General features: G+C 37.6%; 1 protein-coding gene across 1 annotated transcript; it reads right to left on the reverse strand.

Moving 5' to 3' along the window:
- Positions 1-1,955: 1,955 nt before the first annotated feature.
- Positions 1,956-56,214, reverse strand: LOC106091141 (monocarboxylate transporter 12). The gene is made up of 9 exons (XM_013257568.2): positions 55,510-56,214; positions 16,395-16,905; positions 8,658-8,777; positions 8,429-8,532; positions 4,849-5,298; positions 4,591-4,785; positions 4,405-4,521; positions 3,116-3,644; positions 1,956-2,828 (listed from the first exon to the last, which is right to left on the reverse strand). Exons 2-9 carry the CDS (start codon positions 16,558-16,560, stop codon positions 2,668-2,670), a joined length of 1,842 nt encoding a protein of 613 aa, XP_013113022.2. The 5' UTR covers positions 16,561-16,905; positions 55,510-56,214; the 3' UTR covers positions 1,956-2,667.
- Between the last annotated feature and the right edge of the window lie 15,875 nt (positions 56,215-72,089).

Genomic DNA, 72,089 nt, shown 5'->3' on the forward strand with positions numbered 1-72,089 from the left:
TTTGCGAATAAACAGGCTCTCGTCTCTCATTCCCCATACCCTTGAGTAGTTTAAATCCCGGAATTCTTAGTCCACGAACACAACACACCCATGGCTCCAAGATAAGAACCACGTCAAATCCCCCTGCCATAAGGAGGACCTTTAGTGTGGTGAAGATTTATCTGTAGAAACAGGATCATAGTCGGGATTCAGAACTTCCACCACTGCTGTTTTAGCTTTGTCTTCTGATTCCGCCAGGAGTTCATCCTCACAAGATTCGTTAGATCTTGTCATGATGTGCTTCCGTACGCATCCAGGGGCAGGTGAGAAAACTGTGAAACCACTCTACCTCCGGACACTGGACACTTGCGACGTTGACTATTCGACCATTGATGCTTCACTAGCTGCTGCTGTCGAAGTACTTTTTAAGTTCCGTGCTTCCACGCTGGCGCACACCTTGAGCCAAGTCCAACCGGATGACCCACCCACACAGGGCTTATCGGGTCCCGTTTCAATGCCATCCCCTCCTGTCTGCAAGTAAAATATTACCATTCTGGACCCATTCTGTACGATTTTTATACCCACCGTCGTAGGATAGGGGGTATATTTATTTAGTCATTCCGTTTGCAACACATCGAAATCGTCGTAAAATTCGGATCGTCGTAAAATTCTATGACGATTTAACGATGTCCGTGTCTGTCCGATTATCTGTTGTAATCACTTTAGAGCCTCCAAATACGTCTTTTTGATACACGCTGGTTAAGTTTTTGAACGGGCCAAATCGGACCATATTTGGATATAATTGCTATATAGACCGATTTTCCTATAAAGGGTCTAATGCCCATAAAAACTTTATTTTTCATTCGATTTTGCTGAAATTTGAAACAGTAAGTAGTTTCAGGCTTCCGACTGAACAACAACTAGATATAGCTGCCATATAGACCGATCTCCCGATAAAAGGTCTGAAGACCATAAAAGCTTTATTTATTACCCGATTTCGCTGATATTTAAAACAGTGGGTTATTTGAAACCTCCCGACATCTGACCTAAATATGGATTAGATCGGTCCATATTTAGATATAGCTGCCATAGAGACCGATCTCCCGACAAAGGGTCTGAAGGCTATAAAAGCTTTATTTATTACCCGATTTTGCTGAAATTTAAAATAGTGGGTTATTTTAAGTCTCTCGACATATTACCTAAATATAGTTCAGATCGAACTATGTTTAGACACAGCTGTCATATAGACCGATCTGTCGATAAAGGGTGACACCCATAAAAGCTTTATTTTTTACCGATTTCGCTAAAATACAGAAACAGTGAGTTATTTTTAGCCTCCTGATTCAGATCGGATTATATTTAGATATAGCTGGCATATAGACCGATTTGCCGATAAGGGAACTGAAGCCCATAAAAGCTTTATTTATTGCCAGATTTCGATGTAATTTGAAAAAGTGTGTTTTTCTGAGCCACACGATATCCGACCTAAAAGCTTTATTTATTGCCAGATTTCGCTGTAATTTAAAACAGTGAGTTTTCCTGAGCCTCACGATATCCGACCTTAATATGATTCAAATCGGTTTATAATTGGATATATCTGCGAAAGAGACCAATATTTTGTTCTATAAAATTGAATAGTATTATATGGTATTAGACAACTCATTGTCCGTGCCGAATTTGGGTGCTTAAGTTATCCAATTTTCACCGGATTGTGACGAAATGGGATTTACATATATACCCGAGGTGGTGGGTTTCCAAAGTTCGGCCCGGCCGAACTCAATGCCTTTTTACTTGTTAATCTTGTCAATATATTCACAGTTCTTTACCTTTCTCCTAAAAATCAATAAAACTTCACAAAATATTTCATTAATATACATTTTCTTTTAATTAAAAAAATATCTCATCTCTTAATATCTTTAACAAAAAGTTGGTAATAAATCAAAGAAATTTGTATATCAAATTAAATAAAAACGTACTTAAATCGAAATATTTTTTATTTTACGAAGTAATTGTATGCAATCATCACTGACTTAAGTTAACTAGAAATGAATTTTGCTTTTTACAGAAAGATGTATAAGAACAAAAACAAAATTGCATTTCTTAGCTTAACTTGACCTTCAATGTATTCAATAAGACTGATCAAATGGGAATTTTGGTTTAGTGTTTCTTGGCTTTCAAGCTAGGAATTTGGTACAACTAAATTTAATTACATATATTAAAAGAAAAATTTGCTAAATATTTACAATGATAAAGGTAATAATAGTTATAATAATAATTGATCAAATTCTATAAAATTATAACCTAAAATCAATGAAAAAAAAAATAATTCAAATTTTCTTCTTACATTGCAAAATCTTCTTATTGTATTTTTTATAGAAAATTCTCATTTTTAATGACTTATGTAATAATTTTTTTTATTATATATCCCTAATTAATGCCTGTAGCTGTAGAATAGTTTGTGATATATTCTTGGTTTTGTTGATTTTTTGTCAATCTTAAAAATTTTAAGGAAGTTCAATTCGTATTTCCAAGTCTTTACAAAAAAAAATCAAAATATTTCATATACAATATATATTTAGCTATCTAGTTGTAAGACTAACTTGTTTAAGTTATTATTGTTATAAAGAGTACAAAAAACTCAGCACATACATAACTATGTTAATATTTATGTTATTATATCATTTGCGTCTAACTTAAAGCAATATCGTGAGCATTTAATTCCATTTCCTTTCGCGCTATTCTACGCTGCAGGGGAGGCACCACAAACATTATCAAACCACTGATGGCAATCATGACACCGGCTAGAATGAAAGCTGGACTATAGGATAGGGTGATGTCGTACATCCAACCTGGAAGCAGAGATACAGATTACAGATGTTACAAACAAATACGATATTCATTACAATAAGTTTTAAATAACCTGACAGCACCTTAAACTTGGAGGCGATTATGAAAACAGAATATGACATATTGAATATTTTTTTAAGATAACATAATTTCAAATAATATATATAAAAACTCTTCCATCAATACTGATATATACTTTATAACACTTCTTATACATTTCTCATTATTTTAGTTTTATGGGTTTTTTTTCTTCTTAACAATAAAATTTTTAATTTCTATTTTATCTTACCTCCTATTGGTGGACCAATAAGTGAAGCCACACCCTGGAACAACAGCAATATACCAAAGGCATTCGTCAACTTCTCCAAACCCAAAAGATCTACTAAAATCACTGAAGTCAAACCCACATAGGCACCAATGGTGAAACCAAACACCGAACAATAAAAGGCCAACGAATTGAAACCAGTACAGAGGGGGCACATCGCTGTGGCAATGCCGCAAATGGTCAAACACACATTGTAGACCCACAAACGATTGACCCATGGTTTATCGGAGATATAACCCAATATAATTCTGCCTATCGTATTAGCCACACCAATTGTTGAAATTAAATAGGAGGACTGTTCACCGGTCAATTGTAAAGCCTTGGCCTGGGACACAATGTACACATAGGGCATATTGAAACCGATACTGGTGCAAAAATTCGATATGGCAAAAATTACAAAGATTACATCGCTAAGTAAACCGAAATTCATCATTTCACGCATGGTGTCACGAGTTTCGCGGGAACAGGTAATGCCACAGCATCTGACTATTTCCTGAAAATGAAGATAAAAAAGTGTAATCAGAAAAGTTGAAGAAGCATTTTTTATTACATTTAATTTTATTTCATTCTACTTCATTTCACTTCATTTCATTTCATATCATTTCATTCCATTTCATTCATTTCATTCATTTCATTCATTTCATTCACTTCATTTATTTCATTCATTTCATTCATTTCATTTCATTTCATTTCATTCATTTCATTCATTTCATTCATTTCATTCATTTCATTCATTTCATTCATTTCATTCATTTCATTCATTTCATTAATTTCATTAATTTCATTCATTTCATTCATTTCATTCATTTCATTCATTTCATTCATTTCATTCATTTCATTCATTTCATTCATTTCATTCATTTCATTCATTTCATTCATTTCATTCATTTCATTCATTTCATTCATTTCATTCATTTCATTCATTTCATTCATTTCATTCATTTCATTCATTTCATTCATTTCATTCATTTCATTCATTTCATTCATTTCATTCATTTCATTCATTTCATTCATTTCATTCATTTCATTCATTTCATTCATTTCATTCATTTCATTCATTTCATTCATTTCATTCATTTCATTCATTTCATTCATTTCATTCATTTCATTCATTTCATTCATTTCATTAATTTCATTAATTTCATTAATTTCATTCATTTCATTCATTTCATTCATTTCATTCATTTCAATCATTTCATTCACTTCATTAATTTCATCCATAGTTTAAATTATTTCTATAATCTCCCACTTACCTCTTCCTGGCTCAAATGCAACTGTGAATGTCTCACAGATCCATAACGTTGTATAGCTCCCGAACCCGTAAGATCTTGGCGAGAACGCACATATTCGGGAATGTTGTGCAAGGAACCCTATAGAAAATCAAACCCAAAAGACAAACATTTTAAGACAAATCCTCCCCATAGATAGTCCGCTCTTACTTGATATAAAATATCTGGCCTGTACATTGTTCCACTGCCCGACTTCTCACGATGCAGCTCCCTCTGCAGCTCTCTTTGCATTTGACCCAAATGTGGTTGACTTAGTGAGGGGCGTATCATATCATCATGGCTGTTGCTTTTGGAGACCACGGAAATATCAAGTTTGCCATTGGAAGAACCATTTGAATTATTGACCTGCAAAGAAAAAGTAGTGTAATAAATAAAATCCTAGACAAGGCAACAAATCATCCCACTTACCTTATTTTTGAATGTATGACCCACACTATTGGATCTACTTAAACCGTTGGTTTCACTTTTTGGCAGTTGTAGGTATTGATCAGCTTGTTTGATATTTGGCTTGAGTGGTTCCAATTCAGCTGATGTTGTATGATTGTCTATAATGGCTTTTTTTGTACTTGCTGGCTTGGGGGGTTCCAGGGGCCGGAACATGGCACCGAATATAATACAATTCAGCACAATACCTCCCACAATGAGTAGAGCTCCTCGCCAACCATATGAGCCCATGAGTTGTTCCATTAAAGGGGCAAAAACAAAGGTGCCGAAACCAGAACCACATACTGCAATACCGGTGGCCAATGATCTCTTGGCTTCAAAATAAGTACTGACACTGACTATGGCTGGCAGATAGATTAGACCCAGGCCCAAACCGGTACCTAAGCCTATGGTTATGATGAGTGTAAGGACATTCTGTTAAAACGATAAGATATAGAAAACATAATTAAGTTAAAGGAGTAAGAACAAGTAGAAGCGTGCTAAGTTCGGCAGGGCCGAATCTTGAGAACCCTCCACCATGGATTCTGCAAAAAATGTATACAAAATAAATTTTGTTGAAGGGTATACAAAACTTCTGTCAAACCAGCAAACATTACAGCTTCTAGGAACCGAACAAGAATGGTCGAGAGATCTTCTTATATGGGAGCTATATAAGATTTTAGACCGATTCGGACCGTACTTAGCACAATTGTCGTAAGATTAAACTACATGCAAAATTTCAGCCAAATCGGACAAAAATTGCGGCTTGTAAGGGCTCAAGAAGACAAATCGGGAGATCGGTTTATATGAGAGCAATATCAGGTTGTAAACTGATTTGGACCGTACTTGGCACAGTTGTTTATATGGGAGCTATATCTAAATAGGAAATTCCGAGACACCATTAACGCAGCAGCCGATCGCTTTATACCAGCTGGTCTAATACCCCACGTGCGGCCCAATTTCTCGGCGCAGGCAGTGGTACTCGCAGACGAGCGTGATGGGATTCGTTGTATGAACTCCACTAACCCCAGAATCAGTGAACTGAGTCTGGAAATAAACAGGGTAGTCAACGAACATAAGTGGAATTTGTGGCTGGAACACTTGGAGCAATGTAACTTAGGCAAGCCGTGGTCTACTGTTAAGTCACTCTCGAACCCCGGTAGACGGGATGACAGGACCTCAGTCACTTGTAGCGAAGTAACAGTGACTGATCCGAAGAGATGTGCCAGGTTGTTCAACCGTCAATTTGTAGTGCATCCCGAGAGTGACAGGGTAATGAGGAGAGCCATTCGCCGTATTCGTGGTCTCCGAGCCGATGGACAGCCGTCACAATTTACCGTGGGCGAAGTTACGAATGTCATACCTGGCGCCAAATCATCCAAGGCGTTGGGCCCTCAAGGGAAACTCTACATTGATATTGAAGAATTTGGAATTACCCGGAGTTGAGTACCTTACTTCTCTTCTCAACCTGTCTTTGAACACACAGAGTGATCCCGCTACTGAAGCCTGGAAAGGACCCGAGTTTGGGCGAGTCTCTACCGATCTCCCTTCTCTCTCCAGTAGCAAAGATGCTTGACTCCTCCCGAGCCTCGTAGGAGGATTTCCATTCGCCGAGCATCAACATGGATTTTGAAAACCGAATTTAGGGATAAGAAGTCGAAGCTTCGTAGAGTGAAACAGGGAGTTCCCTTAGGTGGGGTGATATCTGCGGCACTGTTTAACCTTTACCTATCTCGCAATCCACCCCCTTCAGACGGCATAGAGATCGTATCATATGCGGACGATTGTACGATCATGGCATCAGGCCCCCCACCCATTGATGACATCTGCGATAGGTTGAACGTCTACCTCAACGAACTTGCCTCATATTTCGCTGCAAGAAATCTGAAGATATCCGCCACCAAATCTTCAGCCACACTGTTCACTACAAATACGCGCGAGGTGAATACTGAGCTGACTGTGATGGTCGATGGAGAAATGATTCCGACCATCAAGTGTCCCAAAATACTTGGCGTCACATTTGACAGCTCTTACACTTTCTCCCCACATGCCACAGCAATCTGCAATAAAGTCAAAAGTAGAAACAAGGTCCTCAAGTCACTCGCTGGCAGCACTTGGGGTGCAGACAAACAAACCTTGATGACCACGTACAAAGCAATTGGCCGGTCTGTGGTATGTTATGCAGCGCCAGTATGGTCTCGTCAGCTCGGTGACTCGCAGTGGAATAATATTCAGATCTGTCAGAATGCCGCCCTCCGATTTGCGACGGGCTGTCTCCTCAGTTCTCACCTCCATCAAGAGACAAAGATCCTATCAGTGCGAAGTCATAAATATACGCTCTCTAAGCTAAACCTTTTGGGCTGTTATCGCAGAGACCATCCAATTCATCATCTTGTGGATAGATATCCACCGCCCAGAAGCCATAAGGTAGATCTACATGACATGAAGGCGCACATCAAGAAGGTCTAGACAACGTTCATGCAGACACGGTAGCAGATGCGGTAACTGGCTACCGGGTGAATGTATTCCTTGGAGAACGATCACCTCCCATTGCACCTGAAGAAATTGTTCTCCCTCGGCAAATCAGAGTAGTTCTGGCTCAATTAGGTCCCGGGAGATGCAGCCGCCTCAACTCCTACAGAGCCAGGATTGATGCCGACGTGAAAGATGTATGTCCCGACTCTAACCAGGAACCGCACTGCCCAGCTAGACTCACTCGACTCAGACCCAGATTGAACGGGCCAAATCGGAGCATATTTGGATATAGCTGCTATATAGACCGATTTTCCAAAAAAAAAAGGGTTTAATGCCCATAAAACCTTTTTTTTTCATCCTATTTTGTTGAAATTTGATACAGTGAATATTTTTAGGCCTCCCGACAACTGACCCAAATATGGTTCAGATCGGACTATATTTAGATATAGCTGCCATATAGACCGATCTCCCGATAAAAGGTCTGAAGCCAATTAAATCTCTATTCATTACACGATTTCGGTGAAATTTAAAACAGTGAGTAGGTTAAAACCTCCAAACATCCGACCTAAATATGGTTCTTATCGGACTATATTTAGATATAGCTGCCATATAGACCGATCTGCCGATAAGGGGACTGAAGCCCATAAAGGCTTTAGTTATTACCCGATTTCGCCGATTTCGAAATTTGAAACAGTAAGTAGGTTAAGACCTCCCAAAATCCGACCTTAATATGGTTCAGATCGGTTTACAATTGGATATATCTGCCAAAAAGACCAATATTTTGTTCTACAAAATTGAATAGCGGCATATATATTAGACCACTCAATGTCCGTGCCGGATTTGGGTGCATAAGTTATCCAATTTTCACCGAATTGTGACGAAATGGGTTTTACATATATTCCAGAGTTCGTGGGTATCCAAAGTTCGGCCCAGCCGAACTTAATGCCATTTTACTTTTTTCTTTTAATCTATCTGTGGTATGTTTATTTTGAAAATTTTCTACCAAAAGATGAAGGATACAAATTTTACCAAGATTTTTTAGTTCGTAGTGGATTTTCTTTTAAGTGTAAGTTTATGTCTCATCTCTTACCTGTGCTAAAGTACTAATGACAATGCAAACGGCAGTTAGAATAGAACCCGCTATTGTTACAGCTCGACAACCATAACGATTAACAAATGCCGATGAAATTGGACCTGAAATTGAAGAAATTTTGATTATATTACTACCATATGCCTAAAAGTATGCTTTAGTATTTAAATAAAAAGCTATGAAACATTTTGGTAAATATTAAAGCACAGTTTACACAAATAACACTTACCCGAGGCAAATGTCACACCCACCATAATGGAGACAATCCAGGCTGTATACCCCTTGCCTTCATTAAAATATACCAGAAATTCGTCGTAGAACAGGCCAAAGGAATATGTCATGCCATCGGCTGGAAAAATCAAAACAAAAAATTTTTTATATAAAATTAAAAAAAAACCAAAAATTTAACTAATTAAAAAATAAAATATACATAATAAAAAGTAAATTAAAAAATAAATCTAAAGGCTTAGAACTTAATTGGTTCTCTAATTACTTTTTATAATTTTTTTTTACATTTTTCGCTTATTAAAAATGATATAAAAATATTTTATGAACGTCAAAGTTTACAAATGATAATTAATTGACTTTGTATTTATTATTAATATTTTTTTTTTTTATATTTCTCAATTATTTTGAGAAGCTTTTTTTGTGCAGTATATTTGATAGTCATTATGGTCCCATTTATTTCTTTGTTCGAAATTATTAAGCTTTACACTTTTTTTTTAATTTCGTTTATGTGAGTAAGCGTTAAAGTTGACAAATAATGATAAGATTTTATAGATTTGTTATTGTCAGATTTGTTGCACATATTCAAGGTGTTAAAAAAAGAGAAACAAAACACCAAAGCAACGGCTAATACGAGTACATTTATTTTTAAGGGTTTGTCAGTAGATTTACGACTTGCATACTTATGTGAACAAATTTAAGGGATAGACCGACTGTCTATTACATAGCATACAATTGTTAAGTAATAAACGAAAATTGGTAACTTCAATGCATTTGCTAGTTAAGGATTACGATAATCCTAAATTTATTTTTATGTTATCACTCCCTCAAATTATGTGATCCCATTTTAATGCTATTTTAAACTTTTTTTTTATCTTAAACTCATCGACATAGAATGAAATCATAAATATTTGATTGATGTCATATGTGTCCATAGCGCGAGATCTTTTTTATTGCAAGCAATAATCGGCTAGACTCAAAAGGTCTGGCCGTTGTCTTGACATCAGCATATTTGGAAAATTATGCTCCCAACGTCAAGTTCAACGGCAATCAATGACAATACAAGTTCTGTCACACACATTAGAATTAAATTAAATGTCAACATGCTTAGTGCCGTGGAAAAGCACGTGAATCGAGACATGTCGGATACGATTATAAATATGCAGGGAGATATATTGCACTGTAGTTTAAACAATTAAAAAGTCACTTTGCATAATTTCAATGAAATCGGATTATAAATGCGCATTTTACGGGGCCAAGACTTTAAATCGAGATATCGCTCTATATGGCTGATATATCCAAATCTGGACCTATTAGGGCCAAGTTGCAGAAAGTTGTCATATAGCATAATACAACTCACTGCCCTAAATTTCAGAGAAATTGAACAATAAATGCGACCTTCATGGCCCCAAAACCCTAAATCAAGAGATCGGTCTATATGACAGCTATATTCAAATCTGAACCGATCTGGGACAAATTGGAGAAGGGCATCAAAGAGCCTAACACAACTCACTGTCTCAAATTTCAGCGGCATCGGACTATAAATGCGCCTTTTATGGGCCCAAAACCTTAAACCGAGAGATCGGTCTATATGACAGCTATATCCAAATCTTGACTAAACTGTCCCATATTACAGAACTATGTCAAAGGGTTTAACTTAACTCACTGTCCCAAATTTCGGCGATATTCGGCAATAAATGCGCCTTTTATGGGCCCAAAACTTTAAATGGAAAAATCGGTCTATACGGCTCCTATATCGAAATCTGAACCGATCAGGGCCAAATTGAAGAAAGATATCGAAAGGCCTAAGGCAACTCACTGTCCCGAATTTCAGCAAAATCGGATAATAAATGCGGCTTTTATGGGCCTAAGACCCTAAATCGGAAGATCGGTCCATATGGCAGCTATATCCAAATCTGAACCGATTTTGGCCAAATTGACAAAGAATGTCGAAGGGCCCAAGATAACTCACTGTCATAAATTTCAGCAAAATCAGAAAATATATGTGGCTTTTATGGGCCTAAGACCCTAATTCGGAGGATCGGCCTATATGGCAGCTATATCCAAATCTAAACCGATCTGGGCAAAATTGACAAAGAATGTCCAAGGGTCTAACACAACTCACTGTCCCAATTTTCATCAAAATCGGATAATAAAAGTGGATCGGGGTCCCTAAATCGGAGTATCGGTTTATATGGCAGCTATATCCAAATCTGTACCGATCTGGGCCAAATTAACGAAGGATGTCGAAGGGCCTAACACAACTCACTGTTTTAAAATTTCAGCAAAATCGGATTATAAATGTGGTTTTTATGGGCCTAAGACCCTAAATCGGCCTATAGGTCTATATGGGGGCTATAACAAGATATAGACAAAAAACAGAATTTGTGCAAAGTTTCAGCTCAATATCTCTATTTATAAAGACTGTAGCGTGATTTCAGACAAACAGACGGGCGGACATGTCTAGATTGTGTTAGATTTTTACGCTGATCAAGAATATATATACTTTATAGAGTTGGAAATGGATATTTCGATGTGTTGCAAACAGAATTAGTATACCCCCATCCTATGGTGGAGGGTATTAAAAGACTAAAAATAAATTAAATTAAGATATTACATGTCAGTTTTGATGGCCGAATCTTGTATACCCTACACAAGAGCTGTGGATTCAAACGGAATTGAGGTTTTGCAGCCGGAGTGGGCGTATTTAGTTGGAGTCTTATTCCAGCTCGGAGCTGAGTTGGCTCCAACTCCAAACCGGACTCCAACTCTGCCTTAGTAACTCGACTACGATGTTGTTATAATACCTCTAAGGGGATAGTAGCTAAAATCGGACGATTTAACGATGTTCGTGTGTCTGTCCATCCGTCTTTTGTTACCACTCTAAAGGCTTCAAAAATTTAGATATTGAGCTGAAATTTGGCACAGATACGTCTTTTTAATGCACGCTGGTTAAGTTTTTGAACGGGCCAAATCGGACCATATTTGGACATAACTGCTATATAGACCGATTTTCCGTTAAAGGGTCTAATGCCCATAAAAACTTCATTTTTCATCAGATTTTGCGGAAATTTTAAATTTTAAACAACAATTTAGATATAGCTGCCATATAGACCGATCTGCCGATGAAGGGTCTGAAGCCCATAAAAGCTTTATTTTTTATCCGATTTCGCTGAAATTTTAAGCAGTGAGTAGTTTTAGGCCTACCAATATCTGACCTAAATATGTTTCAGATCGGACTATATTAAGATATAGCTGGCATATACACCGATCTCCCGACAAAAGGGTCTGAAGCCCATAAAACCCCTATTTATTACCCGATTTCGCTGAAGTTATAAACAGTGGGTAGTTGTAGGTCTCCCAACATCCGTCCCAAATATGGTTTGGATCGGACTATATTTAGATATAGCTGCTATATAGACCGATCTGCCGATAAAGGGTCTGAAGCCCATAAAAGCTTAATTTATTAACCGACTTAATGAAATTTTAAGCAGTGAGTAGTTTTAGGCCTGCCAACATCTGACCTAAATATGGTACAGATCGGACTGTATTAAGATATAGCTGCAGTATTGACCGATCTCCCGATTAAGGGTTTGAAGCCCATAAAACCCCTATTTATTACCCGATTTCGCTGAAATTATAAACAGTGGGTAGTTCTAGGTCTCCAGACATCCGCCCAAATATGGTTTGGATCGGACTATATTTAGATATAGCTACCATGTGGACCGATCTCCCGATAAAGGGTCTGAAGCCCATAAAGGCATTATTTTTTATCCAATTTCACTGAACTTTGATACGGTGAGTAGTTTTAGGCCACCCACCATCCGAACCAAATATGGTAAAAATAGGATTTTATTTAAATATAGCTGTCATATAGACCGATGTGTCGGTTAAGGGTCTGAAGCTCATAAAAGCTTCATTTATTCCCCGATTTTGTTAAAATTTGAAAAACAAAATTCAACAGTGACTTATATTTATAAGACCACTCAATATCCGTGACGAATTTGGGTGCATAAGTTATCAAATTTTCATCGGATCGTGACGAAAGGGGGTTTAAATATTGGGTTGCCCAAAAAGTAATTGCGGATTTTTCATATAGTCGGCGTTGACAAATTTTTTCACAGCTTGTGACTCCGTAATTGCATTCTTTCTTCTGTCAGTTATCAGCTGTTACTTTTAGCTTGCTTTAGAAAAAAAGTGTAAAAAAAGTATATTTGATTAAAGTTCATTCTAAGTTTTATTAAAAATGCATTTACTTTCTTTTAAAAAATCCGCAATTACTTTTTGGGCAACCCAATATATACCCGAGGTGGTGGCTATCCATAGATCGTCCCGACCGAACTTAATGCCTTTTTACTCCTTTTATTCTAAAAATCATATATTTAGTATATTAAATTTGGTTCTTATTACAATTTTAGGGTCATGTTCTGAGGGGTGGGAAATTCCAAATCCAGGTTATGGTATTAGATCAGTAGAGCACAACCAAAAGAGGATTTAGAGTTCTCAAGCTAACTTTTTTTCAAAAGTTCTTCTTTAAACAAACATTTCATACACAAATTTTTTTCTAGGTGTATTACAACGTTTACATTACTTCCGCCATAACTCAGTTTACATTTCGATGGATTTATTTTCTAAAGCGTTATAATTCATTGTTATTTACTAATTGTTAAAATGTCAATGTGTGACACATAAACGGCGTATAAATAAATAATCCAAGCAATAATGACTTCGCTTCGAGTATCTTATCTACTGGGTTTAGAAATCCACTGTAATTGCATTGCAGTGTTGCGATTGCTTTGTTTTTGTTGTTTCATTCAAACTTTTAAAACAATCAAAAACAAAGAAAAAACACAATAACCAACTTAAACTCGATTTGTTAAGTTCTATGCGGCTTTTTCCAAGACTGATTACTCGGTCAGTCAGTCAGTCAGCCATACAGTCAGTGTGGATAATTCAAACATAGCCGGAAGGGTTATTGACTTGACAAATGACATGGATAATAAACAATTAAATTATCATTTGAACACAATGGCTGTGGTGTGGTGCATTGAAGAGCATGGCTGAACATCAAAGGAGTGATTTTTTTTGTTATCTATAAAACATATATTTATTATATATGAATTGAATATCCTATAAGGAAAGATTCATTTGAAGCATTTATCTATGCGGGGCGTACTTTCTTAAGGAATTAATTAATAAGGGATAACTATGAGCACCACATAGGCTGGAACTTTGAGCTCCAACTTGTGTGGTGTCCATCGTTATCGCGGGAAGCTTATCTGAAAGCGCCCGGTAGCTTTCAGATAAGCTTCCCGCGATAACGATGGACACCACACAAGTTGGAGTCCACAGTCAGGTGGCACTGGCTCTTAATTAAATACTGAATGCCAATGATACTCGAGATGACCAATGGCCAACATTAGCGTCTGTCCCCAGTTTAGGGGCGGCTGAAGGCGAGCGTCGGATCTTGGAGCAAGCGGCTCGCCATAACGAGGGATACATGTGCAATACGACAAAACCCATTTTGGGCTTTGGGCCAGTAACCCGCCCTCGGAAAACAAAGGAAAAGTAATAACGGACCCCCCAACGTTGACGTTGAGAACCATGATTTGCGGATCTGCACCTGGAATGTCCGCACTGTTTATAGAGAAGGTGCGGATGTATTAGAGAAGGACAAGGCAGATATAACCGTTTTACAGGAAGTGCGATGGATCGGGAATGGCGTCACTACAACCCCAAACGGTGACGAACTATACTATAGCTGCCATAACACGAGGCATGAATTTGGCTATGGATTTGTGGTTAGTCGGAGACTGAAACACCTTGTCTCCAGCTTTACTCCGGGGGATGAGAGGCTAGCCACAATCCGCATAAAATCCAAATTCTTCAACATCAGCCTTATTTTTGGCCTTGCTTCGACGGAAGACATAGACAATCAAACCAAGGATATTTTCTTTGAGCGCCTAGAGAGAGAATATGACCGCTGCCCCGCCTATGATATTAAAGAGATTAAAGAGACGGAAGATGAACATTGAAAAGCTGCAAACATAGCAAATGGCAGCGACATACTCCACTCGACTGACCCAACTGCTAGATGAAAGCACTCCTGGTTCAGATGATATAATGGCGCAGTGGCAAACTATTGCCCACTCCATGGAAAATGCCGCGAAATCGTACTTGGGTACCGGAAGCCTCCTCCAAGAAACCCATGGTACGACCAAGAGTGTCGAGATGCTACTGAAGCCAAGAATGCGTCATATAGAGCAACCTTGCAATCAGTAGCAATGCCAGATGAAGGAGAGGTAGGAGAGTGGAGAAACGTCTATTCCGCAGAAATAAAAAGGAAATGGAAAGACGTGAGTGTGAGCGAATTGAGATGTAAAGGAGTCAGAATGAAGTCCGGAAAATTGAGCAGGCACATCCTCCTGCAGAGACAAAGAAGCAAATCTGGTAACTGACACAGATAACGTGCTGAGGATATGGAAAGAACATTTTACCCAACTGATAGTGTCCGATGTTGGCGGCGAAGAGGATACCGCAGAACCAATCCCTGATGATGGTATAGAATGTTTACCATCTAGTCAGAACGAGGTCCAAGTAGCAGTGACCCGACTAAAGAACAACAAGGCAGCAGGAGCCGATGGGTTACCTGCTGAACTATTTAATACCGGAGGCGACACGCTGATAAGGCGTATGCATCAGCTTATCTGCGCAATCTGGCTAGAAGAACGCATACCCGACGATTGGAACCTCAGCATACTATGTCCCGTACACAAGAAAGGAGACAAGACGGAATGTGGCAACTACATAAGTCTCGTTCCCATCGCATACAAGATACTCTCGAGCGTACTGTGTGAAAAATTAAAACCTAAAGTCAATGAGATAATTGGGCCTTATCAATGCGGCTTTAGATCTGGGAAATCCACCTTTGGACCAGATATTCACACTGCACCTAATCCTGGAAAAGACCCCAGAAGCACAAATCAACACCTACCATCTCTTTGTTGACTACAAAGCCGCCTTCGATACTCCTTTACGTTCAAAGGTATTTCAAGCCATGTCTAAGTTTGGTATCCCTGCAAAATTAATAAGACTCTGCAGGATGACACTTGCTGATACGCGTTCCTCAGTAAGAAATGGAAAGAATCTCTCCGAACTATTTAATACCAAACGAGGTTTCAGACAAGGAGACAGCCTATCGTGTGATCTCTTTAATATCCTGCTGGAGAAGATTATACGAGATGCAGATGTGAATAGATATGGCACACTAATCACAAGAGAACACATGCTACTCGCCTATGCCGACGACATCGATATCATTAGTCGGTCACCGGAAGCAGTAACTGCAGCCTTTGAAAGAATCGAAAGAGAGTCAGTGAAAATAAATTAAGAAGAATAATACTGGCAAACAGATGCTACTTTGGACTAAGTAAGCAGTCCACAGTTGCACAATTTAATACGTATATTGGTGCAAGACCTTCAGTATGGCTGATTTAACCATGCCGTGTATCTTTTGTGTGCCTAAAATCTTAAAACGCGAAGTCGGTCTATATAGCCAAATAAAGACCATTCAATACCACATTCGCCATACATGTCGAATAAACAAAGAATAATTTTCGATTGAACAGTTCAGTTAAAATGCTTACTTTCTCGGGGGCGAATATTTAAATTGTAAACTGAGAAAATCGGTGTTAGTCATGGGAAACATTTAACAAAAAAAAAGAGGTAAACTTTTACTTACTGATGATATGTATCATAAACGAACCAAACACCACCATCCAACCCCAGCCTCCATCTGGTGGTATCGGCTGTTGTGGTTCCTCCAACTCCATTTCGAATTGTTTGGTTGTGTTGTTGTTGGTATTTGTAGTACCATTGGACTTTTTCTTTGCTGGTGCATGTACCATTTTGGAATGTGTATTTAGTTTAAGGGAGTTTGGCTGAAGTTTGCAGTTCTTAGAAGTAAGTAAATGAGGTAGTTGAAGTGTAGTATAAAGTTTTCTAGTGCTCTTGTTGTGCTAAAGGTGCAATAACTGGAACTATTTAGTCAAATATCACAAAAATGTTTGGGTCTTTTAAAGATTCTCAAATTCATCGATCGTTGAACAACTCCATGGGAAAAAGGAATCTACAGCTTTCAGTAATTTATGGTTGCTGCAGCAGGGCCATTACACATGTGCTGTTTACTTTCCACAGACTTCGAGTTGCTACGGGACGTGAAATGCAAATCATGGATGATGTATAGTAGAGATCTGTAATGAAGAAAAGGAAAAGATTATTATTCAATAGAAAAATAAGTTTTGAAAAAATTTTTAGATTATTCTTTTACAAAAAAAAAAAAAAAAAAACAAGTAAAACCCATTAAGTTCAGACTAGCCTAACTTATGATGCCCACCAAAATGGAAGTATCTCTCTAAGATATAAAACTAAAATTGTTACGCTTTCTTTGTTTGTTTATCTGTTCCGTATAGAAATCGACTGAAACGATTTTCACGAAATTTTCACAGATAGTAGAGTTTGAGCCCCCCGTGAAAATAGGATACTATATTTTTGATATCAAAAGGGGGGGGCGGACCCTCCCCCATTCTTCCATTTTCAAAAACCCCAGATCTCGCAGATGGGTGCACCGATTTAAGCGAAATTTTGTATGCCACCTTTTGGTACCCCAAAAACACGAAATGGTATTAAATTTTGGGATCAAATAACATGGGGGGACGCCCTATCCCAAAACCCTACCCGAACGGACATGTTTGCCGATTGAGACAATATGGGTATCAAATGAAAGGTATTTAGGAGTAGAGTACGAACTTGGTATTGAAATGTCACCCTAATTGTCGGGGGGGTCCCCCGCCCCCAAAAACACCACCCGACAGGAAACTTTTACCGCTTTGGGCAATATGGGCATCAAATGAAAGGTATTTAAAAGCAGAACACAAATCTGACAAAAAAAAATATTCCTAGGTGTCCTAGGTGACTGGGCGCCAAAACGGGCATGAATGTCAAACGTCACAAAATGAGTATTAAGTGAAAGGTCTTTCTGATTTCTCTACGAATCTGGTATACATATTTGGTACAGAGTTTGGGACCGGCCCACCCACTAAATACCCTTCAATAGAACGTGTAGTTCTATCGTCATAATATGAGAATTAAAAGAAATATCTATGACAGTAGAGTTCGAATCTAATGTTGATACAAGGATTCAAGTATGTGGGTCACGTCCTGTCGTGTACATGTACAGGACATGTAGATCGTGACAATAAAGGATTCAAATAAATGGTCTTTTGGGTCTTAGCGTTGGGTCAATGAGTTGTGTTAGGTCCTTCGATATTCTTCTTTTATTCAGCATAGATAAGTCCAGATTTGGATATAGCTGGCATATAGACCGACCCGCCGATTTTGGATCTTGGGCCCATAAAAGGCGTATTTATTGTCTGATTTTTTTTTAAAAATTTGGGACAGAGAATTGTGTTGGGCCCTTTGATATTCTTCATTTACTTGGCTTAGATCGGTCTAGATTTGGATATAGCTGCCATATAGACCGATCCACCGATTTAAGGTCTTAGGCGCATAAAAGCCACATTTATTGCCTGAGAATTGTGTTGGGCCCTTCGATATTCTTTTTTATTTGGCTTATATCGGTCTAGATTTGGATATACCTGCATTATAGACAGATCCGCCGATCTAAGGTCTTAGGCCCATAATAGGCGCATTTATTATCCGATTTTGCTGAAAATTGGGACAGTGAGTTTAGTTAGGCCCAGATTTTGATATAGCCGCCATATAGAACGATCCGCTGATTTAGGGTCTTGGGCCCATAAAAGCCACTTTTATTGCCTGGGAATTGTGTTGGGCCCTTCGATATTCTTCTTTTATTTGGCTTAGATCGGTCTAGATTTGGATATAGCTGCATTATAGACAGATCCGCCGATCTAAGATCTTAGGCCCATAAAAGGCGCATTTATTATCCGATTTTGCTGAAATGACAGTGAGTTTAGTTAGGCCCCTCGACATACTTCTGCAATTTGGTTAAGATCGGTCCAGATTTGGATATAGCTGCCATATGGACCGATCTATCGATTTAAGATTTTGGGCCCATAAATGTCCGATGTCGCCAAAATTTGGGACAGTGAGTTAAGTTAAGCCCTCGATATATTTCTGCAATTTGGTTTAAATCGATCAAGATTTGCATATAGCTGTCATATAGACCGATCTCTCGATTTAAGGTTTTGGGCCCATAAAAGGCGCATTTATTATCCGATAAAGCCCCTCGACATATTTCTGCAATTTGGCCTAGATCGGTCAAGATTTGTATATAGCTGCCATATAGACCGATCTCTCGTTTTAAGGTTTTGGACCCATAAAAGGCGCATTTATGGTCCAATTTCGCTGAAATTTGGGACAATGAGTTGTGTTAGACCCTTCCACATCCTTCTTCAATTGTGCCCAGATCGGTTCAGATTTGGATATGGCTGCCATATAGACCTATCTCACGATTTAAAGTCTTGGCCTCATAAAAGGCACATTTATAGACCGATTTCGATGAAATTTGACATAGTGACTTATGTTAGGTTTTCGACATCCGTGTCGTACATGGTTAAGATCGGGCTATATTTGGAAATGGTTACCAAAAAGACCAATAGTTTGTTCTTCAAAATTTAACAATGATTTGTACTAATTAGACCACTCAATACCCGTGTCGAATTTGGGCCAAATCTGCCCGGCCGAACTTAACATCTTTTTACATGTTGAATTTCAATAGGTTTCGTCTCTAGGCGAACCCCGATGTCCGTACCACATTTGAAGCCGATCGGGTGAAAATTGCGAACCTAGTACACAAATTAACATGGACAGACAGATAGACGGACAGACAGAAAGACGGAAAGACAGATAGATGGACAGATAGTCGGACATAGCTAAATCAAATCAGAAAATGATTCTGACTCGATTTGTATACTCATCAATGGGTCTAGCTTTCTTTCCTTTGGATGTTACAAACAAATGTACTAAGTTATAATACCCTGTACCACAGTAGTGTTGTAGGGTATAATTAACGAAATGTACGCTCAATATCTTCATTTCACTCCAGCATGATTTCAAAAGACAAACGGGCGAATAGACAATTTAATGTGAGGCTGCCTACTGCGTAAGTCTTCGTTCTTTAAAAATTTGATTTGCATTAAATGTCAACTGGAGGCGCCAAATCGACAACAAATTGAATAAAAGACACCGCCATGCTTTATTCTTACAACAATGTGTTCGAAGAATTGGTTTGTTGTGACAAGCTCATGAACTGCACAATCTCAGATTGGGTTTTTTCTTCAGTATGTCCGGCACTACGACCATCGTCCATTCTTTATGTTGCCCCCAAACAAGCACTTATTAATGTATGATAATAAATGTCAGTGAACAAGATGACGATGATGATGAAATATTTCAAGATCAAGAGAAATTGCGATCGCATGTGTTTCGGGCAGTAGGTTCATTGTTTCTTGGGCTGAGATTTTCGTTTTCCCGATAATGGGTCAAATTGGGCCATCTCAGCTGATAAATGTGAATTCGAATTGCATTGCCTATCAGAGCAATAATAAATCACAATTATTTCAATGAATTGAAATTTAACATCTTTGAAATTAACACCACATGCATTGCGTGCGCGGACCTCTAAGGGTAAAATGGCCACCTAAAGGTGCTAATTATGCCACACCAACAAAATCTGGTTTTATTGAAGAATCCCAAAAGAAAAAAAAACCTACTCTCACAACATGGTTCATTAAATTAATGTCAATTTAGAGTTCATTCATTGAACCAAATTATTGAAGAGGGCTTGAATGGATGTCAATCAACTCCGTAAATCTCAAAAAAAGAAAACCTTATCAACAGCAGTTGTCAATATACGTGGAATGTAACACGCAATATATCAATATTTAGTTGACATCAATTGTGAGCTGTAAAGCGACACACATAACCGTTCGAGTACTTTGGGGAGGTTCCATGTTAGAAATGAGGCCCACTACAACTGGTACAATCATTCAAACAGTAGGCTTTCAACAATCTTATCACACAAAATGCATTGTTTATTAATAACATTTATAGTTATTATCAATTTGAATTTATTTGTATTTATTTGTCATACCACGCGGTCGGTCTGCCGATCTCTTTTTATACGCATCACATATTAAATGCTGATAATTTTATTAATGTTTTTTGTTTTTGTAATCGTCTTGTTTTGCTCTTGGTATTAGAGTTTAATGATATGCGATACTACTGAACTGTATGTGGGGCGTTTGAAAATAGTAAATAGTTATTTTTTTATATGTTATTCGTATTAAAAATAAGGAAGAAGAGGAAAAGATCCATAATTGTACAAATGATCCATTATTGTATTGAAAGTTAATAGGATTTTATAGTCAAAATAAAATAAAAAGTAAAACAATTATAAATTATTCCAAATCCCAGTAATTTGCCATGGCCGGTAAATATGAAGCGTTTGGAAGGTGTTTTGGGGCTGGGGCGGCAACCGGCTCTTTGCACTGAAAATAGATATCAAATTCGTTCTTTATTCCTAACGGAAATGAAGTTGAGTTTGGTGGGTGCTTTAGGGCGTACCCCAAAACACTTGGCTCAAAAATTGGATATCAAATTCATTCTTACTCTCAAATACCTTTCAGTTGATTCACATATTGTCATAATGGGTCAAGTAACCCATTTGATGTATCTTTAGAAGGAAAAGCGCCACCTAGACTTGAACCCAAATTTTAATGTCATATTCGTAATCGACTCCCTAATACCATTCATTTGAGTCCCATATAGCCATGGTCGGCTTAGATGCCCATTTGGGGGTATTTGGGGGTGGGCGACCTCCCATTACTTGGACTTAATGTTTTATGCCATATCTACTACCTGAACCCAAATGTTAATACCATATTCGTTTTCTGCTCTCCAATACCTTTCATTTGATACCCCAACTGTGCCCATCGGAGCACTTTCGGATATGGGTGGCGTTTTTGGAGTAAGGGAGAGGGTCCGCCTCTACCCGATATCCAAAAATTATACAGCCTATGTTTCCTTCCAGACGAACGTACACAATATATGCAAATTTGAAAAAAATCGGTTCAGCTAAGTATCATATAGTCATATTGTCCCGATCGGTCCACTTTTGATTTTGGGTTGTGTTTTTGGCATAAAAGGGAGCGTCCGTCCCCCTTCCGATACCGAAAAAGTATATAGCCTATGTTTCCTTCCTGACCATCCTACACAATACACGGAACATACAATCCGAGTCCCATATATCCGTGATTGGCTAATGTCCCCATTTTTGACGTATTTATGGGGGTGGGGTGACCCCTTATACTTCGACATGAATTTGTATGACAGATTCGTTATCTACTCCCGCATACTTTTCATTTGATACCCATATTGTCCTTAACGGTCCACTTTTGTTATTGGTGATTGGCTAATGTGCCCATTTTTGGCGTTTTTGTAGGGGAGGGGTGACCCCTTATACTTCGACATGAATTTGTATGCCAGATTCGTTATCTACTCCCGCATACTTTTCATTTGATACCCATATTGTCCTTAAAGGTCCACTTTTGATATTGGGTGGTGTTTTTGGGATAACAGTGGAGGGTCCGCCCTTCCGTTATCAATAAACTATAAAGCCTATTTCTACTTCCTGACCATATTCGTAATATGCTCCCGAATACCATTCATTTGAGTCCCATTTTGCCATGATAGTCAAATAAACCTATTTTAAGGGGTTTTGGGGCTGGGGCGGCTCCCAGGTACTTGTACCCAAATTTTATTACGAAATTCGTACTTGTACCTTTCATTTGAATTCATTATTGTCCCGATCGGTCTTCTTTTATTTTTGGGGTAAGGGGGAGGGTCCGCCTCCTTCCGAAATTGTTTCCTTCTAGACCAACCTGTACAATCTGTGAAAATTTAAGTTAATCGGTCCAGCCGTTTTTGAGTCTGTGCGGAAAAAACAAACAAACAACCAAACACAAATTGAATTTTTTTTATTAGATATGGGAGCCATATATATATAGTCTGATCTTCACCTTATTCGGGTTTAATACAACTCATTGTATCGGTTTTCAACGTATTGGGTTCACAAATTCTCCTTTTATGGGCCATAAAGACCGATCTTAACCATATAGGGCACGGATATCTAAAAGCCTTATATAGTTCACTGAATAAAATATCGGCGAAATCGGATAATAAATGGACCTTTTACGGTCCCAGAACTTTTACTCAGGAGATCGATATTGATGACGGCTATATCCAACTATAAACCGATTGAGTCATATTGAACTCGGATGTCGAAGAGCCTAACACAGCTCATTTTGCGAAATTTTAGCGAAATCGGGTAATAAACGCTGCTTCTATGGGTTCAAGCCATTAGGTCGGGTGATCGGTATATATGCCAGCTATATCCACATACAGTCCGATTTTTACGATAGTCATAAACTCATAAATCTGGTTAAACAAACAACAAAATGAAATTTTGTGACCAAACTAAAGAAGCGCAAAGGAATAAATAGAGGCAGTATCAGCTCGTCGAGAAATATGTGGTTAATATGCACATATTGAAAAGTTGTTCTATGGCAAGCGAAGTTTGTCTGAATAACAAGTCTTTAGCTTTGTGTGCGTTGTTGATGTTATTGTAGATGTCTCTTTGAAGAGATGTTGGCTGTTAGAATTTAACCTCCTCTTACTGCGCTATAAGAAAAGGTTGAATAACAAGACCCAAGATTTCATTCAGAGGGCATGCTTCTACCACTGCACTGCTCACTCAATAGTGGTGGCATAGCAGTCTGACGAGGACGCTGTCAAAGGCCGAAATCGCGATTATTGCAGCCCGCCCCATGATACATTTAACACACCACAAATGTTGACACTCTTTAAAGTGTTTTTGTTGTTTTGTTTTGAAATAGAAGCAAGAAATAAAAACACATTGGTCTAAGCTGGTTAAACCAACAACAAAAAGATAGTCAAAAACAATTTTCGAGAAGTCTAACGTAACTTATTGTGCGAAATTTCAGCTACATCGGATAATAAATACGCATTTATCGGCCAAAGACCTAAAATCGGAATGTATGGCAGACCGATGGTTTAGCCATAGTAAACAGACACGTTAAAGAGCCTAACTCAAAGAGCAAATTTTGCCCATGAACATTCAACTAAGGAACAGGGGCAAACTTCTCACATATCAATGAGTGCAGTCCGATTCAAGTTTAAACTCAATGATAAGGGGCCTCCTTTTTATAGCCGAGTCCGAACGGCGTGCCGCAGTGCGACACCTCTTTGGAGAGAAGTTTTACATGGCATAGTACCTAACAAATGTTGCCAGCATTAGGAGGAGAAAACCACCGCTGAAAATTATTTTCTGATGGTCTCGCCAGGATTCGAACCCAGGCGTTCAGCGTCATATGCGGACTGTGACAAATTTCAACGGAATCGATTAATAAATACACCGTTTGTGGGCCCAGGAATTTAAATTGGGAGAGAGGTCTGTATGGTAGCCATATGTGTTGAAAGGCCTCTGGGGGGTAGGAAAAGCGCCCTCTGAAAAGTTTCAGCCTCCCCCACCAGAATGTTAAAAATAGTATTGTTTTCGGCAAATTTTGCTAATTTTATTGCTAATCTAAGGGTTTTAGACCTCCGTCCCAGAAAACTGGGAAGGCTTCACTAATGATGGTAGTTATATGCAAATCTGGACTGACCTGGGCCGTACTGAACACGGATATGGAGGGGCCTAACACAACTCGCTATCCCAAATTTCAGCGAAATCGGATAATAAACGTGGATTTAATGGGCCTTAATCGACAGATCGGTCTATATGAGGGCTATATCAAGATATAGTCCGATACAGCCTAACTTCGAACTTAACCTGCCTATGGACAAAAAAAAGTTTATATGCAAATATTCAGTTCAATATCTTCATTTCTAGAGACTGTAGAGATAATTCAACAGACAAGCGGATGAACAAGGCTAGATCGTCTTGGTTTTTTGTAAAGATCAAGAATATACATATATAATGTTAAGGGTCAGAAATGGATATTTCCATGTGTTGCAAATTGAATGACAAAATGAATATACCCGCATCATTCGGTGGTGGATATAACAAGTAAATTGTGTAAAAATACTCCGGAAAGTCTCTTAGTGGTTGAAAGTCCCTTAATCGGGAGATCGGTCTTTATGGGGGATATATTCACACCGAAGGCGGTTTATTATTTGCGTTATTCCGTTTGCAACACATCGAAATATCCATTTCCGACCCTGTAAAGAATATATATTCTTGATCAGCGTAAAAATCTAAGACGATCTAGACATGTCCGTCCGTCTGTCTGTTGAAATCACGCAAAAAACTTTAAAAATAGAGATATTGAGCTGAAACTTTGCCCAGATTCGGACTATATCTTGACATAGCCCCATATAGACCGATATGGGGTCTTAGGCCCATAAAAGCCACATTTATTATCCGATTTTGCTGAAAATTGGGACAGTGAGTTGTGTCAGGCCCTACGACATCCTTCTTCAATTTGGCTCAGATCGGTCCAGATTTGGATATAGCTGCCATATAGACCGATCCACCGATTTAGGGTCTTAGGCTCATAAAAGCCTCATTTATTATCCGATTTTGCTGAAATTTGGGACAGTGAGTTGTGTCAGGCCCTTCGACAACCCTCTTCAATTTGGCTCAGATCGGTCCAGATTTGGATATAGCTGCCATATGGACCGATCCACCGATTTAAGGTTTTGGGCCCATAAAAGGCGTATTTATCGTCCGATGTCGCTGATATTTAGGAGTGAGTAAAATTAACCCCCTCGACATACTTCTACAATATGGCACAGATCGGTCTAGATTTGGATATAGCTGCCATATAGACCGATCTCTCGATTTAAGGTTTTGGGCCCATAGAAGGCGCATTTGTTGTCCCATATCGCCGACAGTTAGTTGAGTTAGGCCTTTAGACGTCCTTCTTCAATTTGACCCAGATCGGTCCAGATTTGAATATAGTTGCCATATGGACCTATCTCTCAAATTAAGGTTTTGGAACTATGAAAAGCGCATTTAATGTCCGATTTCGCCGAAATTTACGACAATGCTTTGTGTTAGGCTTTTCGACATCCGTGTCGTATATTTTTCAGATCGATTTGTTTTTAGATATAGCTATAAAAAAAGACCAATATTTTGTCATACGCAATTGAACAATGACTTGTACTAATTAGTATTTGGTCCAAATCGGAACACATTTCGATATAACTGCTATGGGACATAAGGTATGCAATTTTCACCGAATTTTGATGAAAGGTGGTTTACATATATACCCGAGGTGCTGGGTATCCAAAGTTCGGCCCGGCCGAATTGAACGCCTTTTTATTTGTTTTAAATTTATTTAATTTTAATTTAAATGTTGCATATTCAATTAAAAACAATGATTGACTATTTTGAAATGTTCAATTAATGTTATTAATTGGTCCAATTTCATAACTTTTTTCCAATTTGTCTGAAATTTTGCATGTAGTGTTCTGTTATGAATTCAAGCAATAGTGCCGAGTACGCCCAAATCAGTATATAACCTGATATAGCTCCCATATAAACCGATGTCCCGATTTGACAACTGTTTTAAGAAATGTCCAAATCGGTCTGTAACTTAATATAACCCCATATAAACCGATTTCCCGATTTGACTTCTTCAGTCACTACAAGTCCCATGATGTGTTCTGTTATGACTTTCAACAACTTTTCTAAGAAATGTCCAAATCGGCCTATAACCTGGTATAGCTGCCATATAAAACGATCTGCCGATTGGACTTGATTATCTTTGTTCGGTTCCAAGAAGCTCTAATTTTTGCTGCTTTGGCAGAAATTTGGAATAAAATTATGCCCTTCAACTAAATTTAGTTTGTGTAAATTTTTAGCAGAATCCAGGGGCCCAAATTTCGGCCCGGTCGAACAAAGCACGCTTTTACTTGTTGATAATGAGTTGCATTCTTTCACGGGATATTTTCAGATCTTTAGTCATTTGATTGACACAACGCCTTTGAGCTCATTGAATTCTACCATTCTTCGTTCGCCGAACCATTTCGGTTGTTGTTACAGTTTTCTTTTGGAACACCACCTAGTACTCTAGACATTCATCAAGAATAAATCTCTTTAGAAATAAACTCAGAAGCAAATGCTTCTGGTTGCTCGTAAGCAAGATAATCATCTGTCAATAACACCAATATTATGTAGCTGTCATTCCAAATATGACAGTTATACCATTTCGAATTTGGTAACAATTCATTGCATCTTAACTGTATGTAAGTGCATACTTGATCTTGGTAACATTCTGAACATTTACAGTCAACTTTTATTTCATTTTGAGAAACCTCGTACTAAAAACTCAATGTGGCTTTAGACCATTCTGTTTAAATAATTTCACAATCGGCCTATTTATATCATTTAGTTGGTTAACAGAGATTATTTTATTATTTTATTATTTTATTTAATTAAAATTTATAGAGAGATCATATTGTTTAAATATTTATTAACATGTCACTCAATATATACATATATATTTTTTTCAAGGTATTATGTACTTAACTTAATACTTTTAATTATAAAATCAGTTGTTTATTTTTTTGAAGAAATTTATTTAATCACTAATTACTTTTAATTATTTTTTTTTTTTTTAATTATTAAGTTTTTTCACTTGCTACTGTTTTAAAATATTTTGCCACTTCGTTTTGTTTTTTTTTTGCAAAGGCGGCACGATCTTGAACTCAAATTTTCTTCCGCGCCAGGCACACTTTAGTGGCAAAACCGTGAGTGATGTGATAAGTAAGCACATGGTCAGCCGACCCAAAAGTGCTGTTGCTATCAAAACCTTGTTTATCTCTTGATAATGAAAAATAAATATTTTTTGTTTTCTTCAACGAAACAAAAAAAAAATTAAAAAATATCAGTAAACAATCAAAAGGATCATAAAACTACAATAATTTCGTCAAATCCAAATATTTCCGAAACAAAGCTAATCACAACCGCTTTTTAGTCAATGGCATAGGCTGTGATATCGTTGTAGGTGACTCTTGAATTTGAGACGACAGCCCACTTCAGTTTCAGCTTTTACCCTTTAAGCTTTTTGCATACCCCCCACCATATGATGAGGGGTATAGTAATTTCGTCATTCTGTTTGTAACACCTCGAAATATGCGTCTGAGATCCCATGAAGTATGTATATTCTTGATCGTCATGACATTTTAAGTCGATCTATCCATGTCCGTCTGTCTGTTGAAAGCACGCTAACTTTCGAAGGAGTAAAGCTAGCCGCTTGAAATTTTGCACAAATACTTTTTATTAGCGTGTGTCGGTTGGGATTGTAAATGGGCGATATCAGTCCATGTTTTGATATAGCTGCCATATAAACCGATCTTGGTTTTTACTTCTTGAGCCTCTAGAGGGCGCAAATCTTATCCGATTTGAATGAATATGTTGCACAAAGTATTTTGTTTTGATATCCAACAAGTATGCCAAGTATGGTTCAAATCGGTCCAACCTGATAAAACTGCCATATAAACCGATCTTGGGTTTTGACTTCTTGAGCCTCTAGAGGGCGCAATTCTTATCCAGTTGAAATGATATTTTGCACGACGTGTTTTGTTATGATATCCAACAACTGTGCCAAGTATGGTTCAAGTCGGTCCGTAACCTGATATAGCTGTCATATAAACCGATCTTGAGTCTTGACTTCTTGAGCCTCTAGAGGGCGCAATTATTATCCGATTGGAATGAAATTTTGCACGACGCGTTTTATTATGATATGCAATAACTGTGCCAAGTATGGTTCAAATCGGTTCATAACCTAATATAGCCGCCATATAGACCGATCTTGGGTCTTGACTTCTTGAGCCTCTAGAGGGCGCAATTCTAACCCGATGTGAATGAAATGTTGCACGACGTGTTTTGCTATGATATCCACCAACTGTGCCAAGTATGGTTCAAATGGGTTCATAACCTGGCATAGCTGTCATATAAACCGATCTGGGGTCTTGAATTCTTGAGCCTCTAGAGCGCGCAATTCTTATCCGATTGGAATGAAATTTTGCACGACGTGTTTTGCTATGATATCCACCAACTGTGCCAAGTATGGTTCAAATGGGTTCATAACCTGGCATAGCTGTCATATAAACCGATCTGGGGTCTTGACGTCTTAAGCCTTTAGAGGGCGCAAATCCTATCCGATTTCGCTAAAAATTTGCACGATGTTATGACTTTCAACAATTGTGCAAAGTATGGTTCCAATCGGTCCATAACCTGATATAGCTGCCATATAAACCGATCTGGGATCTTGACTTCTTAAGAATCTATAGGGCGTAACTATTATCTGATTTGGGTGAAATTTTGTACAATGGCTTCTCCCATGACATTCAAAATCTATAACCTAATACAGCTCCCTATTTTACTTTTTTAACCCTTAAAGGGCGAAATCCTTATTCGATTTGGCTGAAATTTTTTACAATGACTTCTACCGTGGTCTCGAACATTTATTCCATTATGGTCCGAATCGGACTGTAACTTGATATAGCTCCAATAGCATAGCAATTCTTTTCTTTTATCCTTTCCTTTGTTTGCCTAAAAAGAGACACCGAGAAGAGAACTCGACAAATGCGATTCATGGTAGAGGGTATATAAGATTCGGCCCGTCCGAACTTAGCACGCTTTTATTTGTTTTGCCTAACAAGAGATGCCGGGAAAAGAACTCGACAAATGCGATCCATGGTGGAGGGTATATAAGATTCGGCCCGACCGAACTTAGCACGCTTTTACTTGTTTTTTACTAATTTTTTGATATTCTCTTGGAAGTAATAAATGTACTTAATTTTTTTTTTTTTTTATTTTTACAGCCATTATCAAAGACGATTAGGGAAAGACCCTGAGCTCCAAGTCAATCGATTATTGACTGCCCGATGGTTAAAATGATGGTGATTTAAAAAAAAAAGTGGTCAAATAACTCCCCCTTTAAATAAAAACAGAAAAGCAAACAACAGTTACTATGTCAGCCTTTTATGGGGCAATAAATTTATCAGAATTAGTATGCCGCCAACACTTAAGCCAGAGATTCCTGCAGCGAACACAAATATAGCATGCATGCATGCCTTCAATATAAACGAATATTTTAAGGCAATTAGAGTAGGAGGAGTTGGCACAATTACGAAATCAGCGGTAATAATTTGTCAAGTGCTATATGGGAATTGTAAATAACTTAGTGCGTCTTAAGTATTTTAAGGGAAATGCGTTTTATATTAGCAAGGCAACAGTCTTTTCACAATTAAAACGAGAGCAAACTGTATGTTTCTCAACTATGATACGAAACGAGATGTCTTAAATTTAAAAATTAGGTCGTTTCATGACATTATCTTATTAATTTAAGATAAATATTTAGTTAGACAAAACGTGAAGTGATAATGAATGTTTTAATTTCCTCATTTTGGAATAAGAGAGAGTAAACACTGTTACTATAACATCGAAATACATAACCGCAATCCAGTACAAATACAGGATTGCTGACACAAAGTTTTACCAAGTTCACACTTATTTATCTGTCAAATTAGAAATAACAGCTACATGATATTTGTTTTATTGACACTTGCTGCTGAGTTTATTTATAGTAATGCAATTTAAGCATAATAGTGCGATGACGTTATATTTGTGCAGGAAAATCACAACCGGCTATTGTTGGTGAACTCAAACACCTTAAAATGAACAAAATGTTTGTGTATCGCACCATAAACCGTTATAATAATACTGGCAGAGTCTAAACGCTACGGTGGTGATTCAAAACAACAACACTTCAACTCCTAAAATGGTTTGTCAAGTAATGGCTCGAATCGAAATCCACGCCATAGTGGAAATCAAATGGCTAAAGATCTGAAAATATCTCGTGAATGGATGCAACGTATATAAACAAGTAAACGCCTGCTAAGTTCGGCCAGGCCGAATCTTATATACCCTCCACCATGGATCGCATTTCATAAGAACTTTAAATTACTTTTTCATATATTGTATATGAGTGCTATATGAAGTTATTGACCGATATGGACCGTACTTGTCAGGTCAAAAAAAAAAAATCACCTCAGAAAATCAAATTGGGAGTTCTTTTATATGGCAGCTATATCACGTTATAAAGCGATTTAAATCATATTTGGCACAGTTGTTGGAAGTCATACCAAAAATAATCGTGCAAAATTTCAGCCTAATCGGTGAAGAATTGCGCCCTCTAGAGGATCAAGAAGTATATTCGGGAGATCGGATTATATGGGAGCCATATCTTAACGTGGAACGATTTGGCTCATTTACAATCCCAACCAAACTACATTAATAAGAAGTAATGCAAAATGCAAAATTTGCCCATGAACATCTCATTAAGGAACTGTGGCAAATTAATAAGAAGTACTTATGCTAAGTTTCAGGCGCCTAGCTTTACTCCTTAGAAAGTTAGCGTGCTTTCGACAGACGGTCGGACGGTCGGTCAGAAGGACGGATATGTATCGACTTAAAATGTCATGACTATCAGTAATATCTACACTTTATGGGGTCTTAGACGAATATTTCGAGGTATTACAAACGGAATGACGAAATTAGTGTACCCCCACCCTATGGTGGAGGGTACAAAAAGCACACGAGCTTACACATAAGAATTTTGCTTGCATGAAGGTGGTGAATTTCCGAACATCTTGTTTTCAGACGAGAAAAATTTCCCAATTGGGCAATACGTAAACTCCCAAAAAGATCGTGTTTTTTAACCGATCGCACTTCAAAAATTTTAGCCTAAGAACGGCCACCACAAATAATTATACCCTACACCACTACTGTGGTACAGGGTTTTATAACTTAGAGCATTTGTTTGTAACACCCAGAGGGAAGAGGGATAGACTCATAGATAAGTATACCGATCGACCGATCAGAATCACTTTCTGAACCTCTCATATATTTCGCCCGATTTTAATTTATAGTGTCACAGCAAGCGCATATATTGTCTAATCTTGCCAAAATTTTGCACAACGCTTTCCACGACGAATACCACAACAACTGAGATCTAGCCATGTCCGTCCGTCCGTCTGTCTGTTGAAAGCACGCTAACTTTCGAAGGAGTAAAGCTAGCCGCTTGAAATTTTGCACAAAATCCTTTTTTTAGTGTAGGTCGGCTGGTGTTGTAAATGGGCCAAATCAGTCTATTTTTTAATATAGCTGGCATATAAACCGATCTTGGGTCTTGACTTCTTGAGCCTCTAGGGGGGAAATTCTTGACTGATTTAACTGAAATTTTGCACTTAGTGTTTTGGTATCACTTCCAACAACTGTGTTAAGTATGGTTCAAATCGGTTCATGTTTTGATATAGCTGCCATATAAACCGATCTTGGGTCTTGACTTCTTGAGCCTCTAGAAGGCGCAATTCTTGTCCGATTTGCATGAGGTGTTTTGTTATGGCTTCCAATAACTGTGCTTAGTATGGCGCAAATCGGTACATAACCTGATATAGCTACCATATAAACCGATCTGGGATCTTGATTTCTTGAGCCTCTAGAGGGCGCAATTTTTGTCCGATTTGACTGAAATTTTGCACCTGGTGGTTTTGGTATCACTTTCAACAACTGTGTTAAGTATGAATCAAATCGGTTCATAATGTTGGTATAGCTGTCATATAAACCGATATTGGATCTTGACTTCTTGGGCCTGTAGAGGGCGCAAATTTCATCCGATATGCCCGAAAATTTGAATGAAGTGTTTTGTTATGACCTCCAATAACTATGCTTAGTATGGCGCAAATCGGTACATAACATGATATAGCTGCCATATAAACCGATCTCGGATCTTGACTTCTTGAGCCTCTAGAGGGCGCAATTCTCATCCGATTTGGCAGAAATTCAACGGCTTCTCTCCTGACCTTCAACATACCTGTCTAATATGGTCTGAATCGATCAATAGCTTGATACAGCTCCCATATAAACCGATCTGCCGATTTTGCTTCTTGAGCCCCTACAAGGCGCAATTCTTATCCGAATGAACTGAAATATTACACAATGACTTCTACAAAGTTCAGCATTCATTTATGGTCCGAATCGGACTATAACTTGATATAGCTCCAATGGCATAACAGTTCTTATTCATTATTCTTTGTTTGCCTTAAAAGAGATACCGCGCATAGAACTTGACAAATGCGATATATGGTGGAGGATATATAAGATTCTGCCCGGCCAAACTTAGCACGCTCTTCCTTACTTTTATCTAGAATTTTTGTTTGTTTTCTCTTTTGAGACGAAGCTCAATGATCGGAAATTTTCTTTGCAAATGGAAAAGGTAAGCCAGAGATAGCAACACACACCAACCACTATGGGACGCGTTTCGTCTTTGGGTAGAAGACTTTTCAACCATATTAGGTGTGATGGCTTCAATGGCCGTGCGTTGGTATGTTGTATTTGAATCGTATTAATTGCGAAACGCCTCTATGATACAATTACACAAATACACATTAACCACGCTTGACAACCCTCTCTATTAGCTGTACTTTTTCCCCATGCATGTATTTTTGTGTAATGACAGACTTTTTTCTGTGACAATTACACTACTTCCGTGGAACACATTATTCGGTGCATCTGTTGGAAATTGTATTGAGGGCTTCCAATGCTATACAACGGCTTCGCTGTTGCTACGTGTGCCCAAGTTCTTTTTAGTTTGGTTTTAAAAACAATTTTTAATTAAAATTTCTTTAAGAGAAAATATTTTAATGGAATTTTTGAAAAGCTAAATTTTCTACGAAATGTCCTAAACATGTATTTAAAACAATTCTTTTTTTTTGGCAAATTCTCTAACAGACAAAAATTCAAACGTATTTTTTGAAGTAAAATATTTTTTATTTATAATATATTTGGTTATTTTCGTTCTTTTTATAACCTACACCACCACTGTTTGAAACACCCAAAAGGAAGAGGGTTAGACCCATTGATAAGTACACTGATTGACTCAGATTGACTTTCTGATTACAAAGTACAGGTCGCAATTTCCATCCGATCGTCTTTAAATTTAGCACAAGCATTCTCATAGACCTAGAGATGAAGCATATTGAAATTGAAAAAAAAAACCCGTTTGGATGTAGCTCCCATATATATGTTCGTCCGATTTGGGCTAAAATTTTAAAAATTTAATTCAATAGAAATCGGTTTAGATTTAAATATAGCTCACATACATATTTCCGTTCGATTTTGAACAATACTCAATAATTTAGTAATTTGTTAACCTATCTTCACTTCACTTACTCTTCTGATGACTGAAGAATTTCATAGAAATTTGTTCAAATTTAGATATAGCTCTTTTGCTAACCCATATATCAATCAAATATTTGCTCAACGATTTACTCTATGGTTCCCACAATATGTACGGATTTTAATCGAAATTCAACATGTCAAAATTAAGCAAATTTTAAATTAACGACTTGGCCTTCTTATCCAATGTGGTGTAGGGTATTATAGGATCGACTTTGCCCCACATTTGCCTTTCCTTACTGAGTTAAAAGTATTTTATGTATCGAACGACTAGCTTTTATAATACATAGATAAAAAAAATAAAATAAAAAAAAAATATATATAAATAATTGGAGACTCTTCAGCTGCTTTTAGTATTTAATTTTTATTTTTTTTTTTTGAGCATGTTTAATGCAAATCATATAAATCAAATTAGAGTGTGAACACACAACAGCAAAACCAATTAGACGATGATAACCTCTTGAACATTCACAAATGTTTTATGGCTAAATTTAGATTTTGGAATTTGTTGAACTTGATTTCTTTGCTCAAAAAATGATTGTCAGCTATACAAATTCATGGTGAAAATTTTCCATTTCCATTGCCTATACATAGATATGTATGTATGTATGTTTTATGCATATTCAACCTAATATTATAATTGTTGAAAAGTTTTCCACGCAAATTTAAGTTCTCTTGCCAAATATTGTGAGAACTAGAAACACAATGACTGTTAAGTGTAAGACATACCTATTATAGCATGTACTCAGTACTCTATACTTGCCATTACCTAGCACTGACTAATCTACGCACTATTGGAGGCGGCCAAAAGTGTAAAGAAATCTCAAAGCAGCAACATCACTAACGGAAATGAACATTGGAACATTAGCATGAAAAAACCAAAACAAAACATCAATGACGCATGTGACAGAAAAAAAAACTTTCTATCTATCTCTGTAGATCACACAGTGGGATAGGTTACGTAAATTTTTTTCATGCGACTAAGATGCTAAAATAGAATTTTTAATTGAGGGGTCATAACCAAAAATTATTTTATCATAGTTGTTAATGTTAAGAAAAAAGAATAAAACATTAGTAATTTATATGTATTTTGTGCTGCCCAAAAAGTAATTGCGGATTTTTTAAAAGAAAGTTAATGCATTTTTAATAAAACTTAGAATGAACTTTAAACAAATATACTTTTTTACACTTTTTTTCTAAAGCAAGCTAAAAGTAACAGCTGATAACTGACAGAAGAAAGAATGCAATTACAGAGTCACAAGCTGTGAAAAAATTTGTCATCCCCGACTATATGAAAAATTACTTTTTGGGCAACCCAATATTATTATTTTTTTGCAGCATGTAGCCCCACTGTTCGTTGCCATTGTCATTTTAAAATGTCTATGACGTATTCTTCCGCATTTCTTAATGTGTAACGGAAGGAAGATTGTGTATAAATGTACAACTAAGAACTATACGCGTTAATCAGACTTGTTTTGTAAATTAAAAAATAACAAAAATTAAATCAAACAAGTAAAGGCGTACAAAGTTCGGCCGGGCCGAATCTTATATACCCTCCACCATGGATCGCATCTGTCTAGTTCTTTATCCGGTATCTCATTTTAGGCAAATATTTCATAAGAGAAAAAAAAATTGCTGCGATATTGAAGCTATATCAAGTTATTGTCCGATGGTCCGCAATATAATTAAACTGAATATAGAAGTCGTTGTGTAAAATTTCAGCTAATTCGAATAAAAATTGCGCCCTTTAGGGGCTCAACAAGTAAAATAGGGAGCTCGGTTTATATGGGAGCTGTATCAGTCTATAGATCGATTCAGACCATAATTGGCACGTATGTTGAATGTCATGAGAGAAGTCGTTGTACAAAATTTCAGCCAAATCGGATTATAATTGCGACCTCTAGAGGTTCCAGAAGTCAAGATCCCAGATCGGTTCATATGGCAGCTATATAAGGTTATGAACCAATTACAATCATATTTGGCACAACTGTTAGAAGTCATAACAAAACACTTTCTGCAAAATTTCAGCCAAATCAGATGAGAACTGCGCCCTCTAGAGACTCAAGAAGTCAAGATCCCAGATCGGTTTTTATGGCAGCTATAACAGGTTATGTATCGATTTGCGTCATACTTAACACAGTTATTGGAAGTCATAGCAAAACACCTCATACAAAATTTCAGCTAAATCGGATAAGAATTGCGCTCTCTAGTGGCTCAAGAAGTCAAGATCCAAGATCGGTTTATGTGCCAGTTATACCAGATTTTAAACCGATTTGAATCATACATAGTACAGTTATTGGAAGTGATACCAAAACACTATGTGCAAAATTTCAGCCAAATCGGATGAGAATTAAGCCCTCAATTGGCTCAAGAAGTCAAGACCCAAGATCGGTAAATATGGCAGCTATATCAAAACATGGACCGATTTAAACCATACTTAGCGCAGTTGTTGAAAGTGATACCAAAACATTACATGCAAAATTTCAGTCAAATCGAACGAGAACTGCGCCCTCTAGAGGCTCAGGAAGTCAAGACCCAAGATCGGTTTATATGACAGCTATATCAAAACATGGACCGATTTGGCCCATTTAGAATTTCAACCCACCTACACTAAAAAAAAGTATTTGTGCAAAATTTCAAGCGGCTAGCTTCACTCCTTCGAAAGTTAGCGTGCTTTTGACAGACAGACGGACGGACATGGCTAGATCGACTTAAAATGACATGACGATCAAGAATATATATACTTTATGGGATCTCAGACGCATATTTCGAGGTGTTATAAACAGAGTGACGAAATTAGTATGGTATATCCTATCCTATGATGGATGATATAAAAATTAGGTCAGGAAATCTTCAAATGTTATGGTGGGTTATTTGGCAAGTACTAGGGAACATATATATGGGAGCTATATCTAAATCTGAACCGATTTTTTCCAATTTCAATAGGATTCATCTTTAGGCCGAAAAACATGCCCGTACCAAATTTGAAGACGATCGGAAGAAAACTGCGACCTGTAGTTTGTACATAAATTAAGATGGACAGATGGACAGACGGACGGACAGATAAGTAGACAGACAGATGCACGGACATACAGACATATCTAAATCGAATCAGAAAGTGATTCTGAGTCGATCGGTATACTTATCAATGGATCTATCTCTATTCCATCTGGGTGTGACAAACAAATGCACTAAGTTATAATACCCTGTACCACAGTAGTGGTGTAGGGTAGGACTGTCTTTGCATTTACTCTCTCCATTATATACGCTACATAAATTATCTCGTGCACTAACTTCACAACAAATCAATCAGATTTTCAATGGCCCTGAATAAATTGCTCAATAAAATAATTTAATTTTATCTCTCAATTTAACAACCTCCTTGTGAAATTTATTTTAAAAAAGTTATCAAAAAATTTTTTCGATTGTAATTTTTACCAATTTTTACCATTTATGCAATTTGCTGATAAACAAAACCAATTAAATGTATGACTCAAAAGTGATTAATAGAAAACAAATAAAAGCGTGCTAAATTCGTCCGAGCCGAATCTCGAGTTCCCACCACCATGGGTTCAGCTAAAAATTTATCCAAATATAATGAGTTTGTATTTGAATTATTTTGGTCTCAAGAAGTCACAACGGGATATCGGTACTTAGGGGGCCTATATAGGATAGGTTTTTGGGCCATATTTCACCCAAATCAAGTGAAATTTAAGGCTTCTAAGGGCGGAAGAAGTCAAATCCAGGGATCGGTTTATATGGGGGCTATTTCTGATGTGTGAGAAGATTAGCCCTGTTCGGATCCTGGTGTTTTTAAAAATTAGGGTAATGAAAAGTGTTTTTTATGGGAGGGATGGCACCTGAGATATTTCGACTTAAATATAGATATCAAATTCATGCTACACTTCCAAATCTCTTTAATTTGAGCCCCATATTGCCATGGTCGGCAAATATGAACAGTTTGGAGGATGTTTTGGGGCTGGGGCGGCCACCGGCACTTTCCACTGAAAATAAATATCATATTCGTTCTTTATTCCCAACGAAAATGAAGTTCAATTTAAAAAGTGATTTAGTGCGTACCCCAAAACACTTGGGTCCAAAATTGAATATCAAATGCATTTTCTATTCTCAAATACCTTTTATTAGAGTCCCATTTTGTCATAATGGGTCAAATAATTTGAAGTTTTTTTAGGAGGAAAAGCGCAACCTAGACTTGAACGCAAATTTTAATGTCATATTCGCAATCTACTATCACATACCTTTCATTTGAGTCTCCTATAGCCATGGTCGGCTAATATGCTCATTTAGGGGTATTTAGGGGTGAACGACCTCCCATTACTTGGACCTAATGTTTTATGCCATATAATACGCCTCCACCCGATATTTAAAAATTATATACCCTATGTTTCCTCCCAGACAAACGTACGCAATCTATGAAAATTTTAAGAAATTCGTTTCAGCCATTTATCATACAGTCATAATGGGTCTAATGGCGTTTTTGAGGGGTGGTTTGGCCCCCTATACTTTGATCTGGTTTTGTATGCCAGATTCCAAATCTACTCCCGAATACCTTTTAATTTGAGCCCCATATTGAGATAAACGTCCAATATGTCTGTTGGGGGATTTTGGGGTTAGGTCGTCCCGATTGGTATTTAGACTCATACTTTAATGTCATATTCATATTCTACTCTCCAATACGTTTCATTTGATACCTATATTGTCCCGATCGGTCCACTTTTGTTTTTAGATTGTGTTTTTGGCATTTGGGTCCGTCCTCCTTCCGATACCGAAAAGTTATATAGCCTATGTTTCCTTCCAGACCAACCTACACAATAAGTGAAAATTTGGAGAAAATCGGGTTTGCCGTTGTTAACTCTATACGGAACAAATAAACCGAGTCCCATTTATCCATGATTGGCTAATGTGGCCATTTTGGGCGTTTTTGTGGGGGTGGTGTGACTCCCAATATACAAATTGAGTTTTATATATAAGAAGAAGAAGACTAAAATAATACTTGGCATGGGTATTGAAAGTCATAACACAAGTCTTTGTTCCAAATTTCAGCCAAATCGATTGAAAATTGAGGCTTCTAGAGACTCAAGAAGTCAAATACAGGGATTAAATCAAGCCAAATCGGATTAAATGTGATAGTAGGGCTCAAGTAGTCAAATCCGGGTGTCAGTTTATACGGGGGCAATATCTGTTTATATACCAATTCGGATCATACTTAGCATAGATGGTGCAAGTCATAACTCAAGACGTTGTTCCAAAGTTCAGCCAAATCTGATGAAAATTGGGCCTTCTAGAGGCTCAAGAAGTCACATCCGGTGATCGGTTTATATGGGGAATATATCTGCTTATAGACCGATTCGGATCATACTTGGCATGGATGTTGGAAGTCATAACTCAAGTCTTTGTTACTAATTTCAGCCAAACCGGATGAAATTGAGGCTTCCAGGTGCTCAAGAAGTCAAATCCGGGGATCGGTTTATATGAGGGCATATCTATTTATAGACCTATTCGGATAATACATGGCATTGATGTTGAAAGTCATAATACAAATCTTTGTTTCAAATGTTAGCCAAATCGGATAAAAATTGCGGCTTCCAGGAGTCAAGAAGTCAAATCGGGTTATCTGTTTATATGGGAGATATATCCAAATCTGAGCCGATATGACCCATTTGCAATCCCCAACGACCAACATCAATAAGAAGTACCTGTGCAAAATTTGAAGCGGCTAGCTTCACGTGTTCGACCGTGATTAACAACTGGCAATACAAGATATTTGTTTTATTCGTGAAGGATTTTAAGCGTAATAGTTTGATTGCGTTATATTTGTGCTGGAAATTCTTAACAGGCTTTTGTTGGTAAACTCAAACACCACAAAGTGAACAAAATGTTTAAGTATCACACTATAAATCATTGGTGGTAGCGTTGCCAAACTCCATGGCCAAAAAAAAACACTGCAACCACACCTGAAATGGTTCGCAGTGCGAATGCTCGAATTCCGCGAAATGGCAATCAAATACCTAAAAATTCTCAAAATATCCGGCGAACGGATGCAACATATATTGAAAAACAAACTCAAAATGAAGACTTAACAAGTAAAATGGCGTTAAGTTCGGCCGGGCCGAACTTTGGATACCCACCAGCTCGGGTATATATGTAAACCACCTTTCATCAAAATCCGGTAAAAAATGCATATCTAATGCCCCTTAGCAGCTATATCGAAATATGTTTCGATTTGGACCAAATTCCAATTGGTACAAGTCATTGTTCAATTGTGTATAACAAAATACTGGTCTTTTTAGGGTCTTATATCTAAATATAAACCGATCTGAACCATATACGACACGGATGTCGAAAAGTCACTATATCAAATTTCAATGAAATCCTATTATGGGGCCTAGACTATAAATCGAGATATCGGTCTATATGGCAGCTATATGCTAATCTGCACTAATTTGGGCTAAGTTATAGAAAAATGTCGAAGAGCCTAACACAACTCACTGTCTCAAATTTCAGCAAAATCGGATAATAAATGTGGCTTTTATGGGCCTAAGACCCTAAATCGTCGGATCGGTCTATATGGGGGCTATATCAAGATATAGTCGGATATAGCCCATCTTATCCTGATTATGAACGAAAAGAATCTGTGCAAAGTTTCAGCTCAATATCTCTATTTTTAAACAGTACGGATATGGCTAGATCTTCTTAGATTTTAACGCTGATCAAAAATATATGTACTTTATAGGGTCGGAAATGGATATTTCGATGTGTTGCAAACGGCATGACAAAATGAATATACCCCCATCCTTCGGTGGTGGGTATAAAATTGCAAAACACAAGATTTAAGACCAAAACAAAATAGTTTAAGTGGATAGGGCGAAGGAGTTGCTGCGTTTGTTTACCATGTTTACTTAACCGAGCACATGGCATTTGAACCTAAAAACGGTCACCCGAAGTAGTTTGCCATCTAAAGTAATGGTATGGGCACTTGTCCTACAGATGACGATATTTGGTGTGGTTTGTCAAGAATTGTATTTCTATGCAAAATTTTACCGAAAGCACAATCACCAAGAATTTTCCTTAACGTTATCTGGCAGAGTTCAAAATCCAGTTTTTGTTAATGAGTTTCCTAATCACTACCAGTATCAGGTGGACCCGCAAAGGTTTCGTACCAAATTATTGACAACCATGTCTTTATCTGGGGCCAAATAAACTCTTCCTTGAACAACATTCTTAATCTCTTATTACTATGATTAGTATGAAGATTTCTCGTAGCCCATAAGCATGTCTGCACATTCCGTTGGTTGCTAATAACTGATAGTACACCATTGATAAGAGATAATTTATTTCATTGAAGATATTTTTTGTCCAACATTTTGTGTTTCTGTATCTGGCTACCATTAATTCCAATAGATTGCTATATCAAATATAATCAGGAGACACTTCATAATAAATATAAGCGTTAACAAGAGTACTTACTTTGCTAGATAACACTATACAACAAATTAATTAATGATAGAGGGACCCAGACAAGTATATCAAAGAAACATTTAATAAATTTCCATTTTAAGTTTATCTATGAATATGATAGTTTGATATTCGCTGCTTTTATAAAATGCTTGTCACACTGATCCTATAAAGAAAACAAGTCCAAGAAACTTAAAAATGTCTCTCTCATTTGATCCTTTTAATCATTTGATCCCATAAAGTGGACCCATACTATTGACTAAACCTTTGAGTTACACTTTTTATCCACCGTCTATGTATAAAAAAATAATGGTGTTCCATTGTGTAATGTAGGTTCAATACTCCTACTCTTGGGAATAATCAGCCCTATTCTATAATCAATTTCAATGTCAGAAGTCTTAAAAACAAATCAAGTCATTTGGAGTGAAATTTTTAAATCTATAAAATTTCAATTGCAACTTTAAAGTCCTTCAATCTAGTCAAAATTTTTGTTTTATCAATATAACCAAAAAACATTTTTCGTAAGTGCCGCCAAAACTCTTAACCTTTGAAAACTGTTTTTTACTTGCGCTTTGTATATAATGCGTGATAAACACACGCCTGCCTCACCCTCGTTGTTGAGCACCAGCTGAGAAATGCGCTGCTTCATATCAACGACATTGAATTTGTTCTACAATATCACAACGCACCGTTGTCAATGAACTTTTTTTAATTCTGCGTTTGTCAGCCGGTGGAAGATTTGCCAAAGAAAACGAACGCCACCAACCGAATTAGATTTTATTTACATTCAGATTGGTGGGTGTTTTGGCAATTTTGATTGTTTTGTGAATACGACTCAGGAAGACCATACAGTCTGGGAAATATGTAAAAAAAAATTAAAATTTGAGTTAAGTTCGGCCGGGCCGAACTATGGATACTCACCACTTTGGATATATATATTCTGACGACGTTGGGCCAATATGCAGTAAAAAAGCCCCATCTATGAATCCAGATACAGATACATCGAAATATGGTTATATTCGGTTCAGACCAGTCAAGGGCAACAAAAGTTAGGATATGTGAGAGTCTAACACAAATTACTGTACCAAAATTCAGCTAAATCGGATATTAGAATAAATAAAAAAAACATTAAGTTTGGCCGGGCCGAACTTTGGATACCCATTACCTCGGGTATCTAGGTAAAGCACTATTCGTCATAATCCGATGAAAAATGCATTATTTATGCACTCATTGCAGCTATATCCAAATTTGCTCAGATTTGGGCCAAATTCGGCACGGACATTGAGTGGTCTTATAAATACAAGAAACTGTTCAGAAACTGTTGGAGGCCACCGTAGCGCAGAGGTTAGAATGTCCGCCTATGACGCTAAACGCCTGGGTTCGAATCCTGGCGAGACCATCAGGAAAAATTTTCAGCTGTGGCTTTCCCCTCCTAATGCTGGCAACATTTGTGAGGTACTGTGCCATGTAAAACTTCTCCCCAAAGAGGTGTCGCACTGCGGCACGCCGTTCGGACTCGGCTATAAAAAGGAGGCTCCTTATCATTGAGCTTAAATTTGAATCGGGCTGCACTTATTTGCCCCTATTCCTTAGCGGAATGTTCATGGGCAAAATTGTATTTGTAATTATGGTTCGATATTGGTCTTTTGACATCTATATCCAAATATGGACCGATCTGTACCATATACGATACGGATGTCGAAAAGTATAATATAAGTCACTGCGTCAAATTGCAGCGAAATCGGATATTAAATAAGCCTTTTATGGGGCCAAAACCTTAAATCGAGAGATCGGTTTATATGGCAGCTATATCCAAATTTGGACCGATCTAGGCCATCCTCAAGAAGGATATCAGGGGGCCAAATACAACTCACTGTCCTAAATTTCAGCGAAATCGGACAAAAAATGCGTCTTTAATAAGGACCAAGACTTCAAACCGAGAGATCGGACTATATTGCAGCTATATACAAATCTGGACCCATTTGAACCAAATTGAAAAATATGTCAAAAGGACTAACACAACGCTAAATCTGACAATAAATGCGCCTTTTATGAGCTCAAGGCCTTAAATCGAGAGATCTATCTATGGTCGTTAGGTCTTGGTCACGATCACGTAGCGCAGATATATTCCATTTGTGCAGTACTATTCCATTCACAAAAGCCAAAATTTCTCTCCAAAGAGGTGCCGCACTGCGGCACTCCGTTCGGACTCGGCTATAAAAATGAGGCCTCTTATCATTGAGATTAAATCGGACTGCACTCATTGATATGCGAGAAGCTTGCCCCTGTTCCTAAGTGGGCAGGGGCAAAATTTGCATTTTTAATCCATCTATATGGCAGCTATATCCAAATCTGGACCAATCTGGACCAATTGAAGAAGGATACCGAGTGGCCAAATACAACTCACCGTCTCAAATTTCAGCAAAATTGGATAATAAATAAGCCTTTGGGCCAAGACCTTAAGAACGGTCTATATGGCAGCTATATTAAAATTTGGACCGATCTGGGCCAAATTGAAAATGGATGTCGAAGGCCCTAACACAACTCACCGTGCCAAATTTCGGCGACATCGGACAATAAATGTGCCTTTTATGGGTCCAAAAACATAAATCGAGAGATCGGTCTATATGGCCGCTATATCCAAATCTGAACTGATCTAGGCCAAATTGCAGAAGGATGCCGAAAATCCCAACACAACTCACTGTCCCAAATTTCGGAGAAATCGGATAATAAATGAGCCTTTTATAGTCCCAAAATCTTGAATTGTGAGATCGGTCTATATGGCAACTATATCCAAATCTGAACCGATCTTGGCCACATTGCAGAAAGATGTCGAGTGGCCTAACACAACTTGCTGTCCCAAATTTCGGCCAAATCGCACAATAAATGCGCCTTTTATGGGCCCAAGACCTTAAATCTAGAGATCGGTTTATGTGTCAGCTATATCCAATTCTGAACCGATCTGGGATTGAAATTGAAGGGGGATGTCGAAGGGCCTAACACAACTCACTGTCCCAAATTTCTACAAAATCGGATAATAATTGCGGCTTTCATGGACCTAAGACCTTAAATCGGTGGATCGGTCTATATGGGGGCTATATCAAGATATAGTCCCATCTTCGAACTTGACCTGCTTATGGACAAAAAAAAGAAACTGTGCAAAATTTCAGCTCAATATTTCTATTTTAAAAGACTGTAGCGTGATTTCAACAGACAGACAGATGGACAGACATGGCTAAATCGTCTGAATTTTTTACGACGATCAATAATATATATACTTTATAGGGTCGGAAATGGACATTTCGATGTGTTGCAAACCGAATTACAAAATGAATATACCCCCATCCTTCGGTGGTGGGTATAAAAAACTTATTAATGGTAAAAGACCTTCAATCGAAAATCGGTCTAAAGGGTGGCCATATCCAAATATGGTTGGATCTGATGCTTTCTCGGTATGAATGTGGAGGACCCTAATACAACTCACTATGCTTAATTTCACCGAAATCGGATAAAAATGCGCCCTTAATGGTTCAAAAACTTTAAATCACACTCGGAACGGATGTCGAACAGTCCTACACATCTCATTACACTGAATTTCAGAGAAATGGGGTAGTAGGTATGGCTTGTATGGACCCAAGCCTTTAAATCCGGAAACCGATATGTATGGCAGCCAGGGACGTAGCTAGGATTTAATTTTTTCAAGTTGGGGGCGACATATTAGAACTACAAAACAATAAAAAATACGTAGACGTGGTAACATTCGAAAAATAGGATTTTTTGGGGGTAGGGGCTCGTACCGGATAGCCCACCTCCCCCTGGCCACGTCTTTGATGGCAACTATATTCAAATATAGTCCAATTCATACTATACTTAGTGCAGATGTCGAGAAGCCTAATACGGATCGCCTGATTTGAGCGAAGTCAGGCAATTAATATGGCATTTATGACCTACGACCTTAAATCGCAAGATCGATATATAAATGAAAGCAATGTCTGAGATCGGTAAATGTGGCAGGTATATCGAAATACTGTCCTTTTCCGACCATTCCGTTTAGCCCTCGACTTCGACCCCGGGTTGGAGTCTAAGTCGGAGTCGGAACCAAACTCCGACTCCGGCTTAATAGTCCGACTCTTATTTCGACTCCGTCCTCACATCCTCGACTCTGGTCGACTTCGCAGCCCTGGTTGTGATACCACAGAAACAGGAGAGGGAAGATTCCTTCTATTGGGTTGCCTAAAAAGTAATTGCGGATTTTTTAAAAGAAAGTAAATGCATTTTTAATAAAGCTTAGAATGAACTTTAATCAAATATATAATCGCCATTTTGTTCGATAACCTTTTGCCATCTTCCTGGCAAATTTAGTATTCCACGCTCATAGAACTTCTGGCCTTTATCTGCAAAAAACCCATCATTGCCGAAAGTTTTACCATTTAAGGAGTTCTGCAAAGATCGATATAAATGGTAGTCTGATGGTGCAAGGTCAGGGCTATATGGTGGATGCATCAAAAGTTCCCAGCCAAGCTCACTCAGTTTTTGGCGAGTGACCAAAGATGTGTGCGGTCTAGCGTTGTCAGTGGCAAGTTTGATCTGAATAGGTCCATAAGCTGATATAGCCCCCAAATCCATCCACCACGGTACCCAAGATTCGGCCCTGCCGAACTTAGCATGTTTTTACTTCTATGCTTACTAATTTTTTACCGAATTTTGCTCTATTCACTCAAATACTAACAAACCATATGACATATGCATACTACTTGACATTTGCTTGTAGGGTACATTTGAATATGTTTTCGTTTGTAGCAAAGCAAAATATAGCAGATAAAAAACAAAAACAAGCTATAGAAGCTACATAAGAAGAAGAAGCAGAGAGCGACAGCTATTATTCAAATGTAAACAATCAACAAAAATACGAACTGCTAGCATTGGGGAAAACAAATTTACACCCATATTTAATGTATTTGCTATAATGTGATTATTTTTTAATGTGACATAGTGACATACATATTTGAAATGGAAGAATTTAAAAAACAAAGCAAATAAGAGCGTGCTAGGTTCGGCTGGGCCGAATCTTATATACCCTCCACCATGGATAGCATTTGTCGAGTTCCTTGCCCGGTATCTCTTTTTAGGCAAACAACGAATAATGAATAAGAACTGTAATGCTATTGGAGCTATATCAAGTTATATTTCGATTCGGACCATAAATGAATTGAATGTTGGAGACCATAGTAGAAGTCATTGTGTAAAATTTCAGACAATTCGAAAAAAATTGCGCCCTTTAGGGGATCAAGAAGCAAAATAGGAAGTTCGATTAAAATGGGTGCTGTTTAAGACTATAGACCGATTCAGACCATATTTGACACGCATGTTGAAGGTCATGGAAAAAACCGTTGTTCACAATTTCAAACAAATCAGATAATAAATGCGCCCTCTAGAGGCTCAAGATCCCAGATCGGCTGATATGAAAGCTATATCAGGTTATGAACCGATTTGAACCATACCTAGTACAGTTATTGGAAGTCATAACGAAACACGTCATGCCAAATTTCAGCCAGATCGGATAAGAATTGCGCCATCTAGAGTCTCAAGAATTAAAATAGGGAGATCGGTTTATATTGGAGCTGTATCAGGCTACAGACCGAATTGGGCGATATTTGACACGTATTTTGAAAGTTATGGGAAAAGGCGTTGTTCAAAATTTCAGCCAAATTGGATAATAATTATGCCCTCTAGGGGCTCAAGAAGTCAAAATCCCAGATAGGTTTATATGGCAGCTATATCAGGTTATGGACCGATTTGAACCACACTTAGCACAGTTGGAAGAAGTCATAACAAAATACGTCATACAAAATTTCAGCTAAATCGGATGAAAATAGCGCACTCTAGAGGCTAAGAATTCAAGTCCCCAGATCGGTTTAAATGACAACTATATCAGGTTATGTACCGATCTTCACCATACTTGGCACAGTTGTTGGAAGTCATAACAAAACACGTCTTACCAAATTTCAGCCAAATCGGATAAGAATAGCGCCCTCTAGAGGCCTAGTATATCAAGACCCCAGATCGGTTTTTGTGGCAGCTCTAGCAAACCTTGGACCGATATGGCCCATTTACAATCCCAACCGACCTACACTAATAAGAAGTATTTTTGCAAAATTTCAAGAGGCTAGCTTTACTTCGAATGTTAGCGTGCTTCCGACTGACAGACGGACGGACATGGCTAGATCGACTTAAAATGTCATGACGATCAAGAATATATATTCTTTATGTGGTCTTAGACGCATATTTCGAGGTGTTACAAACAGAATGACGACAATAGTATACTCCCATTCTATAGTGGAGGCTTTAATAATAATAAAATTTTATTCAGAACTTACTAAGAGAGAATTTTCAATTTAAACATTTTCGTTTTAAGCAACAACAATTTTATAAATCGTTAAAAATGTTGATAGATTGAACTATCGAACGAACGAGCTGACATATGTGTGTTGTGTGCGTATTTTTCATGTGAATAAAGAAAGAAAAGTTTGTATATCCAGATGTTTTATACAGATATCAAAATTCAACATTGAAATGTTGTAACATCCGCCATAGGAAGTAACACCATTTATAACATTTCGAATTATTCATACAAGGTTCGATAAAGTATGTAAAGAGTGATTTTTTAGCTATTATCTTTTTGGCAACACTGGTTTAAAAAGCTCACGCATGTTTCGTGTTTTGTTTCACTGTCAAACATATTCAGTTTGGTCTATAATTTTTCCATGAATTGTCTTACAAACGCACAAAGTTTGCAAAATATTGAATTTTAAAATCAAAATGCATGCTTTGTAAAGAAAGTTCATCGCCCGCTCCTTTCATTTATGACGAAGTTCTTTTTTGGCTCAATGGGTATGTAAATAAGCAGAATTGTCGATTTTGGAGTGAGGAACTGCCAGAAGCATTGCCAGAGCTAGCTTTACGCGTTTAAGCGTGCTTAACTTCTCTAAAGAGAAGTTAACATAAAATTGCATTAGGGCCGAACTTTGAATAAACGAAATCTCTGGTATATATGTAAACCACTTTTCGTCATAATCCGGTTAAAAATGCATCATTTATTAACCCATAGCAACATCATTGGTCCGATTTTGTCCCAACTGGGATCGGACGTCGAGTGTTCGAATAAATTCAATTCACTGACTAAGTTTGAAAAACAGAATATTGGTCTTTTAGGCAGCTATATCCAAATAAATATCGATCTAAACCATATATCGCACGGATGTCAAAAGGCCTAAAATGGGTCACTATGCCAAATTTCAGCGAAGCATATAATAAATGCGTCTTTTATGGGCTCAAACCTTAAATCTGGAGATCGGTCTCTATGATAGCAATATCCAAATACAGACCGATGGGGGCTATATTAAACAAAGGTAGGTAGGCATCTGGGAGGTGACCAAGTAGCCCCCAGAAAAGTTTTAGCAGTTTTAGCCATCACAACTCCTAATATGGTTGAAAAGTCTTCTAACCAAAGACGAAACGCGTCCCAAAGTGGTTGGTGTGTGTTGCTATCTTTGGCTTTCCTTTTCCATTTGCATCTCCGATCATTGAGCTCGTCTCGAAAGAGAAACAAACAAAAATTGTAAAATTTAATGATCTGGCCCTAACTGGCAGAAAACTTGAAAAATGCAACATTTCATTGTTGTCGATACAGTTTTCTAATTTTATTGTTATTCAAAGGGGTTTAAACCACAGAATGCTGGGCTTGCTTCGCTAATGATGGGGGCTACATCAAGATATAGTCCGATATAGCCCCTCTTTGAACTCAACCTGTTTATGGACAAAACAAATATGGGCGCAAAGTTCCAACTCATTGTCTCTATTTTTATACCCTCACCATAGGACAAAGGTACACTAATCTAGTCTTTCCGTTTGTAACACCGCGAAATATTGATCGGGGACCCCATAAAGTATATATATTCTGGATAGTCTCGTCAATCAGATTTGATCTAACTATGTCCGTCCGTCCATCTGTTGAAATCACGGAAGCGGTCGAGCGCGTAAAGCTAGCCATTTGAAATTTTACACAGATACTTAATATTGACGTAGGTTGTTGGGGATTGCAAATGGGCCATATCGGTCCAGATTAAGATATAGCTCTCATATAAATCGATCTGCCGATTTGACTTCTTGAGCCCCTGGAAGCCGTTATTTTGTACGATTTGGCTGAAATTTTGCATGTAGTGTTCTGTTGTGACTTCCAACAACTGTTCATAACCTGATATTCCTCCCATATAAACCGATCTCCCGATTTGACTTCTTGAGCTCCTGAAAGCAGCAATTTTTGTCAGGTTAAGATGAATTTCTGCATGTAGTGTTTTGTTGCTACTTCCAACAGTTGTACCAAGCACGGTCCAAAATGGTCTATAACCTGATGTAGCTCCCATTAAAACCGATTTCTCGATTTGACTTCTTGAGCCCTTACAAGCCTGAATTAGTGTCCGAATTGGCTGAAATTTTGCATGCGGTATTATATTATTACATTCAACAACTGTGCATTGTAAGGTCCGAATCGGCCTATAAGCTGACATAGCTCCAATATAAACCGATCTTCCGATTTGACTTCTTGAACCCTTACAAGCCGCAATTTGTGTCCAATTTGGCTGAAATTTTGCATGTAGTGTTATGTTATGACTTCGGTCCATAACCCGATAGAGCTGCCATATAAACCAGTCTTTCGATCATCCTTGTTCGGCTCCTAGAAGTATGGAGAATAAAATAAAATTATGCCCTTCAACTAAAATTATTTCGTATAAACTTATAACCGAATCCATGGTGGTTGGTTCCCAAGATTCGGCCCGGCTGAACTTAGTACGCTTGTAAGAGATTGTAGCGTGATTTCAACAGACCAACAGGCTAGATCGTCTTAGATTTTTACGGCGAACAAGAATATACATACTTTATATGGTCGGAAATGGATTTGTCGATGTGGTGCAATCGGAATAACAAAATTAATATACCCCATTATTCGGTGGTGGATATAAGAATGGAATTAACTAGTGAACATTTTCGTGCGTTCATTTTTCATAACTTTCGGCAAGAGTGAATTGAGGAACTTAAGTTTCTGTATGGCGATGAAGCACCTTCTTATAGCACTGTGAAAAACTGGTTTAATGAGTTGAATCGTGCCTGAAGCTCGCTTAAAGTCGAATTCCGTAAAAGTCGTCCAAAAATGGCCATTGTGCCAGAAAACATTGATGCCGTGTCATAGGACATATCGTAAACTTTGTAAGAGAAGTATGCCCTGTTCCTTAATGGAATGTTCATAGGAAATTTAGTAGTAGTACCTTGCCGTAAAAAAGCTTTGTTCTCGTTGGAATCCGCACAATTTGAAAATTGCTCAAAAACAGGTTCGTATCGATTTATGTGAAGAAATGTTGAAAATGTACAGTCGAAGTGCCACAAAATACATTTATAGGATCGTCACAGGTGGGGAATCGTTGATCTATGCGAATGAAGCCGAAACAAAACAATAATCAACCGTGTGAGTCATCGAAGACGGGCTTAATCCTACGAAAGTTGTTCGTGAAAGATGTACTTCGAGGCAAATGGTCGCCTGGTTCTTCGGCATAACTGGTCATGTGGCAACTGTTCCACTAGAGCAACGTAGGATGGTAAATTCGTACTGTAACATCACAATTTGATTGTTTGAGGTCTTGGGAGAAGATCGAAAAACCAACAAGAGAAGACAAATTGTTGTTCACCATGACTATCAGAGCTATGATACATCTTTTCAAACCAGCACATTCTTCAACCGCCAAATTGTTAATTGATGAGCCATCCGCTGTACAGTCCTAACTTGGCATCCAATGACTTTTTTTCTTTCCCGTACATTAAGAAAAACATGCGTAATCAAAGATTTTCTTTGCCAGAAAATGTTGTTGAAGCTTTCAATAACCATGTTTCAACAATTGGTTTGAACGACTGCAAAAGTATATAAATCATACTTGAGGATACTTTGAAAACCAATAAAACTCTTTCTGATAATAAAAATTTGCATTTTCATTACTAGGTCAAACATTTATATAGCCCCTCGTACTACCCGGCGAAATTTTACAATTTTCTCTTGGTTCTATTTCAATGTATATGAATGAGTAAGAGTATATAGCGAAACCTATTCTTCAATTACTTTCAGGTTTTGTGTTGTGATCAATTCATCAACTGCCAGTTTGTAGATATTTTAATTAACCATCACATGGACACATTCACAAAATTACACTTTAATACCATAACAATGGCTCTTTGTTCTATATATTGACCTTAAACTATTCTTGCTGTATTTTTTCCAAACAATTTTAACAACCATGGGCCAATGGCAATAACAAAGAAAAATCTTAAGTAAACTGCTTGTGGCAGGCGGAAGAAAATTCAATACAAACTGACATGGCAAGAAGAAAGGAAGAAGAGTTTAAACGCACAAGCATACACACATCACAGCGTATGAAATATGTAATGTCATGAATGGTGGAGAAATTAAAATGATTGAAAAATTACTAGGAGATATTAAGGTTCCATGGAATAGTTCAAAAATACACGACTGTTTTTGGAAACATTTTACTGCTTATTAGCGCCTTACTGCCAGCATCATCACCTAACTTAATTTAATAATAAAAACGTCAGATGAAATTTTCGGTTTAATTGAATTGCTAATTGTTTTGCCGGTGCAATGAGCGAAATAATTAGGACCACTTTATCAATACTCATTAAAAATCTATCATGGCAATAAGTTACAAAAATGATTGGCAAAATTTGTATAGTTAAGAGCGAATCATCTGTGCCACTTTATCACTATTTTCAGATGGATGTACAATGATCTATCATTGCTATGTGATCACAATACGTTTAAAAGTATTTGAGAGTTGTGTATGGACTTAGGAACCACCCCTAGCCCCTTCCCCTACAGACCTAATCGAATTGTATAAAAAGTGATTGGCACTCTTCTAAATACTAGACGTTATGCATTTATTCTTCATCTTAATTTATAATCAAGTAGTGTAAACTTATCCCTTATTCAAGCATTGCAAATCTCTAAATTGTATTCAATTGGCCAGTGTGAACAGGTGTCACGTTTTCCCCTTCAGTGCTAAGAAAATGTAATTTTATTTTAATTCACAACTGTCTGCGTTTCTTATTTTTATAGGTCATTGACCTAGTTTTAATGAAATCTTCACAAAACCTAAAAGCTAAAAACAAATCAAAAATAATAAAACCATAATTCGATATGTAAAATTTGTTTATGATCCATGGTGTTGTGATCACAACAATTTACGCAAATAATAAACTTTCCTAAAATGTGAGTCATTGTTTGATAGCATTTGAATGTGTACTCGAACTTTGAAATGTCGAGAAGAGAACAAAAGGCTTAGATTTGAAATGAATACGGCAAGTGTTGTATTGCATTCATAGTTTATGGTGCACAAAATTAGTCATTAATAACTGGGCTTGTAATGGAAAAGTTATATGGTATAGCACAATATTTGCTAATGTGTTATCCTCATAATATACTCATAAGTAAAGTCTTCTTATCTTTAAACTCTCTGTAGGGTGTGGACTTTGGATGCAGAACAGAATCTATTAGGAAACTACATGAAGATCACATCTGGCATAATTTTAAACTTGTAAGTTAAACTCATTCAATGCATATAAAGTCGCATTGCAAAAATTAAGCTTCATTTATAAGGTTCTAAAATATAGATTTTGGTTGCTAATCTTCAGGAAATGGAAATCTGATAATAGATGTATAGAAGATATACCTAAACTTATCCGATTCTTCAAACTTTCAATTATAACATGTGCTGGAAAACTTAGTAATGCCGTGAATAACGATCACAAAAAGCAATATCGAGTCAAACATACAGTGTCGTGCAAAACAAAAGCAATACTTTTTCATATTATTATTATGTGCATACCAATTACTGCATTAAGTGCATACCAGTATACTTTACCAATCTTCTTATATATAACAAGTAAGTTCGGCCGGCCCGAATCTTATATACCCTCCACCATGGATCGCATTTGTCGAGTTCTTTTCCCGGCATCTTTTCTTAGGCAAAAAAAAAAACATGAAAGAAAATATTTGCTCTGCTATTAGAGCGATATCAAGTTATGGTTCATTTTGGAACATGATTGAATTGAATATTGGAGACTATAGTAGAAGTCATTGTGTTAAATTTCAGCCAAATCTAGTAAGAATAGTGCACTTTAGGGGCTGAAGAAGTAAAATAGGGAGATCGGTTTATAGGGGAGCTGTATCAGGTAATAGACCGATTCAGACCATAACAAGCACGTATGTTGATGGAAAGGAGCCGTCGTACGAAATTTCAGGCAAATCGGATAATAATTGCGACCTCTAGAGGCTCAAGAAGTCAAAATCCCAGATCTATTTATATGGCAGCTATATCAGGTTATGAACCGATTTGAACCTTATTTCGCACAGTTGTTGAAAATCATAATAAAATACGTCATGCAAAATTTCAGCCAAATCGGATAAGAATTGCGCCCTCTAATGGCTCAAGAAGTCAAGATTCAAGATCGGTTTATATGGTAGCTATATCAGTTTATTCACCGATTTGAACCTAACTTAGCACAGTTGTTGAAAGTCATAACAAAACACTTCATGCAAAATTTCAGCTAAATTGGATAATAATTGCGCCCTCTAGTGGTTCAAGAAGTCATGATCCCAGATTGGTTTATATGGCAGCTATATCAAAACGTGAACCGATATGGCCCATTTACAATCCCAACCGACCTACACTAATAGGAGGTATTTGTGCAAAATTTCAAGTGGCTAACTTTACTCCTTCGAAAGTTAGCGTGCTTTCGACAGACAGACGGACGGACGGACAAACATACAAATACAAATTCTCTTCTTATACCCTCCACCATAGGATGGGGGTATACTAATTTAGTCATTCTGTTTCTAACACCTTTCTTGATCGTCGTGACATTTTCAGTCGAACTAGCCATGTCCGTCCGTCTGTCTGACTGTGGAAAGCACGCTAGCTTTTGAAGGATTAAAGCTAGCCGCATGAAATTTTGAACAATTACTTCTTATTAGTATAGGTCGGTTGGGATTGTAATTGGGTTATATCGGTCCATGTTTTGATATAGCTGCCATATAAACCGATCTTGGGTCTTGACTTCTAGAGCTTTTAGAAGGCGCAAATCTCGTGCGATTTGACTGAAATTTTGCTCGTAGTGTTCTGATATCACTTCCAACAAGTATGGTCCAAATCGGTCCATAACCTGATATAGCTGCCATATAAACCGATCTTTGCTCTTGACTTCTTGAGCCTCTAGAGAGCGCAATTTTCCTCGGATTTGGCACAAATTTGCAATATGATCTGAATCTATCTAAAGCTTGATACAGCTCCTATATAAATCGACTTTGCTACTTAAACCCCGAATCGGACTATAACTTGTTTAACCTGATATAGCTCCCATATAAACCGATCGCCCAATTTGACTTTTTGAACCCATGGAAGCCACAATTTTTGTCCGATTTGACTGAAATTTTGCATGTGGAGTGGCTCTTATGACTTCCAATAACTGTGTTCAATACGGTCCAAATCAGTGTATAACCTGCTTTTGCTCTCATGTTAACCGTTCTCTCTATCATCCTTATTCGCTTCCCAGAAGCTTTAATTTTTGCTGGTTTAACAGAATTTATTTGTATAAATTTTTAGCAGAATACATGGTGATTTGTTCCCTAGATTCGGCCCGGCCGAACGTAGCACGCTTTTACTTGCTTTATTTTTCCAATAGTTCAATAAGGGTTTTTGTTTTATATTCAATTTTTTGATCACACAAGGCAAAAGCCTTCAGCTGTGAAAATGCGGGTGCTATCATAACTGGGCTTTTTAAACTATTTTTGTTTTTTTTAACATTTCTAACCAAGGCACTTGACATAATTATTGTAGGTCAGTGTAGTTTGTTTATCGATGTTGATAAATATTCAATGAAAATTGAATAAATTTATTAACACATATAAATTAGCAATAAAACAATGCATTTTGCATGCCGAATTACCCACCTTCAATTTTCACTTTGTCAGCATTCAATGTTGATGGAATTGTTGTTGACTTTTGTGTTGTAGTCTCAATTGTCTTGAATATGCTGGGGCTTTGTTGTTGGTGATGCTTCTTCTATGCTTTAATGTAGATTATATTTATAAGTATTTGTTATGTGTATATAATTTATGTATTATACACTTGTTTATTCATTCAATATTCTTCAAGCTTTTGGAGAGATTTTCTTAGTTAAAGAAACACCATAACCGTTATATTAAAGAATTTTTCAAATAATTATTATTACTTTTTTTGTTACTTAAGATATTGCGTTTTTTCACCACTTGCTGCCGAATGAGACTATTATTGGCACTATGATCTGATCCGATATGAACACGCGCTAGTTACAATATATGAACAGGCAGGGCGTGTTTCTCAAAAAAACCAGCTCTTTCATTTGCCAATTATTAACTTAAACACCAAAATAAAAACTATTTCAAAATAGTTAACACTTAGAAGGCGTTTTAACTAATTAACACTTTATATATTTGTGAACTCAAAGATTTGAACTGATTCCCAAGTGTGGACACAAATAAGATGATTTAGTTATTGAGTTGATCATAAGATTTTAAACACCACTTTTTGATGCATTGATCGATTTCACATTTAGAAGAAAGTTTTCGTAAAAAGCAAAAAATCTTTTTTTTTGGCTTATTTTTCAGTGCTTATTTATGTATTTTTTGTGCTGACTTAAAATTTCGTTAATTTTTCTGTGCAGCGCGATTAAACGCCGATTAAGAACTGACTTCTATGCGATATTCTGAATCGATGAAAAAGGAATTATTCTTTCGTATAATTCTATTTAGCAACTGCCGCTGATGGTATAAGTGAGTCTGAGCATTTTGTTTGGGGGGGAATTTTCAAAAAGAGTATAAGCGAGCGTATTACAGTAAAACATCAAACAAATACGCACTTATTCGCTCTCACTCCATATAACATCGCTCGCTCGCTCTCTGCTTCGTTCCTCATGGTTGTGTGTGCTTCTCTGTCACGCGGATGTTTATTTACTCACCACTGCCACAAATCATAACACTGCGGTGGGTTGAGTGTGTGTGTCGGCTACTGCCGCCGTTATCAGTTGATGTCTACAAAAATTCAACACAACAAGTGTCTGTCGAAAAATCCCGCAATCGTTGCCAGTTATTGTCTCTTTGCCCCTGCAATGCATACCTCAGGCATATATCCCACCAACTAGTGGCGTTATCAGTGATAATAACATGCATACATATGTATAAACATGATCTCTCATTAATACTGATTATGATTTGAAACCGATTAATATGACAACACTAGTGTATTATGAAGTAGCACCATTTATTAAATGAGAAATCATGTGGTGCTTATTCAGTATTTTACCTCCAATAGTATAGGAGGTATACTAATGTACTAATTTCGTTTGTATTACCTCGAAATATTGATCTGCGACATAACAATGATAGTTGACCACTGTAGACCATGTGACTGTCACCATTATTACGCTTTCTAAAGGCTCAAGAAATAAATTCGGGAGATCGGTTTATATGGGAGCACTATCAACTTATATGCCGCTTCAGAACATATTTAACATGTATATTAAAGTCGTTGTCCAAAATTTCAGCCAAATCATATAAGAATTGCTACTTATAGGGACTCAAGAAGTATTATCGGGAGTTCGGTTTAGGTTTGGAGCTATATCAGGTTGTAAACCGATTTTGAACCATACTTGGCGTAGTTGTTGATGGTGGAACCAAAATACTTCATGCATCAGATAACATTTGCGCCCTCTATCGACTCACAAAGTCAATATCCGAAATCGGTTTACATGGGAGCTATATCAGATTATAAACCGATTTGAGTCATAGTTGGTAACAAGAAGTAAATTCGGTAGATTGGTTTATAAAAAGATTGAGTAATATAAAGATTGAAACTCTAGCTAACACGTATTTTAAGGTCATACAAGAAGTCGTTGTGCAAAATTTCTGTCAAATCGCCCTGTATAGGTTCAAAGAGCCCTTGACTAGATGCTCTCTAAGTCAAGATCGGGTTATATGGGAGCTATGCCAGGTTAGGTACCGATTTGAACTATATTTGGAGCCACTGTTAGAAGTGTTTTGTTGTTTTGTTTTGTTATACACTTCATGCTTAATTTCATAATTGCACCCTCTAGTGGCTCAAGAAGTCAAAATCCGAAATCGGTTTATATGGGAGCTATATCAGTTTATGAACCGATTTGGACCATAATTGGCACAGTTGTTTATAGTCAAACCAAAACCCTTCATGCAAAATTTCTGTCAAATTGGATAATTGCACTCTCTCGGACCTCAGAAGTCAAGACCCGAGATCGGTTTATAAGGTGAGCATGTCCGCCTATGACACCGAACGCCTAGGTTCAGATCACGGCGTGAACACCAGAGAAGTTGTCAGCGGTGGTTATCCCCTTACCACGCCGTTCGGACTCGACATATAAAACGAGGCCCCTTATCATTGAGCTTCAACTTTAATCGAACTGCCCTCATTGATATGAGAGAAGTATCCCCTGTTTCTAAGTGGGGGTTCATGAGAAATTTAGTAGTAGTAGTATATCAGCTTATGAACCGATTTGGACCATACTTGGCAGAGTAGTTGGAAGTCAAAATAAAATATTTGGGGCAAATCGGAGCCAAAGCCAAAGCCAAATCAGATATTTATTATGCCCTCTAGGGTCTCAAGTCAAGATCCGATATCGGTTTATATGGCAGCTATACCAAAACATGGACCGATTTGGCCCATTTACAATCCCAACCGACCTGTTGTATGTATTTATGTATTTATTAGTAAATATAGCCCCCATATAGAATTTTCCCCCGACTCCATTTCAGTGCAAATTGGCTGAATCTTTGTACGCTTCTGCCCTGCAATATTTACTGAAAATCTCACGCAAATCGGTTCAGAAATGGCTATAGCCCCAAAATATACCGATGCCCTAATTTTACTTCATGAGCCCTAGAAGTTTTTGTTATTGATAGTACACTTGCACCCACCATTGGGCTATTTTGCAACATGAATAGATATAGCCCTCAAATACCCCAGCACCCGATATGGTTTCTTAAAACTCTAGAATTAAATCCAACCAAATTTTATTTCTGCATAATTATTTATATGCAAACTGCGTTATTTAGTAAAAATTGTTAGCAGAATCCATGAAGGCGGGTACTAAAGGGCAGCACGAGCCGAATTGAATGAACCCATGATAGGTTTGATAGCATGCCATTGCCCTGTTAGGTTATGTCGTACTCGTAAAAAAAAACAGACGACAGGCCATCGCAACTGCATATTACACACACAAATGCATGCAGTCACACCCAAGAGAGCCATGGCGTGCAATAACAACGCCATGTAGGTGACGATCATCTCAGGAAGATCAAAAACAAAACGGCATGCCGTGTAGTGTGATTTGTTGTCATTAGTTATTTCATACGCGAGTGAGCTCTGGAAAGAAACGGTTGTATGAAAGTGAGAAATATGGAGTACATATTTCAAAAGCTAAATAAGTGGTGGAGAAAATACATTTAAAAGAATTTCTAAGCAAAGAATAAAATGTTATTGAGATTCCATTGCAGGATGTTGTCCGGCTTTAGACTATTGTTTAATGCTAATAGTATAGCAATAAACATTTAAAAGTCAGCAAAGGTGTGTTATTGCTAGAAGTATTTGTCTGGATTCTCGTATAGCGATTTCATTTTCGACCAAGAAAAATTACCAGCGGGAGATTTTAAATGGATCATGGTGCTTTACAACCATCCCAACTAGAGTAGTTTGTAAAGCACACATCTGAATTTGAAAAGGGCTCTTTCAGGCGACTTCATTCATAAGCGCAATAGAAAACGGCAAATCAGGCCCGGCCGACTTAGACTGTTTTTACTGGGTTTCCTCTTACTCTGGAGCAATGGACCAACATCTCTCGTGCCCTTCAACCTTAACTAACCTAACCTAAAGGAGCTTCTCTATCTTTATAACCGAAACCAAACAGTCTGCAATACACCGTTCGGTTTCGGTGACACCTGTTCTTTGGAGAAGTTTTATATGATGAATATCTCAAAAATGTCGCCAGTGGCTTCCTAGATTAATAGGCCTCGAAAGTACTTTGAACGTACCTACGAAACAGTACAAGGTTTGTTATATGAATTTCTGGCCTAATAAAGAATGATTATAAATTTTCGATCAGACCAATTGTCGAAACCCCCTTTTCCACTCCGATTCAGATACATATAAAACATGGTTACTGAACGCTTCAACAGTTTTTTGTGATGGTGGAGGCTATATAAGATTCGGCCCAGCCGAACTTAGTACGCTCTTACTTGTTTATCTGAATATCGATTGATATTTTTCTTATTGATTCTATCGGCAACGTTAAATTGTTTGCATAATTGAACAAAAATAAGCGATCCGACACTGAATGTATCCGTTAAGATACATTGCGCCTATAGAGATACATTGCATATAGATCGATATACTGATTTTTTATTCTCATTTTAGTTTGAAATAAAAGTGATGAACGATAGAAGATAGTATCGACACAATCAATATTTATAGTTAAATATATCGAAAGTATACAATGTTGCGATTATCGATCATTTGTCAGCTCTGTTATGTATACCTTATGCAAGTGAATGGTGTCATTATGTTCTCTGAGGCTATAATATAGCTGGCAAACTATCGATAACCGCAAAATTCGATATTTCTAATAATAAATATCGATACTATCGTTAATTTTCCATCACCTATATTTCAAAAGAGAATGAGATGTAACATTCAGGAGTTCGATTTGTATAGAAGCATTATCAATTGAAATTTCGAATTAATCCGAATATAATAGTTGCAAGTCATGAGAGAAATCATTGTGCAAAATTTTATCGCGATGCGCCCCCTATAGGCGCAATGTATCTTATAGCATACATTCACTGTCGGATCGCTTATTTTTGTTCAGATAGGACAAATATCAATCGATATTCAGACAAAAAATAAAATATCGATTGTATCGATAGTGCCACGATATTTTGCCAGCTCTTATCTATAAGCCTGAATGCATTATTGAATGAGTAAATCACAAATTTTTCGACCACTGAACCAAAGATATTCTCCTTTCGTGTCTCGTCACTAAAATCTCCTAGCTTGATGAAAATATCGAAATTCATATCTCCAGAGTGGTTATTTCCATAGGTTTTAAATAAATCTGTTTTGGTTATTTTGAAAATCGATTCAAATTTTCAAAGGGTTGCTTTTGCCCAACTGTTGTCAATACTTACTTGTTAACCATACATTTTTATGCTATTTTATAACACACAAGTATAAACAAACATATCGGCCAAAACGCAACAAACGCCCATTTCTCTTTCTAGCTCTCTTCAAAATTTGAACACGACATGCAAATCTCTTCTCTTCTACGTACTGATTATATGTAGCTCCAAAGCTGGTGGACCATGGGCACTGCTGGGGACAAAACAACGAAAAACAGCAAAGCATTTTCTTATCAGTTGGTAACAAGCACACTCACATACAGACTATAACATTAGCGCTCAGCGCCACAACTCATTCCATTTTTAGAGAGAGGTTTCATTTCTTTGTGTTTTACTATGGGACTTCAATGAGGCTCTCTTTTCCTATGTGTTTGTTGTTGTTATTGTCGCTATAAAGTGCATTGCCGGCAAGGTATTGTAAATTTGATCTATTTTTTTTTTTTTTTTGTTGTTGCTACGATTTAGAGGGAGTCATTAATAGCATTATACCTATGTTGGGTGCTGCCTAAATATGTTTGTAATGGTTTTTTCTTTCATTGTTTCATTGTCATTACATCTCACAGCTGTGTTTGCTTGCATATATCAATTGTTGTTGTAGTGCTTGGGCATACATGTTGTATCTTGTTATATCATACCAAAGTGCCAAACTGCAATAAATGAAAATAGATATACTCGTACTCTTCACTTATGAAGGGGGAGTGTTAGTTCATATCTACATATCATGTTTGTCTCTCTTTGCTTAATGATTTGCCCCTTTTTTGACTGTTATCAGTTTCGATATATAAAAGAGGTGTCAAATAGATATATTCGTAAGCTAACAAATATTTGAGTGCATGTTGTATGAGACGATACAGTAGTTGTTACATATATATAAACATGTGTTGTGTTAATACGTGACTAACTTATTTCGGGGGTTTGTTTACAATTAAATATGAATGAGGTAAAAACAAAGTTCATCGCAGTTCATCTTTATTGTTAGTAATTTGTTATCACTTCTACATTAGTGATAACATACATACATATGTACATTGTATGTATTTTCTTTTGGGTGTGTTTTTTACTACTTTCGCTGACACTGCTGGTGGTCGACGAATTATTGTTACGTCAATATGTCTGATAGTGTGAATAAAATTTTATATGCGGTATGCTTCTCTTCTTTTTATAAAATATGAAATCTCTGGTTTAGTGGTGGCTTATCAAAACTATGGAACTCTATATATGCACATATATGGCTGCGATCATTGAGTAGGCTCTGGACTTACATGCAAATGTATGAAAAAAAGATATGGGTTTTCTGGAACTTTTGATAGGGATCTGTTTAAGATTGAATTTCTCATAAGTGTGAACTCTTGCACAACTCTTTCCCTAAGTACAATAACAGCTTACAGCTATTTGTGTGTTGTTATATGGCTATTCCATACCAGACAATATTCTCTACAGTAGCTTACTGATAATAAGTCTCCTAACAACAGAAACGGCTACCAATGGTGTCATATATATATATATATATATATGTGTCCGATGGTTTGACAAACGACATCAGTTTTGAGATCAACTGCTATAAAAGATTGGCAATCAATTCATTGTTACGGCTGCTTAGCAATTCCAAAAGACATTTACCAATAAAAACTATTTGCTACAAAAATCCAAGCATTCGATGGATAGACTCTTAAAAGGAGTGACAGATAGACAGGCTCAAAAAGTCTGTCTATCCGTATTTGAAAAAGTCTATAATATTGGGTTGCCCAAAAAGTAATTGCGGATTTTTTAAAAGAAAGTAAATGCATTTTTAATAAAACTTAGAATGAACTTTAATCAAATATACTTTTTTACACTTTTTTTCTAAAGCAAGCTAAAAGTAAAAGCTGATAACTGACAGAAGAAAGAATGCAATTACAGAGTCACAAGCTGTAAAAAAATTTGTCAACGGCTCAAATGAAAAATCCGCAATTACTTTTTGGGCAACCCAATATAATTCAAAAAAAATTTTTAAATAACCAATAATAACAAGTAAAAAGGCGTTAAGTTCGGCCTGGCCGAACTTTGAATACTCACCACCTCGGGTATATATGTAAACCATCTTTCGTCCAAATCCGGTGAAAAATGCATACCTTATGCCCCGTAGCAGCTATATCGAAATATGATCCGATTTGGACCATCCTCTGGCACCATCTGGCATAAAAAATTCATATCGAAATATAGGGGTCACCCCACCCCCACAAAAGCGCCTATAATGGGCACATTAGCCAATCACGGATATATGAGACTCGGTTTGTTTGTTCCTTATAGTCTGAAAAACGGCAGAACCGATTTTATAGAATTTATCGCATATTGTGTAGGTTGGTCTGGAAGGAAATATAGGCTATATAATTTTTCGGTATCGGAAGGGGGACGGACCCTACCCCTTATGCCAAAAACACAACCCAAAATTAAAAGTGGACCGATCGGGAAAATATAGGTATCAAATGAAAGGTATTGGAGACCAAAAAAAGAATATGGTATTAAAATTTGGGTTCAAGTACCCTGGACCGATCTAAGCCAAATTAAAGAAAGATGTCGATTGGCCTAACACAACTCACTATCCCAAATTTCGGCGAAATCAGACAATAAATACGCCCTTTATGGCCCCAATACCTTAAATCGAGAGATCGGTCTATATGGCAGCTATATCCAAATCTGGACCGATCTATGCCTAACACAACTCACTGTCCCAAAAATCGGACAATAAATGCGCCTTTTATGGACCCAAATAATTAAATCGAGAGATCGGTCTATATGGCAGCTTTATTCAAATCTGAACCAATCTGAGCCAATTTGAAGAAGGACGTCAAAGAGCCTAACACAACTCACTGTCCCTAATTTCGGTGACATCGGACAATAAATGCGCCTTTAATGGGCCCAAAACCTTAAATCGAGAGATCGGTCTATATGGCAGCTATATCCAAATCTGGACCGATCTGTGCCAAATTGAAGAAGGATGTCGAGGATGCCAAATTTTGGCAAAATCGGACAATAAATGCGCCTTTTATAGGTTCAAGACCTTAAATCGAGTGATCGGTCTATATGGCAGCTACATCCAAATTTGAACCGATCTGGGCCAAATTGAAGAAGGATGTCAAAGGGCCTAACGCAAAAGACTGTCCCAAATTTCATCAAAATCGGATAATAAATGTGGCTTTTATGGGCCGAAGACCCTAAATCGGCGTATCGGTCTATATGGGTTTCGGTCCGATATAGCCCATCTTCGAACTTAACCAGCTTATGGACAAAAAACGAATCTGTGCAAAATTTCAGCTCAATGACTCTATTTTTAAAGACTGTAGCGTGATTTCCACAGACAGACGGACGGACATGGCTAGATCGTCTTAGATGTTTACGCTGATCAAGAATATCTATACTTTATAGGGTCAGAAATAGATATTACGATGTGTTGCAAACGGAATGACAAAATGTATACACCCCCATCCTTCGATGGTGGGTATAAAAAATTTGTTACAATATTATAGTGCTCCTCATACAAAAAAGAAAATAAAATCTCAGATTGTAAGGAATAAATTTCCAGCTATATCTTATCAATGAAAACACGTGCAATGTTGTTTTCCATTCCTACTACGGCAACGAGTACGTATGTTATTAAATGGCACAGTATCTTTCCAAGGAAGTCAGTCAACAACCAGCCAATATAAATCTGGTTATGAAATGTAATTAAGTTTAAGAATAAAAATATATACATTTTCCCAACGAAGAGGAGTTGTCTGTGTGATCTTGAATCACGTTACACAGAACAAAAGACAATAAAATCTTAAGAAATGTTCTTGTATTTAAATTTTTTTTTTCTTTACTGTGCTTTGTTATCAATCCATGGTATTGACTTTGAATAACCCCGAAGCAAACAAAATTCTAAGGCGTCAATGCACACTTGCATTGGAGGAATGAATGAATACATACAGCTTAAATTGCATCTATGACGAAGAAGAGCAGAAATAAAGGTCAAAACGCTTTAAGAATAAAATTTTGATAAGGCCATTTGTTTGAATACATTTAGCAATGAATAAAACGAGTTTAATCCCGGAGTACTTTTTTGATACTCATTTATTTCTTCAAAATCTCATCCTTATATATAAACTTAAAACTAACTACAAACTAAATATCCTAAGAAAGGCAGGCAAATCTAAAAATAATCACTTTGGGAAAATAAGATCATAAACAAAGACGATAAACATCCTATGCAGATACTAAATAAATTTGTCCAGCTGCAAGCCATATGCTTGCCATTCAGACCGCTGTGTTTTCTGATAATCCCTAACTATTTCCTTATCTACGCACATTAAAAACTATCTTCCACTTATCCCTGTGCGATGCGTTGGCTAGGTAAAAATATAAACTCTTATCACATTTATGCCTGCCCTTAAAACTATCCTTTAAAATAAACAAAAAATGGAAAGTATCTTATCTATTCGTTCTCAAGGCTAAAACATTTCCATGACACACATCAACTAATATCCCATGTTTAGAAATCTAAACATTCTGCGGGCGGCCAAAAATAATTATGAAATAGCTCTACTTATAAACTGTAAAAATTCAGCAAAATGGACTGTAATTCAAATATATATGTTAAAATCTAAACATCCCGAGGACGAACAACAACTATGTTACTTTCTCTTGTTAAATACTTATAGATTACATAACTTAAAAATAATATTATTAAAATAGAGGTAGAGATTAGTGAAATATGACCACTGATGTGATGCCATGATAGCTCCTTAAGGTGGATCGGATTCGCCTTCATCATTTTAATTTCTTCCTCCAATCCTTGAATCGTTGACGAATGATCGATTTTATTGTAGTTTAGCTCGTCCACCATCGCTATGTCCTTCACCTCTCTCAAGATATATGATGTGGAATTATAGGACATCTCAGTTTTTGCTTCTTGTGACGCAGTTAATACGGTTCGTCCAATCCTAGCAGTACACCCAGGCTGGAGAGTGATGATACCTAGGCCTGGTAATTCAAATACTCCTTTAGTGCGCTCAGCACATAGAATATGGGCCGAAACTTGATCTTTAGTTTTAAACAACCATGACCCTCTTGTCTTCAGCTCAATCCAAAAATTCCTGTTCTGAGTCTTCAAAAACTGGCAGCCATATTTACTTGTTGGCTTAAGCGCTGCTAGCTCACATGAATGATCGTTGGCGTCTTCCCAGGCCCAGTTGCCTCTGCAAAGAAATTCATCTTCACCAGTTAGCTGACATTGGTTCATCGATGACTGCGACAGTAGATGATAAGCATCCATTTCATAGTTGTAGGCCAGGAACTGCTGTCTTAAAGCTGCTACCATTGCGGTTCCGTTTCTCACCATCGGCAGTGGTACGACGCGGAATATTTCTGCTGATGATTTTTCTACCAAGGGAATCTGCACGTCAATCACTAATTTTTCTTCCACCAGCAGACCATGCGCCGTCATCACCTTGTATATTGCCTGCAAAACATCGTCCTTCTCACCAGGCAACCTTAGTCCTTTAGGTAGCTGATCCTTTATTTTCATCACCTCTGCCTGCAACTGGTTTGGCCGTACTAAATTTGGATTTACTTTTCCATGGTTGATGTCAATTAATAAGCCAATTACCCTGGCTTGAATATGTTCCACTTCAGTAAACAAGCTGCTAAGTTGATCGGCTACCGCGAAGAAGTCCATCGCCTTTTTGAAGAGGGAATAGTCAGTGTTCAGCATCTGACTTATGTTTTGCACCTTCTCATTCAGCTCTTTAAACTGTCCATTTATTTCATCCGTGGTCTTTTTCAGCACATTAAGCGTTGCTTCCACCACAGACGTTTGCTTCTCAGCCAAATATTTCAAGTTGTGCTGATTTTCAAGTACATTTTTCATATTTGCTTCCATACTCTCTCTGTCGTCCGCATCCATTACTCCGAAAAGAATGTGGAAAAGAGACCCAACAAACTCTAAAGGAGCCCTTTTATTTCGTTGGCGTTTTTTGTGTGAGAGTAACAAGTGGTTCTCATCTATAGTGTTCAGTCTGTTCGTCATAATATCCATCTGCGTGTCGCACTGCTGCTCGAACGATCTCAGCCGAACACATAATGATTTACACGCTTCTAGACCCTTATCCAGATGATTCACCGTGACAAAATACCCGTGCAGATCGAAATATGTCATAAGGTTCCATGACGATGTTACTCGGTTGATTCTGCCAATTTTATCCATATAAATGATTGTGTCATTTCCCAATTCTTTTATCGCACCGCCGGTAATTGAGGTTGACATCGATTGAACACTTGCCATCATTGCCATGATCATCCATAACATCATTGCTACGTTTATTTTTCTTCTTTGAGGTAATTTGCAAATATATGTCTGCGACACTTCAATGTCGGCTTCCTTTTCACCACCATTAGCGAATATCTCCAGCGGGCATAACTTGTGTATGGGCCGTTTTAACAACCCCTTTTGTTTAGCGACCTTTACTGTAGCGACTCGAACCTTTCCATCTTTGCCTTTATGTACTTCCGCAATACTTCCCAAAGGCCACCTTCCAGGAGCAGTATTTTCATCCTTCACTATCACCATCTGTCCAACCTTGATATTTGGTACTGGAGTTTTCCATTTTACTCTCTGCTGAAGACTACTCAGATAGTCATTGCGCCACTGTTTCCAGAAATCATCCCGCATTCTTTGAATTATTTTCCACCTGTCTAAAGATCCCAGTTTATTCTCCACGCCTCTTTCTGGAATACTTAGCAATGGTCTTCCGACTACAAAATGTCCTGGCGTTAAAATCTCGCAGTTATCCTCACTGAGTGGACACAAGGGACGAGAGTTGAGAACAGCTTCTATCTGCGACAAAAACGTTGCCATTTCCTCATACGTTAATTTCGTTTCACCAACAACCCGTCTCAAATGGTGCTTCACAGACTTCACGGCAGCCTCCCACAATCCTCCGAAGTGAGGAGCTCCGGGCGGAATAAAGTGCCACTGTATTCGCTCAGATGCTAATATATGAGCCACGTCTGAATTTTGCTGCACCGCTTTGACGAACTCTTTATCCAGATGTCTTGCCGCTCCCACGAAATTAGTGCCATTGTCCGAATATATATGGCTACTTTTTCCTCTTCTACTGAAGAATCGCCGTAGCGCAGCCAAAAACGCTTCTGTTGTTAGATCGCTGACTGCCTCCAAATGTAATGCTTTGGTTGCCATACAAACAAATACAGCTATGTATCCTTTGTAAGCTCGCTGTCCTCTTCCTTTAGACACCTTCATTTGAATAGGACCTGCATAATCAATTCCTGTGTGATCAAATGGATGAGACACACAAACTCTGCTTTCTGGTAGGTTACCCATTAATTGAGCCGCAGTTTCTCGCCTATAACGCAAACATTTGACGCATGACCGAACTGCTCTCTTGATGGCATTTTTGGCACCAATCACCCAATATCTGCTGCGTAGTTCATTTTCCATGAGTTTCGCACCTCCATGTAGCGTTTCTGTATGGATGCCATCAATTATTCGATCCACCAGACAACCTTTCCCCAATAGAATTGGATGCTTTCTGTTGAAGCTTAAACCAGAATTCTCCAGCCTGCCTCCAACTCTCAACACTCCAGCTGCATCAATGAACGGTGTTAGTCCACATATCTTGCTCCTCGTCGGTACTTCGCTGCCATTCCTTAGACACGAAATCTCTAACGAAAATTGGTTTGCCTGCACGCTCGTAATTATTAATTGCTCTGCCTCGTTTATTTCTTCCGCAGTTAATTCATTTTTTCCTGGTTTACGCTGAGCACGTTCAATAAATCTTCGCACATATGCTATAATTCTTATGAGTTTTTTGTAGCTAGAAATCCTCGTAATTAACTGCATGATGACATCGTCTTCCTGTTTATTTTCCTTTAGAACTCCAACAAAGGGTTGAACCGTCGATATGGGCCAATTGTTTTTCTCCAGCAGCCAATGTGGACCACTCCACCATAACTCATCTCCTTTTAGCAGCTCTGGCTTCATCCCTCTTGATGCAGCATCCGCTGGATTCTCCTTGGATCGCACATGACCCCATACGGCACCAGGAACAGACTTCTTAATTTCCTCTACTCTAACCCGAACAAATTTGTCTTTAATATTTTCAGCCTTTGCGATCCATGCTAGAGCAATAGTTGAATCGCTCCATAAATATTTCTGTTGTTTTTGGACTATTAACTTTTCCACATTAAGCATCAATTTAGCCAACAGATGCGCTGCACACAATTCAAGTTTTGGCAGTGTTTTCCTATTTTTCACTGGGTTTACCTTAGATTTTGCTGCTACCAACGTAACTTTGTTTGCGGCCCGGATGTATATGACAGCTGCGTACGCCTTTTCCGAAGCATCAGCAAAACCATGCAGTTCTATTTCCATTAGTGATGAGGTAGACAACCAACGCGGTATTCGGATTTCTGCTAAGTCGGGCAATTTCCTCATGATGACATCCCATTCCTTTATCATCTCAGAGCTTAACTGGTCGTCCCATGCCATATCCATTACCCATAGTCGCTGAATGAATAGCTTGGCTAGAATGGTTACAGGAGCCAGCCAACCCAAAGGATCATATATCTTGGCCAGTGTGGAAAGCGCCTTCCGCTTAGTCAACTTGTTATCTTCAATGATCTGAAAATAGAAAGCAAAATTATCTGTATGGGGATCCCATTGAACACCCAACGTTTTCATTGTTTCGCCTTCCTCAATCCTAATGACTTGATTTTCGCCAACATTTGGTATTGCCTCCAATATGTCATTTTTATTAGACATCCATTTACGCAGCTTGAAACCAAACTTATCCAATTGTTGGCTGATGTCATGATGAATTCCAATGCATTCCTGTACTGAATCAGCACCTGTCATCAAATCATCCATGTAAAAATCATTTTCTATGATGGCTTGAATCTTTGGATTCCGTTCGCTGCACTCTTTTCCAATTTCAATTAGAGCTCGTTTTGCCAGAAATGGAGCACATGCTGTTCCGTAGGTAACAGTCGTTAGCGCAAACTCCTCAATTGGCATATGTTTATTCTCGCGCCACAATATGCATTGGTATGACTGATCTTTATCTGCTACTAACACTTGTCGATACATTTTCTCCACATCCGCTACCAAGACAAATCTCCATAATCGCCATTTCAATAGAATTTGAAATATATCTTGTTGTAGTTTTGGACCAATTTCAAGTACGTCGTTTAAGCTTTTACCATTCGATGTCTTGGCTGAAGCATCAAATACCACCCGAACTTTTGTTGTAAGATGGCTTTCTCTTATCACCGCTTGATGTGGTAAATAGTACTTTCCACTATTTCTTCTTGAGACCTTTTTCATATGCCCCATCTCCAAATACTCCTTCATAAAAGCACAATATTGTTTCTGTAACTTTTCATCCTTTTCCAATCTTTTTTCAAGATTTAAAAAACGTGCTAACGCCATTTTCCTTGATGCGCCCAACTCGATATCCTCCTTAAACGGCAATCTCACCACCAATCTCTTATCCTCATTTATTGTTGTTGTTGTTGTAAAGAGCTGCTCGCATCGATCTTCCTTGACGTCGTCATCTTCACATACTTCCTCCATCTCCCAAAATCTTTCCAGCTCTTTCGTAACCGCCATCACGGCATTTCCAGATTCATGTCCGCAAACGCAACCACAGATTATGAGACCAAGTGACGTCTCTTGTCCAGACAAAGAGCCAATTTTGACTACCCCTTCTTGAATGATTTCATGATATAAATCTGCACCAATTAATAAGTCAATTCTATCGGACTTATAGAACAGCGGATCAGCCAAACAGTAATTTCGCCAGCTCTCCACACTGACGTTCAAATTTCTATCAGGTTGCGCTGAAGATAATGTTGACAACACCATAGCATTTATAACATGAACCGCATCGCTCTCAAACCGTGGTTTGATTTCAATTTGCATGATGGCTTTTGATCTGCCGACTGTCGTGTTACCCAGACCCACTAAATCTGTAACTAACTTCTTTCTGGGTAACCTCAGTATTTGGGCTGCCTCTTCCGATATTGAAGTGCGTTGAGAACCTTGATCGATTAAGGCTCTCATTAAAATTTGCTCACCACTTGCAGCCTTTACTCGTATTTGTGCTGTTGCCAACAGAGTGACAGCATTGCCTTCCATAGTTAATTGAGCTTTGGAGTTTGATCTCTGAGTTTCCTGCGTTTTGTTTCCTTCGACGTGAAGCATAGTAATATGTTTTCCGCCGCACTTGTCGCACTTGGTGTTAAATTTGAAGCATTTCTTTTCCGACGGGTGACTCAAACAAATTTTGCACATTTTCATTTTTTGTGCCCACGCACCTTTTTCAGCTGGTTGCAGTTTCAAAAATTTGTAGCACTCTTTTAACCCATGTCCTGATGCTTGACAAAATGCGCACGATCGTTGAGTTGTTTGGTATGACTGTGTTGTTTTTGCTCTTTGATGCGTGTTTCCTTTTTTGCTGTATACCGCTTCCAAAGCCAAGTATTGCTGCTCCAGAAAAGACAGGACATCCTCTAGCCTTTGGACTTCTTTTGATTTCTGGACCCATTGCTCATATTTCAGCAATCCTTCCTTATCTAGCTTTCTAATAAGGATCCGAGCAATGAATGGATCTGCCTCGTCTACCTTCATTCCCATAGCTTTCAATGCATGTAATGATTCCGTAGCCGTATCCAATAGCTGCTTTATACTGTTGCTATACTGAATATTTATTATGCCGTGGTCGATGATCTTGTCAAACAATGTGCAGAATAACAGCCGCCGGTTATCGTATCTCTGCTCCAGTATCTTCCATGCCGCACTGTAGTTCTCCCCTGTCACTTGAAGATGTTGTATTAAGCGAGCAGCATCACCTTTCACCACACTTTTAAGTCGATAAAATTTTTCGACTTCCGATAGCCTTCTGTCCTCCTCTACTAACTTTGTAAATATTTCTTTGAAGGAATTCCAATCGTTGATATACCCACTGAATATGGGCACTTTTAACTCTTCCAATCTAATTAAACTTGTTGATCCTGTATTTTGCATTGTTTCCACACGTTCTTCAATTTCCACACAGACATCCACGTATCTTTCCCTGATACAGTCCCAAGCTTCAATCATGTCTAAATCATCTTCGTCATCATCATCAATAATTATTTCCACTATTGATTCCAGTTGTCCATACTCTGATTGCAACGCCAGCCATTGCATATTTAAATAACTTTTATTCGCAGTTGGCAATCTGCTTTCTATTACTTCCAGCTTTCTTGTAATA

Source organism: Stomoxys calcitrans, chromosome 4 (assembly GCF_963082655.1).
Source record: "Stomoxys calcitrans chromosome 4, idStoCalc2.1, whole genome shotgun sequence".
NCBI lineage: Eukaryota > Metazoa > Arthropoda > Insecta > Diptera > Muscidae > Stomoxys > Stomoxys calcitrans.

Bases quoted from the DNA above. Each gene is read 5' to 3' on its own strand.
- LOC106091141 (XM_013257568.2), bottom strand. From the start codon at position 16,560: ATGGTACATGCACCAGCAAAGAAAAAGTCCAATGGTACTACAAATACC. The intron at 3,645-4,404 runs GTAAGTGGGAGA...CTTCATTTTCAG, and splicing joins TGCATTTGAGCCAGGAAGAG to GAAATAGTCAGATGCTGTGG. The intron at 2,829-3,115 runs GTAAGATAAAAT...CTCTGCTTCCAG, and splicing joins TATTGGTCCACCAATAGGAG to GTTGGATGTACGACATCACC.